The sequence below is a fragment of the Opisthocomus hoazin genome, chromosome W, assembly GCF_030867145.1.
Source record: "Opisthocomus hoazin isolate bOpiHoa1 chromosome W, bOpiHoa1.hap1, whole genome shotgun sequence".
Taxonomy (NCBI): domain Eukaryota; kingdom Metazoa; phylum Chordata; class Aves; order Opisthocomiformes; family Opisthocomidae; genus Opisthocomus; species Opisthocomus hoazin.
In genome coordinates, this window is record NC_134453.1 from 42,320,056 (window position 1) to 42,392,144 (window position 72,089).

The 72,089-nt window shown below is 41.4% G+C and overlaps 2 protein-coding genes across 5 annotated transcripts; one reads left to right on the forward strand and one right to left on the reverse strand.

Annotated features, from left to right (window-relative positions):
- Window positions 1–9,671: 9,671 nt before the first annotated feature.
- On the reverse strand, window positions 9,672–31,508 carry LOC142365611 (arrestin domain-containing protein 3-like). 4 transcript variants are annotated; one of them, XM_075446545.1, is made up of 9 exons: window positions 30,997–31,508; window positions 20,415–20,496; window positions 17,132–17,279; window positions 16,101–16,203; window positions 15,434–15,690; window positions 14,854–15,016; window positions 13,460–13,614; window positions 13,097–13,158; window positions 9,672–11,286 (listed from the first exon to the last, which is right to left on the reverse strand). In XM_075446545.1, exons 1-9 carry the CDS (start codon window positions 31,274–31,276, stop codon window positions 11,205–11,207), a joined length of 1,332 nt encoding a protein of 443 aa, XP_075302660.1. In that variant the 5' UTR covers window positions 31,277–31,508; the 3' UTR covers window positions 9,672–11,204. The 4 variants fall into 4 exon arrangements, with proteins under 4 accessions (XP_075302660.1, XP_075302659.1, XP_075302662.1 ...); XM_075446544.1 differs by having other exon boundaries at window positions 17,132–17,309; XM_075446547.1 differs by lacking the exon at window positions 13,097–13,158.
- A 13,098-nt stretch (window positions 31,509–44,606) lies between these two features.
- LOC142365637 (arrestin domain-containing protein 3-like) lies at window positions 44,607–59,906 on the forward strand. Its single transcript, XM_075446645.1, has 7 exons — window positions 44,607–44,640; window positions 47,747–47,924; window positions 48,853–48,955; window positions 49,366–49,622; window positions 50,040–50,202; window positions 51,442–51,596; window positions 53,770–59,906. Coding segments are annotated over exons 1-7 (915 nt in total). The 5' UTR covers window positions 44,607–44,638; the 3' UTR covers window positions 53,827–59,906.
- The last annotated feature ends 12,183 nt before the right edge of the window (window positions 59,907–72,089 follow it).

Here is a 72,089-nt window from a genome sequence, read left to right on the forward strand (position 1 = left end):
ATCCCGTGTAATGTCAAATACCATCAAAAAAGTAAATTTAGATTTAAAACATTAAACCTTGCTCATGTGGAATATCTAAAGAAACCTAGTCAGAGAGTATTGGACTCTGACGAGTATATTTGGTACTCTTTTATCACAGAATCACAGAATCACAGAATCACAGAATGGTAGGGGTTGGAAGGGACCTCTGTGGGTCATCTAGTTCAACCCCCCTGCCAAAGCAGGGTCACCTAGAGCAGGTTGCACAGGGCCGCGTCCAGGCAGGTTTTGAATATCTCCAGAGAAGGAGAATCCACAGTCATCCATTATGATTTTGTGTGCTCTAATACTAACTAGGCTTCTGGAACTACCAGAAGAAACAAGAAAAAATGTACTTGAGAGAATGCTTAGGACAAACTGCTGAAGCAGAGTACAAGTAGTACATTGCTTCCATTTATTTGCTGCTACAAAAGGCAAGCTCCAATACTCTAAACCTTACTCTCTTGGCAACTAGTTGATAAATACAAAATATTCAAACAAATCATTTCTTTCTCCTTGGTTCACTGTGAGCAGATCTGAAGGGAAAGAAGAATAGTTGCTATTTATTACATATGAAGAGTACTACAGGGAGAAGGAAGAAACCCAAATTTTGCACTAGCTACGGGCCCCTCTACCCAAAGCCTCTAGCAACCACAGAGAGAGAAACCAGTCATCTCGCCACTGATGAATATAGGGATATCTTTAGCTAAATAATGCAATCTGCAGTTTATAAGTGCATTTTAACAGTGAAGTCCCTCACAGAGTGCAGTGAAAACCCTCCTAGAATCTGTCACCTGTGTAAATCTGTAAGGAACACAAACACACATACAAACACACAGAGTAGACTCTGGATTAGGAACAGCTTTGATTTATGTAATTCAGAAGTCTGCTTACTAATTACATAAAGCAGAGTTCTTTCAAGTTCAAACAAGGACATTTTGGACTTAAACATGCTGTTGTATTTTCTAACCTTATAAGAAGATGTTCTGTTTCTGCAGCTCCTAGATCTTTCTAAATTATGTGACAGTTCTAATAAGGGGTTTCAAAACATTATTGTGGGATTATTGTAGGATGCTCAGAATCTTACCCAGGAACTAAAGCAAACACTTTTCCAGCTCCAGTATTAATGCAAATTGTTGACATGAGGAATAAACACTTTGATGACCTTTATCAAATTTCAAGTTCATAATTTTAACTCAGTCCCCCAAAAAGTCTTATGGCTAGTGTTGTTACAAAAGGACAAAGAGTAAAAAAAAACCTGATCCATCTAATGTGTCAAAAATTTAAAGCTACCATGATTCACCAGGTACAATAGTATGTGCCACAAAAGTAACTGGTACTATGCAGTGAAAAACTGTTCAGCATACTGTAGTTGGTTGAACTCAGTACTATACAAGTATGCACAGAAGGTCAGTCTGACCTAATTATTTAGCTAGAATACGTACTCTAGGGTTAACAGAAGGCCAAGACGTTGACAAGAGTGGCTGATACAGGAGCATCTAATCAGGAACCACTGTCCTTGGGAACAAAGTATATCTTGGAAGAATATGTAAGCTAAAATGTTTTTGAACAGTTTGGAACTAACAGCAGAAGAATGATGAACAGTGCCCTTAAATGAACTATCCTCATTATAATACTAAAAATCACACCCCTTGAGTTGGAGACCCCGGCCCAAGCAGAGACCCTGATTTACTGGGCATGCATAGTAACTTTTGGGAGTACTGTATCTTTAAACCAAAATGAGAAGAGAACTAACCAATCATAGTTAGGAGGGCATGGCTAATAGGCAGAACTAACATTTTTAACTGTATAAATATGTGATGTGAATGTAACCAGGTGTGCTAGCTTTGTGTAGTTGCCACCTAGCATCCATCTCTGCACAGACATGAAATAAACTGATATCTCGGTTCTGTGTGCATATTGGATCTTGCACACCGGGTAACGAACTGTTTGTGAGACAATATTGCTATTTCATTTGTTCCGAGACAAAAGATACCATCTATCTGCTTTCATTGTAGTCCAGCATCAGTCAGCAATGCTGAACAAGGACAACACAATAGCCAGATTTTGTAAATTGGGGTGCTCTAGAGATGACCCTAATTACAATGTGAAAATTGTTGGTTAGTACAGAACACACAGCCGCTCCTCATGACTTGTGCTCCAGACCCTTCACCAGCTTCGTCGCCCTTCTTTGGACATGCTCCAGCAACTCAATGTCCTTCGTGTAGTGAGGGGACCAAAACCTAACACAGTACTCGAGGTGCGGCCTCACCAGTGCCGAGTACAGGGGCACGATCACCTCCCTCCTCCTGCTGGCCACACTATTCCTAATACAAGCCAGGATGCCGTTGGCCTTCTTGACCACCTGGGCACACTGCTGGCTCATGTTCAGCTGGCTGTCGACCAACACCCCAAGGTCCTTTTCCGATGGGCAGCTTTCCAGACGCTCTTCCCCAAGCCTGTAGCGTTGCATGGGGTTGTTGTGACCCAAGTGCAGGACCCGGCACTTGGCCTTGTTGGACCTCATACAGTTGGCCTCAGCCCATCGATCCAGCCTGTCCAGATCCCTCTGCAGAGCCTTCCTACCCTCCAGCAGATCGACACTCCCACCCAACTTGGTGTTATCTGCAAACTTACTGAGGGAGCACTCAATCCCCTCATCCAGATCACTGATAAAGATGTTAAGACTGGCCCCAAAACTGAGTCCTGGGGAACACCACCTGTGACCGGCCACCAACTGGATTTAACTCCATTCATCACCACTCTTTGGGCCTGGCTATCCAGACAGTTTTTTACCCAACAAACAGTATGCCCGTCCAAGCCATGAGCAGCTATTTTCTACAGGAGGATGATGTGTGAAACAGTGTCAAAGGCTTTACTAAAGTCTAGGTAAACAACATCCACAGCCTTTCCCTCATCCACTAAACGGGTCACCTTGTCATAGAAGGAGATCAGGTTGGTCAAGCAGGACCTGCCTTTCATAAACCCATGCCAACTGGGCCTGATCCCCTGGTTGTCCTGTACATGCCGTGTGATGGCACTCAAGATAATCCACTCCATAAACTTCCCCAGCACACTTTAATATGTTATGGTGATCTGTTTTCTGAACTTAGCAATGCTATCCAGTAAAAATGGACTGGTTAACCCCACAGACTTCAAGTGATTTAGAATTGGCCCTAAAACTATGGTGTAAATAAAAATTTAATTTATTAATCAGAAATTACCCAGTAAATGGTCTATATCTTCTACAGAGCTGAATTAACCATGGAAATATTTATTATATTCTGTTTGTTAACTGATGGACAAGCATGACAAATTTGCCTTGAATATTAGCATGATCATCTCTAATGGGAAGCTTAATTTGGATTCTAGGCAGTTTGATGACACTAAGGCATTATCTATATTTAGATAACTGCATGAATTTTCAGATAAAAATAAAAAGCATTAGATTTTGTAGTGATTTTCCCTCCTCCTATGTTTCCCCATTGTAATCAGTTGAAAACAAGCATCATATTTCTCTTGAGAAAGACTGAATGACATCCCACTCATAAAATCATTTTAGACATAACATTTATTAAATCAATGAACAGCTAACAGGTTCTGACTTACCCCATTTCCAACATTTGTTGAAGACCGGGCAAGTCGAAGGCATACTTTAGACTAGCTTGATGCACAGGAACAAGAGGGGAACCATCTTTCACTTCATAATTCCCTCCATTGTCCTTAGTGGGAACCTGTACAGGGATTTCATGGTAGACCTCAGTGCTGTCATGTGTGGTGATTCACCATCTTAGATTTTTGCTTTTCTTCTTGCTTTTCATCTGCTGAAGAGGCAGAGACTTAATGCTTAATACCTGGTTTTGCACTTCAGTATTAGTTCCTGGATGTGGGTTTGGGGTTTGCTTGGTTTTTTGTGATTGCATATTCCTACCCCTTAACAATGCATGCTCTCACCTTCACTGTTATTGTCTTTCATCCAAATACAGCAAACATTTATAGCAAGGTGCCTGAAACAAACTCAAAACACAACATCCTTCTAAATTCTGAATCTTTCCTGTTATGAACTGAATTAAAGGTACACTGTTCAACTTGTATGTCACAGCATCATCTGGCCTCTACTCAGAAGCTACCACTAGGTCAGGCGATATGGAGATGCAGCTCTAAAAATAGCAGGCTGTAGCTGACAAGGGAGTGAATGATTACTCAGAGAACAAATAGATTACTTTTTTCCTATTTCAAGGATATCATCTGGAGGGCAGGTGAAATATGCCTGATGATATGCCTTTGTATGTTGCTTTCACTAGAAAAAATATAAAATCCTAATTAACTGTCATGCAAGTACAAGTCCTTGGCACCTCCTAAGGTTCTGAGAATCTCTGAAGAAGGTTCTGCTCAAAATCCACAGAATCTGGAAAGTCTGTGAATGGACTCTTTGAGTCAGGCTGGACTCTCCAGCCAAATCAATATTCCTAGGAGCAGCCATCCTCTTGTAACACCAGCCTACTAAAAATTTATGTTGGACACTTGACTCTTTGCAGAGTCACATATAGCCATATAGTTCAATTCACAGGGTTCAGTTCAAATCAGCAGCATTCACGTTAGCAAAGAAGTTTCCCCGTAGAAAGTTCATTACTGGACAAAGGCCCAGTTTACTCTAGTTGTTCTGAAGACTGTTCTTTGATTCTGTACCTGAGCTCTCATGAGTGTTGCTGTGCTGTGAAAAACTAAGGTAGCTGTAGTTTATGGTGATTTACTGGTTGATTTTTCCAAAACATGACACACTTAAACTTAAAAAGGGATTAAGAAGTGCTATTTTAGCTAGATAACTGAAAAAAAAAAAAAAAAAAAAAAGTTGATCAGTTTTGCAACATTGACTAATCTCTCAGATATTGGAGTTTCATAATTTATTACCCTTCTGTATATTTTTTATGGATAGCTGATGTAGAAGAGCCCTTCGTTTTATATCCTGGTGTATCACAGATTTGTATGCGTGTGCAGGTATTTTAATATGAAACATTTGCCTTTTTTTAATAAAAATCCCAGATCTCAAAGAATAAAACTGGTAATTTCCAATTTTTTTTTTTTTATTAATGCTAAGAATAAACCTAAAGGTAAAAAAAAAAACATAAGCAGTGGTTCTGGTCTAAAAACGTGATTTCAAGAAAATGTTGTGCAAAAATGCTCAAAGTGTGTGTCCCTTAAATGACACTGATGATAATTTAAATTCTAACGTTGCCACATAGCATTAGAAACTTTAGTTAAAAAGGGTTGTGCTGTTATTAGAAAAAAAACCCCACTCTAGTCATTGTCACTCAGCTAATAAAGGAGTTCTGAATATATGATCATAATGAGAGACAACCTTATTTTTTTATATTTCCTATTAGTTTAAACCAGAACTCAGGCACAAATGATTAACAGTGTTATTAATGAGAGGAAAAAAAACCCAAAAGAGCTTTCTGGATTCTCCATAGTTGGCAGTTACAAATTCAAAATTAAACGAAAATGCTTTATTTCACACAAAAATTCACACATTCAGGAGGTCTAACTGCTTGCATTATACAAGGAGTTAGATCAAATGTTTGGGTTGTCCATGTTAGTAGCATACACCATAAAACCTACTGTAACAGTACCATGAGAATTTAGTGGTCTTCAGTACCTTTAACACCAACAGACAGGAACAGTGTATATTGGACTCCTGAGTACCTGGTTGTTAGCCTAGTGAACCTTGACTTAGGTCAAATGACATTTTGATACCAAACAATAATAATCCATTCTGTCAGAGGTTCAGCTGTGTGCAGTTTGCAGAAACAAGATGCTATGGCAGTGCTTCATTTCTGGAATGTTGAGGAGCTGTATTAATATCTTGCAAAGCTCTACTGACCAAAACACTAATAACAGATAGTGATTTTCAACATCTGGTAACATTAGACTTCCAAGGAAACAGCAAGACGCACCTTATTGACCCCAGTTCAACAAACCAACCTTCAGATCCCAACTGCAAACCACTGAGTTATCTGGCTTTTAAAGTAATTCCCCTTCTCCAGTTTCCTCTCATCCCTACCAAAATGTGCAATCCCTGACCCCACCATATGTACTGGAAAATACCAGACAACTTGAACGGAGGTCATCAGTTACAGGATATGAATGTCTTTCCAGGACACTGTTTAAAAATTATTGTAAGTTATTGGTATTTTCTAAATTTAGGAGACTGTATTGTAGCTTCCCATCTGAAACCCAGCCCCAAGAAATCACTGATATAAACAAGAAAAAGGAATGAAGGTGATGAAACTTAGCTCTTGTGACAATCAGCAGTGTAGCTCCAGAAATAGTTTTTTCCCTATGTAGATAATACATAGCATACGTATTTCTATAGTAATATGATCCTTACAGCTGTTATTTTATACAAAGACACATATTAAATGTTTAAGTCACAAACAATCTTATGGCTTATAGTTAAAGCATTTAAAAGCGTTTTCTTAAAAATGTTTATTTTCCACAAGGAAGAATTAAATTGTTTTCCACATAGTTTTCTTAAAACAGAGTCCATAAGGACATATTCAGCACCAAAACAAACAAACAAAAATACAAACAGCCATAGAATATAATCTATACAGCAAACATTTAATATTGCACTTTGTTCTCTAATGCTTGGATTTTACTTTTTTTCCTAATTCAGATCAAGATTCTATGTCAAATATTGTGCTACAACTATAAACCTGCAATGTCTCTTAACAACTAACAAAAATAGTTTAAATGGGAAGTCTTTATCTGATAAGGTTTTAGAATTTTTCACTCTGATTACAGCCTGTGATGCAATGTCAGTTACTACAACATTGGTCAACTCTGCTTCGTATATAGCTTTCCATTATACTGGGATAAGTACTTTAATGCTATATATATCAGCAATTGTTCCCTAGTCTCTTAAAATAACAAAAAAAAGAAAAAAAGTAAAATCACCAAATGCCCTTTTATGCCAACAATCTTATCCACTTAAAATTTTGTCTGGTTGGAGAGGGTAGAAGGAAGGGACATTCACAAAAATCGGCCAGCATAAGACATCACCCAATTACCAATTCTTGCTTATCAAAGCCCAAACCTTTGAACTGAATCACTTAAAACGTGACTCTCATTTTAATCACCCTGTCATCATTTTTGAAACATGAAATATCTTTCATGTTCTCATAAAGGCCACTTATGGAAAAGCCTGTTTTGTCATATTTATGAAGATTTAAAAATAAGGCAGAACTTTTTAAGAGTGAGCACAAAGCAGAAACACCAGCTTTCCCTCTCCCCCTCCCCTCTGAACTGTTTTATTGCACAAGGAAATACACAATGGATTAGTTTAAGTAGTCAACATCAAACATGTCTCTTTAACAATAGGGTTAGGGGTTGTTTTTTTTTACATGATTTCCAAAAAGGAAATTTACATTTACAAGTCTAGCGTAAAAGCACTGGTCAGATCTAATGGCTCCCTCATTCTTTTATTCTTTAGGATACACTCAAGGGGTGAGTGTTTTTTCTGTATCATTTCTCACATTTTAGATGAACGTATGTTTAAAGTTGTTGGTGTGGGGTTTTTTTTGTTTGTTTTGTTTTAAAGCTCTCAGGACTAGCCCAGGAGACAATTGGAGCAATTCTCAGCAAACTAATTTGAGTATAGCTAGTAACACTGATACTCTGGCCCAGTTTTATTATAGTTTGGGAACAAAAATCCAGGCTGATGCAAACGCAGACCCACCGTCAATGAAGGAAGAGTTGGTATGTGAACTGTTACAGGAGCTTGACCCCTACAGATCGATGGGCCCTGACATTATCCACCTGAGTGCGTTAAGAGAGCTGGCTGACATCATTGCAAGGCCACTCTCTGTACTCTTTGAGAAGTCGTGGAGATCGGGGGACATCCCAGAAGACTGGAAAAAGGCTAATGTCACCCCCATCTTCAAGAAGGGCTTAAAGGAGGATCCAGAAAATTATAGGCCCATCAGTCTTACTTCAGTCCCTGGGAAAGTTATGGAATGAATCCTCCTGGGGGTTATCACAAATCAAATGAAGCACATGACTGGGAAAAGCCAGCATGGATTCACCAAGGGCAAATCGTGCTTGACAAACCTGATCACCTTCTACGACAAAGTAACCTGCTTGGTTGATGTGGCGTGAGCAGTGGACGTTGTCTACCTGGATTTCTCCAAGGCTTTCAATATGGTTTCCCACAGCCTCCTCCTAGAGGAACTGATGCATTACAGTCTAGACAAATGGTCTGTGCGGTGGGTGGAGAGCTGGCTGACAAGCCACACCCAGAGGGTGGTGGTAAATAGCTCCTTTTCAAACTGCCAACCTGTCACAAGTGGAGTCCCCCAGGGATCGATATCAGGCCCAACGCTGTTTAATACCTTCATAAGCGATCTGGATGATGGGATCAAGTGTACCCTGATGAAGTTTGCCAATGACACCAAACTGAGTGGGGAAGTGGACACTTCAGCAGGGAGAGCCACCCTGCAGGAAGAACCGGATAGACTGGAAGAGTGGGCTAACAAGAACCTTGTGAAGTTCAACAAAGACAAATGTAAGGTCATGCACCTGGGAAAGCATAATCCAGGAGTGCAGCACAGGCTGGGATCTACGCAGCTGGGGAGCAGCTCTGTGGAAAGGGACCTGGGGGTCCTGGTGGACAACAAGCTCAATATGAGTGAACAGTGGGCTGCTGTGGCAAAGAAAGCAAACAGGATGCTGCGTTGCATCAACAAGGGCATCACTAGCAGAGATGAAGAAGTCATTATCCCGCTCTACTCAGTGCTTGTCTGGCCACACCTGGAACACTGTGTTCAGTTTTGGTCCCCACTATACAAAAAAAGATGTGGACAGGCTGGAGAGGGTCTAGAGAAGGGCCACAAAGGTGATCTAAGGACTGAGAAGCCTGCCATATAAGGAAAGGCTGAGAGAACTGGGTTTGTTCAGCCTTGAGAAAAGAAGGGGAGACCTTATCACCATGTTCCAGTATTTAAAGGGTGGCTACAAAGACGGAGACTCCCTTTTTACAAGGAGTCACATGGAAAAGACGAGGGGTAATGGGTACAAGTTACTCCTGGGGAGATTCCAATTGGGCACAAGAGGAACGTTTTTCCACAATGAGAACAATCAGCCACTGGAATAATCTCCCCAGGGAAGCGGTGGATTCCCCAACATTGGACACTTTCAAGGTTCAGCTAGACACAGAATCACAGAAGGTTAGGGATTGGAAGGGACCTCTGGGGATCATCTAGTCCAAGCCCCCTGCCGAAACAGAGTCACCTAGAGCAGGCTGCATAGGACCTTGTCCAGGCGGGTCTTGAATATCTCCAGAGAAGGAGACTCCACAACCCCCCTGGGCAGCCTGTTCCAGTGCTTTGTCACCCTCAGAGGGAAGAAGTTCTTCTCATGTTCAGACGGAACTTCCTATGCTTCAGTTTGTGCCCGTTGCCCCTTGTCCTGTCGCTGGGCACCACTGAAAAGAGCCTGGCCCCATCCTCCTGACACCCACCCTTCAGATATTTATAGGCATTTATAAGGTCCCCTCGCAGCCTTCTCTTCTTCAGGCTGAACAAGCCCAGATCCCTCAGCCTCTCCTCGTAGGAGAGATGCTCCAGTCCCCTCATCATCCTCGTAGCCCTCCGCTGGACTCTCTCCAGTAGCTCCTCATCTTTCTTGAAGTGGGGAGCCCAGAACTGGACACAGTACTCCAGATGGGGCCTCACTAGGGCAGAGTAGAGGGGGCGGAGAACCTCCCTTGACCTGCTGGCCACACTCTTCTTAAGGTGACAAGGTGCTGGGCCATTTTGTCTAGACCGTGCTTTTGCCAAGAAAGATTGGACCAGATGATCCTTGAGGTCCTTTCCAACCTGGTATTCTATGATACAGTATCATAAACCCTGAAGATAATACGAAGTGCACAAACTGAGCTGTTGCTTAGTTGCCATAGTTCAAACTTTTCTTGCAGTCTGAAATATACTTTCTACTGGAGACTCATTTTATATCTAATTTTTGGTGATTAGGTAACTGCGTATTATTTAAAAATACAAACAAACAAACAAAAAACCCCAAAAAACCTAAACACAAACCAACCAAACCAACCTTCTCCTTCCCATCCCTACTAGTTGAGGTATATCTCTGCCTGTGAACCCTGGACAGCATATGACTATCTCTTTTTAAAGTTCTTTTCACACTTTGCTGGTGTCTGCTGGTGCTGCTTTCACTTTAAGTTTTGTGTATGTCCCTATTCAAAATCCCCCTCAAAGAACAAAACCGGAACATGAACACAGAACAAAAGAAATAACTCAACAGTGCAATGTAACAAAACAAATAGCATTCCAACAGTTTGGCAAGTGATGAGTTCACCTGAGATTAAGTGATCTTTAGGCAGTCTGTAACAAAACGTTGCTTTGCAATAATAGCAGAAAGGCAACAAATTCTTAAAAGAAATCAAGAAGGTATACAATCTTGACAAAGTCTCTTATTAGTTTCCTTCGGTTATCTCTTCCCCCACCCCCACTTATCCGTTGCTTGTCTACTACAGTTGGCTGCAAAACATACAGCCAGAGAGACTGGCTTGAAGGCATGTGATGTCTGTAAATAAATCCACAATAGGATCCAAGCTAAAGAGGTGATACATGATCAGCCTACTAGGACAATTCTGCGCATGTGCATATGCAGGTAAAGTCTAGGTTATATTAAATTAAAAAAAAAAAAAGTCAGTGCGTTTGTCAGGCTTCATCGCTTTTTTTTGTCAATGCTTTCTTTTGTTCCTTGTTGTGCAGATTACAAACAATTAAGGGGGGGGGTGACAACAGTCCATCATAAATGAGAAAAAGCTGTAGTAACACTGAACTGCATAACATAAGCAATAAGCATGTGCAAATTTTCGAATCATAAGAAGCAGTCATTCCTCTCTTACAACATGGTTTGACTGTTTTGAAACACGTGACTGTACACTAGTAAGGCTGCTCCTAGTATGTGCCACTATTTAAAGGAGAGGGCCTCAGGTTTTCAAGCATGTGGAGCAGTCCTATAATGTGCTGTAGGTGTCAAAGAAAGATCACAGATTGTTTTCATTTATTCACTGTACAGGCAAAAGCAATACCATTTCCTTCAGAAACAAGTCTCCACTATGACACCTTGATCTTCAACACAGCAGGTGTGATTCAAAACCCAAGTCAAGTCAGCTTTTTATGGATTCCTTCAACGAGAGGGGCAAGATGGTCTCTCATCTGTGAGCTGATCTTGGTTTGGATCAATCTAACCAAAAGAAAACAAAAAACAACCAAACAAAAAAAACAAAACCAAAACAAAAGCAGCACCACAACAACTCAGTGCATTTTAGAATCAACTGCTAGAAATAAAAAATCAAAATTCACAAGTTTAAGACATCTATAACGATATATGGCATTCCCAGTCCAAAGGTTATTGAAAAAATTGAAAAACTTCTAGTCAGACAAAACTGGATAAAAAACAAATAGAAATATTTAACATTAGATACAGGGGAAGACTTTAAACTACAGGTTGATGGTACTTTAAGGATAACCATGAATAACTAATATAAAACTTAAAAATTTCTGCTTTACTAGCACAGAAATCTTTTGAATTATCTTATATACATAAAAAAAGATGACTTGACACATCACTAGAAACATAATTTAAGAAATATTTAATTGATTTGAGAGAAGTAGAAGAGTTTTGCTTGAAAAGGCAGAAAGTAATCAATAAAAAAATCATTCTACTTTTAAATTTAAAGTAGTTAATCCTCAAATATCCTATGGGATGTTTTAAAAGTTTACATATTCTAAAGCTAACCTCTTTTTCCTTTCTACAGGAGAAAGAAGGGGTACAGCCTGCTAACCTAGGTCTCAAAAACTGGATGGTAAGAATAGTTTAAGTGTACAGTGCATCTTTTAGACAACATTGCATCAGTTAACTTCATAGAGAGTCCAGAGGAGGGCCACAGAAATGGTCAGAGGGATGGAACACGTCTCCTATGAGGAAAGGCTGAGAGAGTTGGGGCTGTTCAGCCTGAAGAAGACAAGGTTCCAGGGACACCTTATAGCAGCCTTTCAATACCTGAAGGGGGCCTACAAGAAAGCTGGAGAGGGACTTTTTACAAGGGCATGTAGTGATAGGACAAGGGGTAATGGCTTCAAGCTGAAAGAGGGTAGATTTAGATTAGATATAAGAAAGAAATTCTTCACTGTGAGGGTGGTGAGGCACTGGAACAGGTTGCCCAGAGAAGTTGTGGCTGCCCCTTCCCTGGACGTGTTCAAGGCCAGGTTGGATGGGGCTTTGAGCAGCCTGGCCTAGCGGAAGGTGTCCTTGCCCATGGCAGGGGGGGTTGGAACTAGTTGATCTATAAGGCCCCTTCCAACCCAAACCATTCTATGATGTAGCCTTTTAAAAAACAATAATTTAAAAAGCTTCTTTCTAAATCTTAAAGTACCTAAAACGAAAAGGACTCAGGAGTCGTGCTCTATGGTTAAGCTATAGCAGAGTTCTCGGGAAAGTGCCTAGCACACAAAAAATGCCCCTCTGCCCACTCATTAGCACAACAGTGTTTCAAGGAGGGACGGAAGGAGTGGGGGGAATCATGCTACATAATGCTGTTTTCCTAAATTGGGTGAATTCTGGCAAAATTTGGCCAGATGACACTTTTTTCATTTGTCCTATATGACCGCTTTTTCTTGAAAAACATAAACATGAAAAGCTTTGAAATTTGCATCTCATCCATGGTTATTCAGTGACTGCATTTTTAGTTCTGTAAAGGCTGAAAGTGTTGAAGAACCGTGTACTTCAGAAAACTTAAGTTACAAATGAATATCAGCTTGTCACTTTTCTACATGAAGCTTCTGAAAGCCCTACATCCACAGAACTTAAACACACATGCAGGCAAAACAGTATAGTGGTTGCTATAAAATGTTAGGAAGCAGTAGAGGTGAAAGATTTGAAACCTTATTTTTAATACACAAATTTAAAAAAAAAAATGTTGCTAAAACAGTAAACAGTTAGAAAATTTCCAGAAAGTATGAGACTAAGGAAGAGTGATTCCAAGGAAAATTACCTTCCAGGTCTGCAGCTCAAGGAAATAGCGTGATAGAGAAGCCAAGGCACCTCACAGAGCACCTTTTAAATTTAAGGTTGCAGAGTTCACGTTAAAAATTACAAAAAAAAAAAAAAAAAAAAACAACACACAAAAAAGTAACCCGTGCTGTAAAACAGGCATGGAAAACTCTCGATGCAATTCATCTGCATCTTACAAACAAACAAAAGCCGTCCCCCAAAAACAACTGATTCCATGTTCACCATTTTAATGGTTTCTCCTAATTTTAGGAAGGAGAAACAGCTTCCTAAACTTCTTCCACAAGACAAAAAAAAACAGACACAAGCAATACATGAATCATCATATTCTGATAGATATACCTACTTCTGAATATAGGGGCGGAGGTAGAAAACGGAACTCCTGGATGTATGCAAATAATGGTCCTTGAAGTACTCTCTCAAAATCATCAAAAGCAGCTATAGGTGCAAGGCTGGACTGTCTGTTTTCCTCTGTGACCACTTCTGCATAGCTAGGAGGTGCTGACGGGAGAAGGGACATGCAGTTTAAACAACAAGTTCTTATGCATGTCAAAATATATAACATGATAAATATTAAAGTTTAATCACTGTAAGATTCACCAGCGGGTAGGTGAATTCTTAAAAAACTTAAACAAAAAAGGAAGACTAGACTATTTCATTTTATTCTAATATTAAACTTATGTTTAAAAACAGACTGACCACTGTTCATTGTGGCTTCATTATCCCCTTAAAATGTAAAGCATACCAAAGATAATTTATTTCCGTACAGGTAGGAATGAGAGAACACTGCAGTTCTCTGGACTCCAGAAGTCTCCAGGTCCGGGATTTGTACTTAAAAAACCAGGATATTTGTGGAGTCCTGGCTGGACGAGAGGGGACATAGTTTGGTGCGTTGAGCAACCCAGGTTCTGATCCGGAGGTGAGCCTTGGGAGCGGCTGACACGGAACCCTGCTGGGAAGGCAGAGCGACGAGCTCGGGACACTGGAGCAGGGGGAACGTCACCGTTTCCTGCCACACTGTCACTTCCTTCCTGCCACGTTGCTGTTTCCTGCCACAGTACTGTTTTCACTTCGAGATGCAGCTCTGCACCAATCACAACGAGTTGCAGTAGTTTTGCCTATATATGGGTTGGGGTTTTAACCATTCAGATGCTGTAATAGTTTTGCTATATAAACCTTGTTTTGCTGACTAATAAAGGTGTACGATCATACTCATATTGGGGTCACATCGTTACAACGGTCCGTTACCCACGCCTACAGATATTAGATATGTGAAAACAGAAGGAAGGAAATACGTAATTCTTTCTTTTGCCGTAAGAGATTTCCCATAGAAAATAATATTATCTTTTCACAAAGCCTTGGCTACCAAGGCTGGTGAGAGACCCCAGAAACTGCTATTATGGGTTGTAATGCCTTATAACCAAGGATGCAATTGGGATACTGGAGGTGGAACTAATGAAGTTGTGCACAGATACAATGGCATCCTATGCTTTCTTTTCTGCCACCTTCCAAGGCAGCTGGATTTCACTGCTTGTCCTACGGAGAAAAAGGCAGGGAGGGAAGAAACTCTGTTGTTCTACATAGGACAAGCAGATGGCAAGAAGACATCCACAACAGATTTCCTGTGAGCTTTATTATGAAAGGATGTAATTTGACTCTGTTGGCAAGACTGCAATGAATAAAACCAACAAAAATCAAAACAGACTAGCAAATTGATTGGGATTTGTATTGTTGAGTTACCTTCTGGTCTTTCAGGCAGCGTCAGACCAAGCCAATTCATGTTCATGCTACCCTGGCTGCTCACACTTGATGTTCTGCTACTAAATGGATGTAGAGGAATGGTACCAATGACCAGTGGCAAGTTAAGGAATAAATCCATGGCTCCTGGAATATCAACATAAACCTGAAGAAAAACGAAACAAGTGTATGATTAAGATGTGGAGTTTTATCAACACTTCATAAGTATTCGTCTAAGTTGTCTTTCTATGGAAGTTTCCATGAGGAGCTTGTTTCTAACAGTCTCTTTTAGGGCCCATGCCCCTATGGAGACAGGAGCTCTTCAAGTTAAAAGAAGAGTTTTAACATGAGCCGTCACACGGAAACGCAGTCTACTCATTAAATGCTTGCTTAGTTGATAGACAACTGTTTTAAGAACGTGCATGATTTAAACTAAATTTACATACCAGATCTCCTGTCAGGACACTAACACCAGAACAAGTATTTCTTTCATAACTAATTGTCACAAAATGCTGTGCTAGGAGTTTGTATGGAATGTTGGAAGCTACTCATTCTTGAGAGTGAAACAGGCCACTCAACATACCATCAGTGAATATTCCACACGGATTATACTACAGTCAAGGATTGAAGGGGAAACAGGCGGAATTTTCAACTGTTTGCCATTCCAGGTTTCTGTTTTGCCAGATGACAAGGATTCCCCACGGAGGTTGGCAACAAGCTGTTTGACTTCCTTCATTTTCCCTCTGGCATAGAAGGCTTGTGTTTGGTAAATGGTTGCCTTTGGCACCACCATACGGGAAGAGCAATTCTCAATCTCAGCAAAGATCTGAATTGATTCACCTGAAATAAAACCACACAATTTCAAGTTCTCTTTACATTTACAAGGCAGCTTAAGCAAACTGTCACATTCTGTTACAATGCACCAGATGCTGTTATCACCGTTCTATCTGGATAAACATCCACTGATGCTAACAGAAGCAAGATCCCCACAAGCTGTTCTACGAGGAAAAAAAACCAAACACACCACAAAAAATAAAACCCAAAACATACCAGTCTAAAAGATGAGGTCCTTTAACAATCTAGAGATACTAGTGCTGTCTTAGTTAACAGATTATACGGACAAGATTGCTAAATGCAGACTGAGATGGTAAAAATATCCTTAATGTTTCATTTATATAAAAACAGTAAGTAAAAACTCTAGCTTTAAAAGAGAAGGAAAAACATATCCTATAATTACTTCTATTACATACCTGGGGTGTAGCCCTTTCTTTCAATTTTGGCACTTAAGGATATTGGGCCGGAGGTACAAAGCCAACAGCATAGAGTCTTTTCTTTTGTGCCTGCTTGGGGTGACTGCAAGAAGAGAAAAATATTGTCCATTAAATTAGGAGCTTGAAGAATCTCTTCATGTATTTAAATCAACACAGGAAACAAAATATTTAAGCTAAACTACTGTAATCTTGACCCCTACTGTTTCCTCAGTTTCTGAATGATCCCGTTTCATCTATATTAAAAAGACTTATTTTACAAAACATCAGGATTTAGAGCTTGATCTGAGCCCATTAAAGTCAAATGAGAGACCTTCGATTTTAATGGAGTTTGCGCAAGGTCCCTTTGCAAGTCTTATTTTTCACCCATACACACAAGAATCCTATTTCAACGGACTTCTAAATTGTTTTCCCCTCTAGATTAAAATTTGAGGAAGGGATAAAATAAAGGAATTTTAGGCCAGACTGAAATCAAATCCTTGTTGAAAACAGCTGTGATATTAAAGTTATTTTTATTAAAATGAAATTTCAGGAAAGGATTGTACGGAATTGTGATAACTTCTCCCCATCAGTAGAAAACTATCCATAGGGAAATTATCAGTTATGCACTGCAGTAAATTTTTTACTTTGCATTTTTAAGTTAGCAGTCCCTCACTAAAATATTAAGATTTGCACTGTTCCTTCCATAGATTATTCTTTATTTATAATTGAAGAGGAACAGTTCACCAAATTTTCTTCCCTAATGAGCTTCTACAATTTAGTGGTATCAATTTAGTTTGACAAGTGCATTTCATGTATTGTAAAAAAAATCAAGCAACTCCAAGTACAGGATAACTTAGCCTTCAAAATACCAGCAGTTAAAGATTTGCTAAACTGATATAATACTTAAAAGAAGAGCTGTAGTTAAAATAGCAAATAAATATTAGGTAAAATTGCATGTTGGTGCTGTTTCAGTTACAATACTTCACTATTTTTATGCCAGAAAAAGAATGAGTAATTCCATCAGTTCTTACCAGTAATGAAGGAGTGTTGATATCTATATGTTCAAAGACTGTAAATTCCTTCTTTAATTTTACTGGTAGAAGCCAAGGCCTATGTAATTCAGCTTTCACCCAATAGCGCACGCTGCCATGTCTGCCTTCGAATGAGGTAGCAAGTGGTCTGTGCAGGACAAAGGTCAAAGTTGAGTCCCTTTCCAATAACAATACAATTGATCAGATTAGGAATTAGTATGTAGAACTGTATTTTTAGTGCATAGTAATAAGCATAATTTATTTGCAAAGTTTCCGTATCTCAGAAAAATGTAAGATTAAAGTTGGGAGAAAATAATATCTCCAATCCATCCAACAGCAGTTTCATAGAAGTTTTAACCAATTAAAGAATTGTGCTAGAAAATGCCAGAAGAGTACACATTTCCTTTAGACTTAAGAGGCCATTTTCAAGTGTAGAATAAAGCATGCCCTTTTAAGGTCAAATTAAGACCACCAAATAAAATTAGCATTAGTACCATCCAATTATTGTTTTGGACACTGTATTCTGTAAATAATTGTGTATTATTTACTTGGTTGGTATCTCAGTGGTTTGTTTTAGCTATAACCAAGTGCTTTTGTAGTTTGCTTTGCCTTAAGCACAGTAGTTAAACATTTCAATTTAGAGTTCTGAATAGAGAGGCTATTTTGAGCATCTTCTAATTTTCCTTTACCCCGATGAGGCCATCTTAAAATATTTATATATATTTAAAAAGATAAAGACTATTCTGCTCTGAACGCCAAAAGACAAAGGAAGTCCTTTGGGGGAGTTGGGAGGGGGGAGGATGTGGAAAGGGACTCCAAACCTTTCAGCATTACCCTTTTTTCCTCCTCTCCCTCCTCCTCCTTCTCCCCCTCCCCCCCCCTCGCAACATCATAAGATGAAGGGCATAAGATTCTTATATTCCAGTCATGTCCAGTTAACTGTAACTTGTCTTTTCCTAACATGTTTTGCCTTTAACCTCAAAGGAAGAATTTTTATGTTGCACTATGTTTGAAATGCATCATAATAAAAGATAAGTTATGGGCAAAGCTTCCCTCCCTAACTTCTATAGGGAATAATACTAGCTGTGCTAGTACTTTACTAGAATGATTCTTTCTGTTACTGGTTTGACATCTCTGTTTGCACATCTGAAATGTTTACTTTTTTTCCTTAATAACGCAAATGAAAGGATTTTTCTAGTCAGTCTTCAATGTTTCATCCTGCCCCAGTATCCTTTAAGGCAAAATCAGAAAGGCCAGTCAGTGTCTTATTTTCACTATTGCTTTGTATTTGGTTGTACTGGATCTGGCCGGGATGGAGTCAACTTTCCTCATAACGGCCCATATAGTGCTGTGCTTTGCATTTGTGGCTAGAAGAGTGTTGATAACACACCAATGTTTTAGCTATTGCTGAGCAGTGCTTGCAGAGAGTCAAGGCTCTCTCTCCAACACCCCATTCCCAAAGGCCAATAGGCAGGACAGCTGACCCAAACTGACCAAAGGGATATTCCATACCATATGACATCGTGCTCAGCAATAAAAGCTGAAGGGGAAGGAGGGGGGAGACGGACAGGGCTGACACAGACATTCACGGTCATGGTGTTTGTCTTCTCAAGCAACCACTACACATACTGAGGCCCTGTTTTCCAGGAAGTGGATGGACATCTGCCTGCTGATGGGAAGTAGTGAATGAATTCTTATTTTTGCTTTGCTTCTGTGTACGGCTTTTGTTTTTCTCATTAAACTGCCTTTATCTGAACCCACAAGCTTGTCCATCTTATTTTCTCTCCCTGTCCTGCTGATGAGGGGGAGTGAGAGAACAACTGCGTGGAGGGCTGGCAGCCAGCCAAGGTCAACCCACCACATTGGTTTTGTTTTAAATTAATTTTAGAAGTATTCTATGGATACAAAATAGCAAGAAACAGTAAGGAGACAGTGTCAAATTAGTGTTCTTCAGGCCTTTTATTACCAGCTTTCATTTTTTCATTATTATCAAAGATGGCTTCATAGTTATTCCTTCAAGTCACTTGAAGAGAACTTTAGTGTTTTAATCAATGCTTGTGCTATTTTACTGGTCATCTATTTAATCTCAAACATAATATTCCATGTTCACATATACTGTTTTGTTCTTTCATATTTGAACATCCCTTCCAGCTCAAGGGAATATCAGTATCATCCTTATTACTTCTTATAGATGAGATTTTAATCTGAACCTTAAATTGACTTCTAAAAGCCTCCATATATACTGGTCTTCTCCAGTGTTCCAATAATATCTACTGTAAAGCCCTGTGCTATTCACCGAAACTGATCCGTAAAAGCATTTATCATCTACAGGTTCTGCTAAAGCCAGCCCCTCTAATAAGCAGATGGTTTATTAGCTTTAATATTAGGTATTAGTCTAATATTCTGTCAACTTTTTTTAACCTTAATGACTTCAGTGCTTGGCTTTTACAGCAAAAGGCTCCTCCTGCCTGCTTCCCTTCTTTCATCTATTTCCAGACTCTCTCTGTTCCTTTATATTTAATTTTCCTGCAACTCATGTTTTAGCTAATTTCCATGTTAGTAACTCCTCTATGTATAAATCTTCCCCTCACAATGTATACATTAGACACCTCAAACTTTGTGTGTGTGTGTGTGTGTGTGTATGTGGCAATTTATCTTAAGACTTTTGCTATCATTCTTGCTTCACCTTTGCTTTCCGAGACAAGCGGGATTAGGTATGGGAATGTTTCTTGCTTCATCCACCCATCCATTTGCTTATTTCCATCCTGGCTTTTTGCATAAAGGTCAGCCTGAGTACATACATCCTATTTAAACTAGAAGAAAATCTCTTATTTTGTTCAAATGTGGTTAAGCTTGCCACATCTGTTTCAGACTGAGCCCAAACAGTTAAGCTCTTATCACTAGTTCTGATGGCCTGCATGGCTCCAGTAAAATCTTGTTTCATTTAGAAGATACCTCAGCCACTCTGCAGGACTCAAAAGACACAAATTCCCCTCCCTTCTCCTATGAAGGAGTAAAATGCTACAAGACATGAGTCAATAGACCTCAGTCAAAAGAGAGTGTAACCAACTGGGCAACAATAAGCTCCTGTTTTGTGAAAAACTCTTAACCCGTTTAAAAGCAACCTCTTCAGTTTAATGAGATTATGACCTCTATTGCATGTCTGTGCACAACTCCTCCTACCATTGAAAAGGTTTCCCCTCCACCCACAAGAATTTTTCTTAAGCAGGTATGTATCTTAGCCTTCTCTCACACAAGCTGCGTATTGCATGTAAGTACTTACATCTGTGGAAGCTCAAAGCTGAATGCATATTCATGCCTTCCTGAATGAATGGTGTGAAGGCCACCTTCATAATTGTCATCATCTAGGAGGGAAAAACCCAATATGCTATTCCACCTGTGAACATTTTACATAGTATAATATATTATATAGGTTTCTTTTCCAGAATAAGAGGGATTTATACATTCTTTACAATACCAAGAACACAGTGTCCCAGAAACAAGTCTCTCCAGTTCATTTGTATTAACTGCTAGATGTATGGCTGCAGAATTTTTAAGGTTAGATGAGATTCCAAGATTCACCTTACATAAAAGCAGAAGTTAACTTGTTTTAATTTATGATCTTGATTCTGAGTACTGACATAGTTGTAACTGCTGCCATTTCAAGGTCTGCCTGAAAGATCTGTAATGGAAACTGTGTTTTCCAATATGATTTCTAGTTAAAACTTAAAATGAAACAGAGCGCTCTAAATAGTATTAATTCTGCTACATTAGTAGATTAAATTTAGTAATTCAGCATCCTTCTATCTCATGCCTAGCAAGTGTCCAAAAATTTATTTTTTTAAAAGAGTGCACAAGCACCACCTAGAAAGTACCAAACAAATTCAGGGGCACGAAAGGTGGCAAGCTGTCCAATTAATGTTGTTTAGAGATAATGTATCAAAAATTCAAAGTTTAGCTCGATTTTGCTTGGACAGCAAAGACCCAAACATTTCCTAATTTCAACAAGAAATATGACCTTGGTTTATAGTCATGATTCCTTGTATTGCTGTGATGGTACGCCCCCCCCATCGAACCACCGGGCAATCTTAGAATCAGCCGACATTGCGTTATTGCCTTTGAACAAGAGCAACGAGCTGGGACAACTCGTCATCTTTTTTGCCTTTGTACAAGAGCAGTGAGTTGGGACGATCAAGCACCCCCTGACCATACCTGAAACTCCTGCTACCTGCTTGATAAGTGTCAGAACTGCACAGTCTGGGGAGCACTGGAATTGTACTGTTGTTGGCAAGATACCAGAATTGCTCCATACAGATTGTGGCCAGGATGGAATTTTACTGATGACCAAAGTCAATCATCTTGAGACCCTATAAACAGCGGTACCAACTGAGGCCCTTTCAGCCCTCCTGGACCGCAGCTGTGCCTAGTATGTCCCTCTGAGTGGGACGCCTCTCAGAGCCCTCAAACTCTGAAGTTACTGTCGCTGACGGAACCTGGGCTGAACTACAGGGATCCCTCACTCCTTGAGGCTCAACCTTCGCCCGCTGAGAAAGTCATTTGAAGTGAGTACTTCACTGAACTCGAGGGGAATTTTTAACAGGTACCTTTATCTATGCATATTGCCTGTGTGCGTGCGTGTGTGTGAATCAATTCAAATCGAGTGACAACAAAAAATGCTTTTACAAATACATCAACCACAAAAAGAGGGCCGAGGAGAGTCTCCATCCCTTATTGGATGCGGGGGGGGGGGGGGGGGGGGAACATTGCCAACAAGGATGAGGAAAAGGCTGAGGTACTTAATGCCTTCTTTGCCTCAGTCTTTAACAGTCAGACTGGTTGTTCCCAGGGTAGTCAGCCCCCAGTGCTGGAAGATAGGAATGGAGAGCAGAATAAACCTCCCATAATCCAGGAGGAAGCAGTTAAGAACTTGCTATGCCACCTGGACACAGTGTTTCTGTTTGCTTGTTTTTTAAAAAAATTAAAAATAATAATCTTTTCCTCGCACAAGTTTTTTCATCCCTTCTTCACTTCCTTCCTGCCAGATCAGCAGTCCCATTGAGTCTGAGCAGCAGCAGCAGCACTGTGGTAAACAAGTACTGAGCTGTCAAATACAGACTAGGCTGGAGCAGGAGAGGACTGGCCTAAACAGGCGTGAGCAGATCCCCTGCCAGCTACTCATACACATACAGTATACGTTACACCCCACCACATTTGCTCAGCAACTCTGCTCACAGCCTAGCCTGACTACCACAGAGGTAAGGAGAGAGGGAGGGGCACCACCCATACCTCACCATCCGGTCTCCTCATACCACAGGGCCACGCTGCTGGCTTGCCCCAACCTGCCCTGTGCTACGTGCAAGGTGACACGCCAATCCTGTGCTTTCAGGAGCATGTGCTGACCATTACTGAAAGATGATTACAGATAGTGCTGGCTGGGGGCGTGGGAGGGGAAAGACAACCGAGTGAGGGATGCGAGAAGGCCACGTGTCCCAATGGCCACCCCTGCTCGCAGCCCCTTGCTGGCCCAGTGGATGTGCACGGCAGGAGCTTGAATGTTTCTGTCTGCCCCCAGAGATGGACTTTCCCCAAGAAAGGCAGTGTGCCCTCTGAACCATCAAGACCGACATTGTCAGGCAGGCCCAGTTCACAACAAAAAGTGACCAGGGTGACAGTGTTATCAATATCAGGATGGTATTTATTCAGTTAAAAAGATAATAATGATTGTTGTGCTGGTTGTAGAACTCAGAAAAAGGGTGCGGAGGAAATTGATGAAGATGTTCAATTGTTAGCTGCTCCCCCTCATGAAAAGAATGAAAGTTCTAGTGAAGATAAAATTAGTACTCCTGTAGCAGAAGAACTAGGGGCCAAAAACCTAGTATACAAGCCCCTCTCAGACAGGTTGTTGGTCCAGGTGGTGATCCTGTATATGTGCATGTACCTTTTACTACTTCAGATTTGTTAAATTGAAAACAAAATGTGGGATCGTATCGAGACAATCCAGAAGGAATGTACAGTACAATTAAAACCGTAATAATAACCCATAATCCTAATTGGGGGGGCTATACAAGCTCTTTTAGAATATTTGTTTACAACAGAGGAGAGAAGAATAGTAGTGAAAAAGCTAGAGGAAGAGTAATTCAAGAGTATGGAGAAGTCCCTGACATGAATAATTATCTCCCAACTGGGGATCTGGGATGGGATCCAAATACTGGAGGAGGATTAAAGAAACAGAAAAACCCCAGAATTGGGCAAAATTGTATGAAATATGACAGGGAGATAAAGAACCCCCATCTGTTGTTGTTTGTTTTTTGGTTTTTTTTTTTTGTTTGTTTGTTTGTTTTGGGTTTTTTTTTTTTTAATGAAAGATTAGGCAAAGAAATGCTGGAGAAAGTCATAGTAATACTCCTCCAGAAGCTAATCAGTGTGCTTATTGTAGACAGGACGGGCACTGGGAGAAAAATTGCCCATCTTTATTTGATCACGGAAAATGAACAGAAACAGCTGCCGAGGTATTGGCAGAAATAGGATTAGACTGAAGGGGACAGGAAGAATCTATTAAAGTCTCCCCAGCCGATCCTCTGGTTCCACTAAAGCTGAGGAAAGAAACAATAAATTTTTAATAGATAGTGGAGCAACTCATTCGGTACTTACTGATTGGAAGGGACCTTTAAGTAAAGTTAAAACTAGTGTAATTGGGTGAAAAGGACTCTAAGGTCATTTTTACAACCGATTGAGTGTGTACTATTGGAAATACTACAGTAACTCATTCATTTCTCTATATGCCAGAGTGTCCCTTGCCACGGTTGGGGCGAGATTTGTTATGTAAACTAAATGCACAAATAACTTTTTCTGAAAATTTGGTTCAGTTACATATTCCTCCAGAAAATGCATGGAGAGCTCAGATATGCTTGTTGGCTAAGAAGAATGAAAGAGAAGAAGATATTCCAGAAGAAATACCGGATGCTGCGACTCAAAAAAAAAAAAAAACCCCACACAATCAGAATTTAACACTCCAATTTTACCTGTAAAGAAACCTCATTATCATGAATATAGGTTGGTACAAGATTTAAGAGAAGTTAATGTGAGAACTGTAGACGTGCACCCTGTGGTTCCAAATCCACATGCTCTGCTTTTGTCAGTCCCTGACAGCAATATTTATTTCACAGTTCTAGATTTAAAAGATGCTTTCTTTCGCATTCCAATGGATGAACAGAGTCAGCTCATCTTTGCTTTCGAATGGGAAAGCCCGACCACCAGACAAAAGACTCAAATATGTCGGACCATATTACTGCAAGGATTCCAAAATAGCCCAAGGTTATTCGGTAATGTACTAGCAAAAGAATTGGAACAATGGCAAGGTAATAATGGACATGTAACATTGTTGCAATATGTGGATGATATGTTAATTGGTTCAAGTAATCATAGTGAATGTTTAGAAGCTACAATTACTTTACTCTGCTGAATTTTTTGGGGGGCATGCAGGAGATCGTGTCTCCAAAAAGAAGGCACAAATAGCAAAAGATAGAGTTCGATACCTGGGCAGAACGGAAGGCAGCGATTTGTAGAATTGCTGTGCCCACAACAAAGAAACAGCTGAGAGGATTCTTGGGTATAGCTGGATGGTGTCGGTTGTGGATTCCTAATTTTAGACTGATCGCTAAACACTATATGCTGCCATCAAGGGTCTGGAGGGACTACATGAGAGGCAACAAGTGGCTTTAGGAGTCCTAACTCATATGTTAGGAAGCTGGAAGAGACCTGGGGGGTATTTCTCAAAACAGTTGGATGAAGTCAGTAAAGGATGGCCTGCTTGCTTGAGAGCTGTTGCTGCAGCAGTGATTTTAATTGAAGAGGCCAGGAAACTGACCTTAGGACAACCTACAACTGAGATTGTACCCCATGCTGTGATCTCTCTCCTAAAAAACAAAGGACACCATTGGATTTCTCCTAGCAGACTGGCCAAATACCAGGCTGTTCTGCTGGAGCAGGATGATGTCACCCTTTCCATGTCTGCCACTTTAAATCCTGTGACTCTGCTGCCGATCTCACAACGAAATGAATTCCAACACGATTGTCTGACAACAATCGAGCAAGTCTACTCCAGCCGACCGAATCTACAGGATACTCCTCTTTCTGATTTTGATTTAGAGTTATATACAGATGGAAGTAGTTTCATATCCGGAGGAAAGCAATGTGCTGGATATGCAACAGTAACCAGGGACCATGTTCTGGAAGCCAAACCTTTATCTTGCAATACTTCAGCCCAAAAAGCAGAATTGATTGCTTACTGGAAAAAGAGCAAATATTTTTACAGATTCAAAATATGCTTTTGGAGTTGCCCATGCTCATTGGGCAATTTTGAAGAAAAAAAAAAAAAATAGAGAGAGAACTTTTAAGCAGAACAATCCAAAAGTGGAAAGGAAAACAGTAGCAGGAAATGTAAAATGAGGACTAATGCTTGGGGAATATTGGCAAATAGATTTTTTAGAGTTACCTAGATGTAACCAGTATAAATATTTGTTAGTCCTCGAAGATACTTTTTCTGGTTGGCCTGAAGCTTTCCCCTGTCGCACCAATAAGGTCAGAAAGATAATTAGAGTAACACTAAAAGAAATAATTCCTAGATTTGGTATTCCAGAAGGAATATCTTCTGACAACAGACCTCATTTCATAGCCCTACCTTTGGCCCTAGGGTCAGAATTTCGATAAGTCTCAAAGGGGGGAAATGTTATACTAAGGAATAAAAAAAGGGAATCAAAATGTGAAATGATAACTGAAATTAACCAGACTACTGCTGTTGTAGGTATTTTTGTAAGGCCCTACCCTTATTAAGTTTAAAATTAACTATAGAAACTAAGAGACAGGATTTTGAATAATGTGTTATTGTTTCATTAGAAGAATGTACCTGTCCAAAGTAGAACCAGAGAGTGATGAATCGTAAGAATAGCTAGCGAGCTATGAAAAGCTGCTGAGACTGCCAGAAGAAACAGGTAACCAGGGGAAAGGTAATTCCGGCAGGGGGAGATCACGACCACCGACTCACGGACCACCTACCTCAATTATATCCCAGACGCAAAAGATGAAGAAACTGAGCATGCCTACTAATTTACGTGCTGGACAAAGAGACTTCAGCCAATCGTTTAATAGAATAACAATGCATATGTATTAGAAAGATGAATACGGAAATGTTAAGTGTATAAATGACTGTCAATTTGTGAATGAGGTGTGCTGTCTTGGGACAGACACCCATATTTGCACAAATATGCAATGAAATACCTCTGCTCTGTGTGTATATTGGCATACTGCACACTGGGTAAACGAAACCCAGGTTTGGGGACAACAGCAGCATTCCCCAGCGAGGTAAACTTGTACTCCTCACTTCACAGCTAGTGCCCTCCCCCACCCTGCATACTCTGCTAACTCCTCAGGGAAACAGGGCCCGGAGTGCCCCCAACCCCGCACAGGGCTGACCTCGGGGTGGTCAGAGCCTGTTTGCCCTTCTGATTTGAAGATCCGGTAATAACCTAACAGTACAACATATACTGTTAAGCAGGTATCCTTTATTACGGTGCCGGGCACACGGAGGATCTCTCCTCCAAATGTGCGTGCCAAACACCCTGTCATTTCAGGTTAAATACAATCACAATATACATATTCATTATATTTCCAATAAATGCTTAGCATATTCATGGCTTTTCCAAGAACCAATTAGCATATGTTAATGTCTTTCACGCATGTCCGTTGGCACCTCCGGGTGGTCGTCAGGGGTCTTCAGATGAAGGCTCGTACTCCTCATCACAGTGTCCGCTGGTTGACCTTTGTTTCTGCACAGACTCAGTTCTAAGATCACGTATACCTTGTCCTTCCAGGTTGTTTTGCTCTGGTTTTGTTGCCCTCTTGGTGCCTCTAGCTCTGTAGTTTGGTGCATCTGCTCTCCCAAGGCCAAGCTGTCTGGAGTAGAATTATTTAGGAGTCTCTTATCCTACAGCCATCCCAATTATCCACTGAGGACAAAAACTTGCTTTGGTTTCAATTTTTTTGTCTAATGACTTAAAGTGATAACTTATATCTACATACATCCACTACATTCCTAGGTTGAAACAGGGGTTAGTACAATAGTTACAGCATTAGATCACTATGTATGCAAAAATACAAACCGCAATAATAAAAACTACTAACAACTAGAAAATATTATTAAAGCTACTTTGTTATAGTTTCACATTTCTCATGATCCCTTCTATCAATTCGTCCATGGCCGGCTTCTGAAGAGGACCCTGCTCGTTGTCCTGCCTGTGATCCTGATCCAGATTCCGATCTGCGCATTTCTGAGTCCAGTTCCTGTCTACTGCTGAGGCCAGTCTGGGACTTCCTGGTGCTGCCTGGCAGCTGCTGGTGGGATGCCAGCATCCCGGCACCCAACTCCGGGAAACTCAGTATCAGTTTTGTATATTTTACATTATTTCTCTTAGTATTAAAGTTATTAGTAAAGCTGTTTTAATTTCCAATTTGTAAGTCTCTCTCCCTTTTCCTTCTTTTTCCCTTCCTCTGGTGGGAGGGTGGGGGATAACAGAGAGCATCTGCCACACAGTTTATTGCCGCCCTGGTCTAAACGGTGACAGATTTTAATTGGTGCCCATTGTGGAGCCCGAGGGCTCAAGAGCAGGTCTGAGTTCAAACTCAGGTTCCGGCAGGAGACCAGGCTCAGTCGAGGGAGTATAAGGTTTTTCTTTGAGAGTTTGGAATTGGAACAGGCAGCTTTCATTCACCGTGCCGAGTGCCTTGACATTAAGCTTAATATTATACGATACCTTTTTAGAGCTTCGTTCAGACCTAGGTGTCGTGGTACTGTTTGGGTTGTTCACCACTGGTTCCGTGAGGTTTATGAATTTTAGGCATAGTAGCCTCCACGGCAAGCGCTGTCAATATTGCTGCTCCTGCTACAGCCCCTGCAGCCCCCCCACCTCCAATAACAGCCCCTGCAGCTACTTTGACCCTGACAACTGGCACTGCAGCTATGCTAACCTTAGTGACTGCCCCTGCAGCCATTCAAACCCCCACGGCAGGTACTGTGATTACTCAGGTGCCAGCGGTATCAGTCGCCCCTGTGGCCAAGAGGAAATACAGGGGAAAACCAGAGCAGGGAGACGGCGCATCATCATCATCATAAGAAACAGAGATAGTTATCCGCTCCTTATCCCTGGAGGAGTTGGGAGGTACAAAAAAAGATTTTGGCAGTCATGAAGGTGAGTCACTTACCACCTGGTTGGTTTGATGCTGGGATAATGGGGCTGACTGATAGTTTTGACTTAGATGGCAGAGAAGCCATGCAGTTAGGATCCCTGGCCAGAGATGGTGGCATTGATAAGACAATTGGGCAAAGGGCAGAAAAATCAAAGCCTCTGGAGGTGAATCTTGTCAGCAGTGAAGAGCAGGTATCCCTACAAGAGTGATATCATTTGCCGCCTAAGCAAATGGACCACCATGGAGAAAGGTATTAAGTACCTGAGAGAATCAGCTGTGCGAGAGAGAATTCACAGTGACCCACGGACAATTATAAATCCTGACAAAGTGCCGTGCACCCGACCTTTATTGCAGAAGGTTGTGCAGAGTGCACCATCGACATGTCCACTTATTGGCAGTAATTAACTTCATACAAGAGGACGAGGAAGCAACTGTGGGTGAAGTGGCCACCAAATTGCAGCAGTTAGAAGACAGTATATCTTCCCCCCTACAGGCCTGCGTCTCAGCAGTGGAGAAGATGACTAAGACAGCTGAGAAAAAAACAAGTAGATGTTACAACAAATACTTAACAAGCTCGACTTTCTACATACAGGAGCCTGTGTCAGAGCCATTAGGAGGAGACGCCCTTTTGAGGGGGTCCTCGGGGTGGCCAGAGCCCGTTCGCCCCGCCCCCAGCACACACCAGAGTGTGGACAAGGGAACCTCGCTCTTCCCTCACGTCCCAGCCCCCTACAATCGGCGGCTGGCATCGCCTTAGCAACAGGCTAACAAACCCCAGCAGGCCAATGACAAGGCGGGGACAGAGAGTGGCCTTCCGGACTATGCTAGGGTACGAGGTGTTGAGTTAAAACTCCACTCGGTGCGGCGAGCGTTCGCAGACCTGCCCCTGCAGCCAAGGGAGGGGCAGCGGCATCCCGGGACAACTACTTAAGTTTTTACTTGCCACACATGCAGCGGTGCGCACCCTGTCTTGCTTCTGGTGTCAGAACGTGTCAGATCTGTCCCTTCCCTGCCACCTTTTGTTCCCTTTCCAGCCAAAACCAAGCACCTACTATAGGGGTCAGCATTTGGATCTACAGTCCACATGCAAAGTCATTGCTGCTGCTTAAGCAGACAGTCAGAAGCATGGGGTCGCTCTCCTACTTGTAAGCATACACCCTGCTATGAACGATTCATGCAGGTTTGCACGTTTCTGTCATTTACAAACCAGAACGAACTTTCACATGAGAGAATTATTTGTAAGGAGGCAGTATAAAAAACATTTGAGCTATAAAGCCACCTCATAAGTGACCCGTGCCTGCTTGCATCGCAATAACATTATTAAAATCAATAGCAACTCCACTCTGCTACAGTATTTATTTCAGAAATGCTTAATAAAAGACTCAATGCAATCTTTAGTCAAACATCTTTAAAAACTGCATTTTACTGCAGAGGATCTATGCAGTAGTATGCTGCATATTTAAAAAAACAAAACAAACAAACAAGAAATCCCAACAAAAACAAAACAACACACCAAAACACCCGAACCAAATCACATAATCAGTTTTAACATTTTCTTGTGCTAGGAATTAAGTCATCGCCACCACCTGACATGTGCAACCAATCTGCAGAGAGAAGGAGTACTCCCTCCCTTCTTCCCAGGACTGGTCCCAAACAGGATTGAACCGCTTCTAACAAAGGGTGGAAACTTCAGAAAAAACAAGCTTAGAGTCCCTTATACTTTCACAACATAGCTATACAAACAATAGATTAGCAAACTTAAGACCCACAATCCCACTCACAATGTAACACCCCATTTTCATACCCAAAATAAAGGAATTTGCAGGGCACTTTCCATTTCTATAGGGGCTTAGCGGACCAGGTTTTCATCGAATGCAGGTTCCAGAACTCCCCAACTCAGAAGCGATGCTTGGGTGGTACAACCATGACCTCTCATTTGGCCTTTCAGACAGATTTTTACATTTGGATCCCCCACAGAGGGGTTGAATAAAAGAAATAAAAGTAACTTACAAGTATACTAGTTTAGAACAACAGAAGAGATGGAAAATTACAGGTGGGGTGGGGATAGCATGTCAAAGTAAGCCACAGGGAACCTTTTATCTATCAACAATGAACCAAACTTAAAAAACATCATGTATCAGTCATAAAGTCAGACTGTATCTATTAGGTGTTAAAAAGTCTAGTGTTCATTACACTTATGATTCAATGGGATGCTACCAAGAAATTTACTGAATATCTGGTTTTGATTTAACAGTTGTTTTCCCCATAGAGAAACAAATCCTGCTAATACCACTAAAGAAAAAAACAACATCACATATAAAAAACCCTGTATTTAAAAAATGCAAATACTTACAAAAAGACTCTGTTAAAAGGCAGGTATTTTAAGAAAGTCCCGTTTTCAGGTACTTTGAAAATGCACCTCAACACGGTTTTAATATTAAGCAAACATTCAAAATAAATAAAAAAATATAACCTAAGAATGTAACCAGCATTTGTTATCTTTAGAAATAGTGAACTCTATGAGACTGCATATTAAAAAGGGATAAACCAAGACAATGCAAAGATGTGTCTTTTTTTCCTGGAAAAACATCTGTTTGTAGTGAATGAATAAGTGAAAAGCTTACCTCTTTCATGCCCAAGTAGAATGTCCTTATAGTTAAAATATTCTACTTCTTCAGTATAATTTTGTGTATAGGCAGTGTTGGATCCAGCATTTCTAGATTCAGTCCAATGTACTTTTGCATGTCCTCTTGCACAGATTTTAAGAGATTTTACTCTAATTTCCCCAGTAACTTCTAAACTGACCTTTCCTGAGACTGTGTCCCCACTAGAATAAACAGGGATATTGCCGTCATTGAGGCAATCAAAGCTTATTGTCAAACTCTTCACCTTCCCCAGCACCATATTTTATAACAAAGCATATAAAAATATACCGTAAGAGGAGAAAAAAAAAAGTCAAGGTCTCATACAAAACACGATCCCCACTTTACACTAAACAACGTCCCTGCCACCAAGATCAGGGTGTCCCCTACAAACGCTTCATCAGAATTACTGAGAAAACCCTGACAGCAACAACCACCCAACGCTGCAATCTCCTTACAAAGACAGCTGCCTTCACGCTGCTAGCTCACTTTAAGAACAGCTTTGTGAAAAACAACCTGCCGCGCATGCGCGAGTCGAGTCGTGGCGGCGATTTCCGCTGCCGCTTGCGCGTATCTTCCGTGTCATGTGCGTTTTTCTTGTGTTCTTGCTTCCGTTTCGTGTAGAGAACCGGAGCGCTTCCTGGTGGAATCAAGGCTCCACTGCGAATCCGCAGTACGGTGTTGACATAGGTACTGAAGAACTGAGAGAAAAACGTCTGTGGCAGGGGATGTGAGGGCTCCTTATCCGGAGGGTTTCAATGTCTCACTGCCTGGCACGGCCTGGGTGCCCTGGCTGGCTGGCCGGGAGGTGTCTCGGAAGGAGCTGGCAGCTGAAATCGGGCAGTGGGCGATGAGCGCCGGGCCCCGGAGTCTGGCCGCGGCCGGCACGGGTTCTCCCCCTCAGCCGCGGGTTGCCCTGGCTAAGAGCAAAAATAGCAACGATTCTGTCAAGGAAATGCTCAGCTGAGGCCGGCAGGTGAGCGGGGCATGGCCGCCTTTGCTGCCCTGGCCCTTACCCCTCTTCCCCCCCACCAGCGGGACCCGCCGTATTCACTGAGGTGTCGGGGTACAAAACCAAGGTATCATGAAAAAGTAAACATTTAAACCTCTATCAGGGTGAAGTTTTCTATGTTAATCCTTTTAAATATAATTGTTCTACAGTATCTTAGTTTGAGGTCTGGTTTGTTTGCTGCTGCGGAGGGGGTGGTGGGGTGAACCTAGCAAGTATACAAAATACATCATCTGTATTAAAAAAATAAATGACAGATCTGTAGAACAATATATAAATATAACCTCAAACTAAGATACTTTGGGCGAGATCTGTAACTGAGCAACATCCTGAGCATTTCCCTTATTTTTTTATTTATTTGAACATTTACTTAATATTAAAAATGTGTTAAGGTGAATTTTCAAAGTACCTGCAAACAGGACTTTCTTAAAATATCTGCCTTTTAACAGAGTCTTTTTGTAAGGATTTGCATTTTTTAATAGATAATTTCATATGTTAAAAATGTTAAAACTGATTATGTGATTTTTAAAGACGTTCAACTATAGATTGCATTGAGTCTTTTATTAAGCATTTCTGAAATAAATACTGTAGCAGAGTGGAGCTGCTATTGATTTTAATTATGTTATCGTGATGCAAGCAGGCACAGGTCACTCATGAGGTGGCTTTGTAGCTCAAATGTTTTTTATACTGCCGCCTTAGAAATAATTCTCTCATGTGAAAGTTCATTCACCTCTGGTTTGTAGATGGCAGTGTTACTGGAAAGCGGCATAATAATTCACTCTCTAAAACTTAAGTTTGGAGTTCTAGAAAGCAGGCATTCTTTATTGCAATGCTGGACGCACAGGGGATAGCTCCGCCAAAAATGTGTGTGCTGAAAAGACACAATTACTAGGTATTTATACCATGTTAACATACATATTCATTACATTTCTGAGAAATGCTTATCATAGTTTTTCCGAGAACTCATTAGTATATATTAATGTCCTTCACGTATGTTTGTTGGTGTCTCTCGGTGATTGTCAGGGTCTTCAGATCATCTTGCAGCCTCCTTATCTCTGTAGTTTGCACATCTGCTCTCCCAAGGCCGAGCTAAGTGGGATTATTCAGGAGTCTTTTGTCTTACAACCTTCCCAATTATTCACAAAGAACCAAGACTTGCTTTGGTTGTGCAATGATTCTGACAACCTAAAGAGATAACTTAATCTACATCCGCTACATCTGCTACATTCGCTACATTCCCAGGTATCAATCCCTCCTTTTCTTTTGAGGGCTTGTAGCTTACACACTACAGTCCTCAATATGTGTACTTCTTGTATTTAGAACAGAGGTTAGTACAGCAGTTACAGCACTGGATCATTATGCATGCAGGAACGCAAACTGCAATAATAAAATCCACTAACAAAACCAGTTTCTTTAACCAAGAAGTAAGAGTATTCCAAATTCCTTCAAACCCAAAGGAGGTGTTATCTTTAGTTACTTCATGTAAAATGTTGTTTGGTCATTTATGATTTTTAAACCTTTGGGTATCCTTCCACACTCATCAATGTATGTGCAGCAACTTGAATTTACTACTGCACACACTCCCCCATGAGAGGCTAACATCATGTCTAAGGCCATCCTGTTCTGTAATGTAACTTTTGAAAGTTCAGTAGTTTCCTTTTGTAGAGCTCTTATAGCGCCAGAGGTGGCATTTCTGATTTTCTCAATGACTCCAGAGATATTCACTATTGCCTTTTCTGATTTACTGACTCCCAATGCTGAGATTAACCATTTTATGAATGAGTGAAAGGTAGTGGGCCGAGTGATCAATGGGTTATCTATTGTTCTCTTTTGCTTTCTAATCGGGGACCTAACCCACCCCATTCCATAAAGATGTGTTATTATTTTGGTATCTGGAGATACCACTCCTAAGGTGCAAGAACCTGTCCACTAGGGAGGTAACACTTTAAGAGCTTGGTTTCCACACAGCCAATACCATCCTGTCCCTTTGGGCATTTCCCAACATTTTCCTCGATATTTCTGTTGGTTTTTCTGTAATCGCAATTGCATGTACCAATCACATTGCACACAGTTCCCTACAGAATACTTTCCTCTTTGTGCTGAAATCCGGCCAGTAATGCACTTAACCTTGTCCGTTAATTGGGGAGTCCGGATTTCCCAAACTTGTGGATTATTGTTTTGAGGTTTAAAGTAAATTTCGGGGCTGTCCCAGAGGTTATTCCAATTGGTATTGAAAGGAATTGGTAGGCCAATTAATGTTACAGCAGATTAAATGCTATACCTTGAGAATCTAGTACAGACCCAACATTTGCTTGCGTTAGTGGCTGAAGCTACTTCTGCCACTAATTTCACATGGACGTTCTCATGCTGTGGACTTCTTAGTTTCTGCCCAGACACTTTTTAAACTTATCAATAATGCAGAAACTAGAGTTGTCGCTTGAGAAGAGCTGTCTCCTCGGAAGTCCATGGTTTAGGAGCCCTTTTGACTCCTGAGTAATGAACCCAAGGTCCTTTTTATCTAGCTTTATGGCTGTATATGTTGTAAAACCTGAAATGGTCCTTTCCACTTTTCTTGCAGGGGTTCTCTGGTCCATGACTTCAGGTATATCCAATTTCCGGACTGGAACGGATGTACTGGGGAATCGAGATTCAGAGATTTATTTACAACCACATTCTTTTTCATTTCTTGCATCACTGTCCCTAGGGATATTCGATACTTCTGTAAATCTGTTTCACCTCTGATGTACCAGGAATCTGGTACGGTCTCCCATATAACAACTCATAAGGGCTTAACCGATGTTTTCCTTTAGGCTGAACTCGAATTCTTAACAGAGCAAGTGGAAGTGCTTGTATCCAAGTCGTGGAGGTTTCCTGGCAAATTTTACTCAATTGCAGCTTTAAAGTCTGATTCATGCGCTCTACCCGTCCACTGGACTGTGGATGATAGGGGGCATGCAGTTCCCATGTTATTTGTAATACTCTACTTACTTGTCGGACAATGAACCAAGACCTGCTTTGGTTGTGCAATGATTCTGACAACCTAAAGTGATAACTTTTATGTACATCCGCCACATGTTACATTTTTTACATTCACAGATATCAACAGAAACGTGCAAACCTGCATGAATCGTTCATAGCAGGGTGTATGCTTACAAGTAGGAGAGCGACCCCATGCTTCTGACTGTCTGCTTAAGCAGCAGCAATGACTTTGCATGTGGACTGTAGATCCAAATGCTGACCCCTATAGTAGGTGCTTGGTTTTGGCTGGAAAGGGAACAAAAGGTGGCAGGGAAGGGACAGATCTGACACGTTCTGACACCAGAAGCAAGACAGGGTGCGCACCGCTGCATGTGTGGCAAGTAAAAACTTAAGTAGTTGTCCCGGGATGCCGCTGCCCCTCCCTTGGCTGCAGGGGCAGGTCTGCGAACGCTCGCCGCACCGAGTGGAGTTTTAACTCAACACCTCGTACCCTAGCATAGTCCGGAAGGCCACTCTCTGTCCCCGCCTTGTCATTGGCCTGCTGGGGTTTGTTAGCCTGTTGCTAAGGCGATGCCAGCCGCCGATTGTAGGGGGCTGGGACGTGAGGGAAGAGCGAGGTTCCCTTGTCCACACTCTGGTGTGTGCTGGGGGCGGGGCGAACGGGCTCTGGCCACCCCGAGGACCCCCTCAAAAGGGCGTCTCCTCCTAATGGCTCTGACACAGGCTCCTGTATGTAGAAAGTCGAGCTTGTTAAGTATTTGTTGTAACATCTACTTGTTTTTTTCTCAGCTGTCTTAGTCATCTTCTCCACTGCTGAGACGCAGGCCTGTAGGGGGGAAGATATACTGTCTTCTAACTGCTGCAATTTGGTGGCCACTTCACCCACAGTTGCTTCCTCGTCCTCTTGTATGAAGTTAATTACTGCCAATAAGTGGACATGTCGATGGTGCACTCTGCACAACCTTCTGCAATAAAGGTCGGGTGCACGGCACTTTGTCAGGATTTATAATTGTCCGTGGGTCACTGTGAATTCTCTCTCGCACAGCTGATTCTCTCAGGTACTTAATACCTTTCTCCATGGTGGTCCATTTGCTTAGGCGGCAAATGATATCACTCTTGTAGGGATACCTGCTCTTCACTGCTGACAAGATTCACCTCCAGAGGCTTTGATTTTTCTGCCCTTTGCCCAATTGTCTTATCAATGCCACCATCTCTGGCCAGGGATCCTAACTGCATGGCTTCTCTGCCATCTAAGTCAAAACTATCAGTCAGCCCCATTATCCCAGCATCAAACCAACCAGGTGGTAAGTGACTCACCTTCATGACTGCCAAAATCTTTTTTTGTACCTCCCAACTCCTCCAGGGATAAGGAGCGGATAACTATCTCTGTTTCTTATGATGATGATGATGCGCCGTCTCCCTGCTCTGGTTTTCCCCTGTATTTCCTCTTGGCCACAGGGGCGACTGATACCGCTGGCACCTGAGTAATCACAGTACCTGCCGTGGGGGTTTGAATGGCTGCAGGGGCAGTCACTAAGGTTAGCATAGCTGCAGTGCCAGTTGTCAGGGTCAAAGTAGCTGCAGGGGCTGTTATTGGAGGTGGGGGGGCTGCAGGGGCTGTAGCAGGAGCAGCAATATTGACAGCGCTTGCCGTGGAGGCTACTATGCCTAAAATTCATAAACCTCACGGAACCAGTGGTGAACAACCCAAACAGTACCACGACACCTAGGTCTGAACGAAGCTCTAAAAAGGTATCGTATAATATTAAGCTTAATGTCAAGGCACTCGGCACGGTGAATGAAAGCTGCCTGTTCCAATTCCAAACTCTCAAAGAAAAACCTTATACTCCCTCGACTGAGCCTGGTCTCCTGCCGGAACCTGAGTTTGAACTCAGACCTGCTCTTGAGCCCTCGGGCTCCACAATGGGCACCAATTAAAATCTGTCACCGTTTAGACCAGGGCGGCAATAAACTGTGTGGCAGATGCTCTCTGTTATCCCCCACCCTCCCACCAGAGGAAGGGAAAAAGAAGGAAAAGGGAGAGAGACTTACAAATTGGAAATTAAAACAGCTTTACTAATAACTTTAATACTAAGAGAAATAATGTAAAATATACAAAACTGATACTGAGTTTCCCGGAGTTGGGTGCCGGGATGCTGGCATCCCACCAGCAGCTGCCAGGCAGCACCAGGAAGTCCCAGACTGGCCTCAGCAGTAGACAGGAACTGGACTCAGAAATGCGCAGATCGGAATCTGGATCAGGATCACAGGCAGGACAACGAGCAGGGTCCTCTTCAGAAGCCGGCCATGGACGAATTGATAGAAGGGATCATGAGAAATGTGAAACTATAACAAAGTAGCTTTAATAATATTTTCTAGTTGTTAGTAGTTTTTATTATTGCGGTTTGTATTTTTGCATACATAGTGATCTAATGCTGTAACTATTGTACTAACCCCTGTTTCAACCTAGGAATGTAGTGGATGTATGTAGATATAAGTTATCACTTTAAGTCATTAGACAAAAAAATTGAAACCAAAGCAAGTTTTTGTCCTCAGTGGATAATTGGGATGGCTGTAGGATAAGAGACTCCTAAATAATTCTACTCCAGACAGCTTGGCCTTGGGAGAGCAGATGCACCAAACTACAGAGCTAGAGGCACCAAGAGGGCAACAAAACCAGAGCAAAACAACCTGGAAGGACAAGGTATACGTGATCTTAGAACTGAGTCTGTGCAGAAACAAAGGTCAACCAGCGGACACTGTGATGAGGAGTACGAGCCTTCATCTGAAGACCCCTGACGACCACCCGGAGGTGCCAACGGACATGCGTGAAAGACATTAACATATGCTAATTGGTTCTTGGAAAAGCCATGAATATGCTAAGCATTTATTGGAAATATAATGAATATGTATATTGTGATTGTATTTAACCTGAAATGACAGGGTGTTTGGCACGCACATTTGGAGGAGAGATCCTCCGTGTGCCCGGCACCGTAATAAAGGATACCTGCTTAACAGTATATGTTGTACTGTTAGGTTATTACCGGATCTTCAAATCAGAAGGGCAAACAGGCTCTGACCACCCCGAGGTCAGCCCTGTGCGGGGTTGGGGGCACTCCGGGCCCTGTTTCCCTGAGGAGTTAGCAGAGTATGCAGGGTGGGGGAGGGCACTAGCTGTGAAGTGAGGAGTACAAGTTTACCTCGCTGGGGAATGCTGCTGTTGTCCCCAAACCTGGGTTTCGTTTACCCAGTGTGCAGTATGCCAATATACACACAGAGCAGAGGTATTTCATTGCATATTTGTGCAAATATGGGTGTCTGTCCCAAGACAGCACACCTCATTCACAAATTGACAGTCATTTATACACTTAACATTTCCGTATTCATCTTTCTAATACATATGCATTGTTATTCTATTAAACGATTGGCTGAAGTCTCTTTGTCCAGCACGTAAATTAGTAGGCATGCTCAGTTTCTTCATCTTTTGCGTCTGGGATATAATTGAGGTAGGTGGTCCGTGAGTCGGTGGTCGTGATCTCCCCCTGCCGGAATTACCTTTCCCCTGGTTACCTGTTTCTTCTGGCAGTCTCAGCAGCTTTTCATAGCTCGCTAGCTATTCTTACGATTCATCACTCTCTGGTTCTACTTTGGACAGGTACATTCTTCTAATGAAACAATAACACATTATTCAAAATCCTGTCTCTTAGTTTCTATAGTTAATTTTAAACTTAATAAGGGTAGGGCCTTACAAAAATACCTACAACAGCAGTAGTCTGGTTAATTTCAGTTATCATTTCACATTTTGATTCCCTTTTTTTATTCCTTAGTATAACATTTCCCCCCTTTGAGACTTATCGAAATTCTGACCCTAGGGCCAAAGGTAGGGCTATGAAATGAGGTCTGTTGTCAGAAGATATTCCTTCTGGAATACCAAATCTAGGAATTATTTCTTTTAGTGTTACTCTAATTATCTTTCTGACCTTATTGGTGCGACAGGGGAAAGCTTCAGGCCAACCAGAAAAAGTATCTTCGAGGACTAACAAATATTTATACTGGTTACATCTAGGTAACTCTAAAAAATCTATTTGCCAATATTCCCCAAGCATTAGTCCTCATTTTACATTTCCTGCTACTGTTTTCCTTTCCACTTTTGGATTGTTCTGCTTAAAAGTTCTCTCTCTATTTTTTTTTTTTTCTTCAAAATTGCCCAATGAGCATGGGCAACTCCAAAAGCATATTTTGAATCTGTAAAAATATTTGCTCTTTTTCCAGTAAGCAATCAATTCTGCTTTTTGGGCTGAAGTATTGCAAGATAAAGGTTTGGCTTCCAGAACATGGTCCCTGGTTACTGTTGCATATCCAGCACATTGCTTTCCTCCGGATATGAAACTACTTCCATCTGTATATAACTCTAAATCAAAATCAGAAAGAGGAGTATCCTGTAGATTCGGTCGGCTGGAGTAGACTTGCTCGATTGTTGTCAGACAATCGTGTTGGAATTCATTTCGTTGTGAGATCGGCAGCAGAGTCACAGGATTTAAAGTGGCAGACATGGAAAGGGTGACATCATCCTGCTCCAGCAGAACAGCCTGGTATTTGGCCAGTCTGCTAGGAGAAATCCAATGGTGTCCTTTGTTTTTTAGGAGAGAGATCACAGCATGGGGTACAATCTCAGTTGTAGGTTGTCCTAAGGTCAGTTTCCTGGCCTCTTCAATTAAAATCACTGCTGCAGCAACAGCTCTCAAGCAAGCAGGCCATCCTTTACTGACTTCATCCAACTGTTTTGAGAAATACCCCCCAGGTCTCTTCCAGCTTCCTAACATATGAGTTAGGACTCCTAAAGCCACTTGTTGCCTCTCATGTAGTCCCTCCAGACCCTTGATGGCAGCATATAGTGTTTAGCGATCAGTCTAAAATTAGGAATCCACAACCGACACCATCCAGCTATACCCAAGAATCCTCTCAGCTGTTTCTTTGTTGTGGGCACAGCAATTCTACAAATCGCTGCCTTCCGTTCTGCCCAGGTATCGAACTCTATCTTTTGCTATTTGTGCCTTCTTTTTGGAGACACGATCTCCTGCATGCCCCCCAAAAAATTCAGCAGAGTAAAGTAATTGTAGCTTCTAAACATTCACTATGATTACTTGAACCAATTAACATATCATCCACATATTGCAACAATGTTACATGTCCATTATTACCTTGCCATTGTTCCAATTCTTTTGCTAGTACATTACCGAATAACCTTGGGCTATTTTGGAATCCTTGCAGTAATATGGTCCGACATATTTGAGTCTTTTGTCTGGTGGTCGGGCTTTCCCATTCGAAAGCAAAGATGAGCTGACTCTGTTCATCCATTGGAATGCGAAAGAAAGCATCTTTTAAATCTAGAACTGTGAAATAAATATTGCTGTCAGGGACTGACAAAAGCAGAGCATGTGGATTTGGAACCACAGGGTGCACGTCTACAGTTCTCACATTAACTTCTCTTAAATCTTGTACCAACCTATATTCATGATAATGAGGTTTCTTTACAGGTAAAATTGGAGTGTTAAATTCTGATTGTGTGGGGTTTTTTTTTTTTTTTGAGTCGCAGCATCCGGTATTTCTTCTGGAATATCTTCTTCTCTTTCATTCTTCTTAGCCAACAAGCATATCTGAGCTCTCCATGCATTTTCTGGAGGAATATGTAACTGAACCAAATTTTCAGAAAAAGTTATTTGTGCATTTAGTTTACATAACAAATCTCGCCCCAACCGTGGCAAGGGACACTCTGGCATATAGAGAAATGAATGAGTTACTGTAGTATTTCCAATAGTACACACTCAATCGGTTGTAAAAATGACCTTAGAGTCCTTTTCACCCAATTACACTAGTTTTAACTTTACTTAAAGGTCCCTTCCAATCAGTAAGTACCGAATGAGTTGCTCCACTATCTATTAAAAATTTATTGTTTCTTTCCTCAGCTTTAGTGGAACCAGAGGATCGGCTGGGGAGACTTTAATAGATTCTTCCTGTCCCCTTCAGTCTAATCCTATTTCTGCCAATACCTCGGCAGCTGTTTCTGTTCATTTTCCGTGATCAAATAAAGATGGGCAATTTTTCTCCCAGTGCCCGTCCTGTCTACAATAAGCACACTGATTAGCTTCTGGAGGAGTATTACTATGACTTTCTCCAGCATTTCTTTGCCTAATCTTTCATTAAAAAAAAAAAAACCCAAAACAAACAAACAAACAAAAAAAAAAACCAAAAAACAAACAACAACAGATGGGGGTTCTTTATCTCCCTGTCATATTTCATACAATTTTGCCCAATTCTGGGGTTTTTCTGTTTCTTTAATCCTCCTCCAGTATTTGGATCCCATCCCAGATCCCCAGTTGGGAGATAATTATTCATGTCAGGGACTTCTCCATACTCTTGAATTACTCTTCCTCTAGCTTTTTCACTACTATTCTTCTCTCCTCTGTTGTAAACAAATATTCTAAAAGAGCTTGTATAGCCCCCCCAATTAGGATTATGGGTTATTATTACGGTTTTAATTGTACTGTACATTCCTTCTGGATTGTCTCGATACGATCCCACATTTTGTTTTCAATTTAACAAATCTGAAGTAGTAAAAGGTACATGCACATATACAGGATCACCACCTGGACCAACAACCTGTCTGAGAGGGGCTTGTATACTAGGTTTTTGGCCCCTAGTTCTTCTGCTACAGGAGTACTAATTTTATCTTCACTAGAACTTTCATTCTTTTCATGAGGGGGAGCAGCTAACAATTGAACATCTTCATCAATTTCCTCCGCACCCTTTTTCTGAGTTCTACAACCAGCACAACAATCATTATTATCTTTTTAACTGAATAAATACCATCCTGATATTGATAACACTGTCACCCTGGTCACTTTTTGTTGTGAACTGGGCCTGCCTGACAATGTCGGTCTTGATGGTTCAGAGGGCACACTGCCTTTCTTGGGGAAAGTCCATCTCTGGGGGCAGACAGAAACATTCAAGCTCCTGCCGTGCACATCCACTGGGCCAGCAAGGGGCTGCGAGCAGGGGTGGCCATTGGGACACGTGGCCTTCTCGCATCCCTCACTCGGTTGTCTTTCCCCTCCCACGCCCCCAGCCAGCACTATCTGTAATCATCTTTCAGTAATGGTCAGCACATGCTCCTGAAAGCACAGGATTGGCGTGTCACCTTGCACGTAGCACAGGGCAGGTTGGGGCAAGCCAGCAGCGTGGCCCTGTGGTATGAGGAGACCGGATGGTGAGGTATGGGTGGTGCCCCTCCCTCTCTCCTTACCTCTGTGGTAGTCAGGCTAGGCTGTGAGCAGAGTTGCTGAGCAAATGTGGTGGGGTGTAACGTATACTGTATGTGTATGAGTAGCTGGCAGGGGATCTGCTCACGCCTGTTTAGGCCAGTCCTCTCCTGCTCCAGCCTAGTCTGTATTTGACAGCTCAGTACTTGTTTACCACAGTGCTGCTGCTGCTGCTCAGACTCAATGGGACTGCTGATCTGGCAGGAAGGAAGTGAAGAAGGGATGAAAAAACTTGTGCGAGGAAAAGATTATTATTTTTAATTTTTTTAAAAAACAAGCAAACAGAAACACTGTGTCCAGGTGGCATAGCAAGTTCTTAACTGCTTCCTCCTGGATTATGGGAGGTTTATTCTGCTCTCCATTCCTATCTTCCAGCACTGGGGGCTGACTACCCTGGGAACAACCAGTCTGACTGTTAAAGACTGAGGCAAAGAAGGCATTAAGTACCTCAGCCTTTTCCTCATCCTTGTTGGCAATGTTCCCCCCCCCCCCCCCCCCGCATCCAATAAGGGATGGAGACTCTCCTCGGCCCTCTTTTTGTGGTTGATGTATTTGTAAAAGCATTTTTTGTTGTCACTCGATTTGAATTGATTCACACACACGCACGCACACAGGCAATATGCATAGATAAAGGTACCTGTTAAAAATTCCCCTCGAGTTCAGTGAAGTACTCACTTCAAATGACTTTCTCAGCGGGCGAAGGTTGAGCCTCAAGGAGTGAGGGATCCCTGTAGTTCAGCCCAGGTTCCGTCAGCGACAGTAACTTCAGAGTTTGAGGGCTCTGAGAGGCGTCCCACTCAGAGGGACATACTAGGCACAGCTGCGGTCCAGGAGGGCTGAAAGGGCCTCAGTTGGTACCGCTGTTTATAGGGTCTCAAGATGATTGACTTTGGTCATCAGTAAAATTCCATCCTGGCCACAATCTGTATGGAGCAATTCTGGTATCTTGCCAACAACAGTACAATTCCAGTGCTCCCCAGACTGTGCAGTTCTGACACTTATCAAGCAGGTAGCAGGAGTTTCAGGTATGGTCAGGGGGTGCTTGATCGTCCCAACTCACTGCTCTTGTACAAAGGCAAAAAAGATGACGAGTTGTCCCAGCTCGTTGCTCTTGTTCAAAGGCAATAACGCAATGTCGGCTGATTCTAAGATTGCCCGGTGGTTCGATGGGGGGGGCGTACCATCACAGCAATACAAGGAATCATGACTATAAACCAAGGTCATATTTCTTGTTGAAATTAGGAAATGTTTGGGTCTTTGCTGTCCAAGCAAAATCGAGCTAAACTTTGAATTTTTGATACATTGTCGGGGCGATCGGCTAAGTCCTGCCCCGAGGGTCGCGAACCTGGAGAAGCGGCGGAAGAATGCAGCCGACTCAATGTGAGTGATAAGCAAGCTTCGTTTATTACAGTTTGGTTACACAATTTATAGAGTGATTAATTAGCTACTACATATTGCAAAGTTAGAGCTCATTATTGGCTAGCCAGCTAAATGTCAACTCCGCCCATACTCCCTCATTCTTCTCCAGCTGCATTCTGTTTTTCACATTCTTGCTAACCGCAGAGTTGATTTGTTAAATTCCTTGTTCTGTCAAGGACATGCTAAGCTTAAAATGGATTTTCTACAACAAGCAATTCGGTCGAGCCTTGCCATCCCCCCACAATACATTATCTCTAAACAACATTAATTGGACAGCTTGCCACCTTTCGTGCCCCTGAATTTGTTTGGTACTTTCTAGGTGGTGCTTGTGCACTCTTTTAAAAAAATAAATTTTTGGACACTTGCTAGGCATGAGATAGAAGGATGCTGAATTACTAAATTTAATCTACTAATGTAGCAGAATTAATACTATTTAGAGCGCTCTGTTTCATTTTAAGTTTTAACTAGAAATCATATTGGAAAACACAGTTTCCATTACAGATCTTTCAGGCAGACCTTGAAATGGCAGCAGTTACAACTATGTCAGTACTCAGAATCAAGATCATAAATTAAAACAAGTTAACTTCTGCTTTTATGTAAGGTGAATCTTGGAATCTCATCTAACCTTAAAAATTCTGCAGCCATACATCTAGCAGTTAATACAAATGAACTGGAGAGACTTGTTTCTGGGACACTGTGTTCTTGGTATTGTAAAGAATGTATAAATCCCTCTTATTCTGGAAAAGAAACCTATATAATATATTATACTATGTAAAATGTTCACAGGTGGAATAGCATATTGGGTTTTTCCCTCCTAGATGATGACAATTATGAAGGTGGCCTTCACACCATTCATTCAGGAAGGCATGAATATGCATTCAGCTTTGAGCTTCCACAGATGTAAGTACTTACATGCAATACGCAGCTTGTGTGAGAGAAGGCTAAGATACATACCTGCTTAAGAAAAATTCTTGTGGGTGGAGGGGAAACCTTTTCAATGGTAGGAGGAGTTGTGCACAGACATGCAATAGAGGTCATAATCTCATTAAACTGAAGAGGTTGCTTTTAAACGGGTTAAGAGTTTTTCACAAAACAGGAGCTTATTGTTGCCCAGTTGGTTACACTCTCTTTTGACTGAGGTCTATTGACTCATGTCTTGTAGCATTTTACTCCTTCATAGGAGAAGGGAGGGGAATTTGTGTCTTTTGAGTCCTGCAGAGTGGCTGAGGTATCTTCTAAATGAAACAAGATTTTACTGGAGCCATGCAGGCCATCAGAACTAGTGATAAGAGCTTAACTGTTTGGGCTCAGTCTGAAACAGATGTGGCAAGCTTAACCACATTTGAACAAAATAAGAGATTTTCTTCTAGTTTAAATAGGATGTATGTACTCAGGCTGACCTTTATGCAAAAAGCCAGGATGGAAATAAGCAAATGGATGGGTGGATGAAGCAAGAAACATTCCCATACCTAATCCCGCTTGTCTCGGAAAGCAAAGGTGAAGCAAGAATGATAGCAAAAGTCTTAAGATAAATTGCCACATACACACACACACACACACACACAAAGTTTGAGGTGTCTAATGTATACATTGTGAGGGGAAGATTTATACATAGAGGAGTTACTAACATGGAAATTAGCTAAAACATGAGTTGCAGGAAAATTAAATATAAAGGAACAGAGAGAGTCTGGAAATAGATGAAAGAAGGGAAGCAGGCAGGAGGAGCCTTTTGCTGTAAAAGCCAAGCACTGAAGTCATTAAGGTTAAAAAAAGTTGACAGAATATTAGACTAATACCTAATATTAAAGCTAATAAACCATCTGCTTATTAGAGGGGCTGGCTTTAGCAGAACCTGTAGATGATAAATGCTTTTACGGATCAGTTTCGGTGAATAGCACAGGGCTTTACAGTAGATATTATTGGAACACTGGAGAAGACCAGTATATATGGAGGCTTTTAGAAGTCAATTTAAGGTTCAGATTAAAATCTCATCTATAAGAAGTAATAAGGATGATACTGATATTCCCTTGAGCTGGAAGGGATGTTCAAATATGAAAGAACAAAACAGTATATGTGAACATGGAATATTATGTTTGAGATTAAATAGATGACCAGTAAAATAGCACAAGCATTGATTAAAACACTAAAGTTCTCTTCAAGTGACTTGAAGGAATAACTATGAAGCCATCTTTGATAATAATGAAAAAATGAAAGCTGGTAATAAAAGGCCTGAAGAACACTAATTTGACACTGTCTCCTTACTGTTTCTTGCTATTTTGTATCCATAGAATACTTCTAAAATTAATTTAAAACAAAACCAATGTGGTGGGTTGACCTTGGCTGGCTGCCAGCCCTCCACGCAGTTGTTCTCTCACTCCCCCTCATCAGCAGGACAGGGAGAGAAAATAAGATGGACAAGCTTGTGGGTTCAGATAAAGGCAGTTTAATGAGAAAAACAAAAGCCGTACACAGAAGCAAAGCAAAAATAAGAATTCATTCACTACTTCCCATCAGCAGGCAGATGTCCATCCACTTCCTGGAAAACAGGGCCTCAGTATGTGTAGTGGTTGCTTGAGAAGACAAACACCATGACCGTGAATGTCTGTGTCAGCCCTGTCCGTCTCCCCCCTCCTTCCCCTTCAGCTTTTATTGCTGAGCACGATGTCATATGGTATGGAATATCCCTTTGGTCAGTTTGGGTCAGCTGTCCTGCCTATTGGCCTTTGGGAATGGGGTGTTGGAGAGAGAGCCTTGACTCTCTGCAAGCACTGCTCAGCAATAGCTAAAACATTGGTGTGTTATCAACACTCTTCTAGCCACAAATGCAAAGCACAGCACTATATGGGCCGTTATGAGGAAAGTTGACTCCATCCCGGCCAGATCCAGTACAACCAAATACAAAGCAATAGTGAAAATAAGACACTGACTGGCCTTTCTGATTTTGCCTTAAAGGATACTGGGGCAGGATGAAACATTGAAGACTGACTAGAAAAATCCTTTCATTTGCGTTATTAAGGAAAAAAAGTAAACATTTCAGATGTGCAAACAGAGATGTCAAACCAGTAACAGAAAGAATCATTCTAGTAAAGTACTAGCACAGCTAGTATTATTCCCTATAGAAGTTAGGGAGGGAAGCTTTGCCCATAACTTATCTTTTATTATGATGCATTTCAAACATAGTGCAACATAAAAATTCTTCCTTTGAGGTTAAAGGCAAAACATGTTAGGAAAAGACAAGTTACAGTTAACTGGACATGACTGGAATATAAGAATCTTATGCCCTTCATCTTATGATGTTGCGAGGGGGGGGGGAGGGGGAGAAGGAGGAGGAGGGAGAGGAGGAAAAAAGGGTAATGCTGAAAGGTTTGGAGTCCCTTTCCACATCCTCCCCCCTCCCAACTCCCCCAAAGGACTTCCTTTGTCTTTTGGCGTTCAGAGCAGAATAGTCTTTATCTTTTTAAATATATATAAATATTTTAAGATGGCCTCATCGGGGTAAAGGAAAATTAGAAGATGCTCAAAATAGCCTCTCTATTCAGAACTCTAAATTGAAATGTTTAACTACTGTGCTTAAGGCAAAGCAAACTACAAAAGCACTTGGTTATAGCTAAAACAAACCACTGAGATACCAACCAAGTAAATAATACACAATTATTTACAGAATACAGTGTCCAAAACAATAATTGGATGGTACTAATGCTAATTTTATTTGGTGGTCTTAATTTGACCTTAAAAGGGCATGCTTTATTCTACACTTGAAAATGGCCTCTTAAGTCTAAAGGAAATGTGTACTCTTCTGGCATTTTCTAGCACAATTCTTTAATTGGTTAAAACTTCTATGAAACTGCTGTTGGATGGATTGGAGATATTATTTTCTCCCAACTTTAATCTTACATTTTTCTGAGATACGGAAACTTTGCAAATAAATTATGCTTATTACTATGCACTAAAAATACAGTTCTACATACTAATTCCTAATCTGATCAATTGTATTGTTATTGGAAAGGGACTCAACTTTGACCTTTGTCCTGCACAGACCACTTGCTACCTCATTCGAAGGCAGACATGGCAGCGTGCGCTATTGGGTGAAAGCTGAATTACATAGGCCTTGGCTTCTACCAGTAAAATTAAAGAAGGAATTTACAGTCTTTGAACATATAGATATCAACACTCCTTCATTACTGGTAAGAACTGATGGAATTACTCATTCTTTTTCTGGCATAAAAATAGTGAAGTATTGTAACTGAAACAGCACCAACATGCAATTTTACCTAATATTTATTTGCTATTTTAACTACAGCTCTTCTTTTAAGTATTATATCAGTTTAGCAAATCTTTAACTGCTGGTATTTTGAAGGCTAAGTTATCCTGTACTTGGAGTTGCTTGATTTTTTTTACAATACATGAAATGCACTTGTCAAACTAAATTGATACCACTAAATTGTAGAAGCTCATTAGGGAAGAAAATTTGGTGAACTGTTCCTCTTCAATTATAAATAAAGAATAATCTATGGAAGGAACAGTGCAAATCTTAATATTTTAGTGAGGGACTGCTAACTTAAAAATGCAAAGTAAAAAATTTACTGCAGTGCATAACTGATAATTTCCCTATGGATAGTTTTCTACTGATGGGGAGAAGTTATCACAATTCCGTACAATCCTTTCCTGAAATTTCATTTTAATAAAAATAACTTTAATATCACAGCTGTTTTCAACAAGGATTTGATTTCAGTCTGGCCTAAAATTCCTTTATTTTATCCCTTCCTCAAATTTTAATCTAGAGGGGAAAACAATTTAGAAGTCCGTTGAAATAGGATTCTTGTGTGTATGGGTGAAAAATAAGACTTGCAAAGGGACCTTGCGCAAACTCCATTAAAATCGAAGGTCTCTCATTTGACTTTAATGGGCTCAGATCAAGCTCTAAATCCTGATGTTTTGTAAAATAAGTCTTTTTAATATAGATGAAACGGGATCATTCAGAAACTGAGGAAACAGTAGGGGTCAAGATTACAGTAGTTTAGCTTAAATATTTTGTTTCCTGTGTTGATTTAAATACATGAAGAGATTCTTCAAGCTCCTAATTTAATGGACAATATTTTTCTCTTCTTGCAGTCACCCCAAGCAGGCACAAAAGAAAAGACTCTATGCTGTTGGCTTTGTACCTCCGGCCCAATATCCTTAAGTGCCAAAATTGAAAGAAAGGGCTACACCCCAGGTATGTAATAGAAGTAATTATAGGATATGTTTTTCCTTCTCTTTTAAAGCTAGAGTTTTTACTTACTGTTTTTATATAAATGAAACATTAAGGATATTTTTACCATCTCAGTCTGCATTTAGCAATCTTGTCCGTATAATCTGTTAACTAAGACAGCACTAGTATCTCTAGATTGTTAAAGGACCTCATCTTTTAGACTGGTATGTTTTGGGTTTTATTTTTTGTGGTGTGTTTGGTTTTTTTTCCTCGTAGAACAGCTTGTGGGGATCTTGCTTCTGTTAGCATCAGTGGATGTTTATCCAGATAGAACGGTGATAACAGCATCTGGTGCATTGTAACAGAATGTGACAGTTTGCTTAAGCTGCCTTGTAAATGTAAAGAGAACTTGAAATTGTGTGGTTTTATTTCAGGTGAATCAATTCAGATCTTTGCTGAGATTGAGAATTGCTCTTCCCGTATGGTGGTGCCAAAGGCAACCATTTACCAAACACAAGCCTTCTATGCCAGAGGGAAAATGAAGGAAGTCAAACAGCTTGTTGCCAACCTCCGTGGGGAATCCTTGTCATCTGGCAAAACAGAAACCTGGAATGGCAAACAGTTGAAAATTCCGCCTGTTTCCCCTTCAATCCTTGACTGTAGTATAATCCGTGTGGAATATTCACTGATGGTATGTTGAGTGGCCTGTTTCACTCTCAAGAATGAGTAGCTTCCAACATTCCATACAAACTCCTAGCACAGCATTTTGTGACAATTAGTTATGAAAGAAATACTTGTTCTGGTGTTAGTGTCCTGACAGGAGATCTGGTATGTAAATTTAGTTTAAATCATGCACGTTCTTAAAACAGTTGTCTATCAACTAAGCAAGCATTTAATGAGTAGACTGCGTTTCCGTGTGACGGCTCATGTTAAAACTCTTCTTTTAACTTGAAGAGCTCCTGTCTCCATAGGGGCATGGGCCCTAAAAGAGACTGTTAGAAACAAGCTCCTCATGGAAACTTCCATAGAAAGACAACTTAGACGAATACTTATGAAGTGTTGATAAAACTCCACATCTTAATCATACACTTGTTTCGTTTTTCTTCAGGTTTATGTTGATATTCCAGGAGCCATGGATTTATTCCTTAACTTGCCACTGGTCATTGGTACCATTCCTCTACATCCATTTAGTAGCAGAACATCAAGTGTGAGCAGCCAGGGTAGCATGAACATGAATTGGCTTGGTCTGACGCTGCCTGAAAGACCAGAAGGTAACTCAACAATACAAATCCCAATCAATTTGCTAGTCTGTTTTGATTTTTGTTGGTTTTATTCATTGCAGTCTTGCCAACAGAGTCAAATTACATCCTTTCATAATAAAGCTCACAGGAAATCTGTTGTGGATGTCTTCTTGCCATCTGCTTGTCCTATGTAGAACAACAGAGTTTCTTCCCTCCCTGCCTTTTTCTCCGTAGGACAAGCAGTGAAATCCAGCTGCCTTGGAAGGTGGCAGAAAAGAAAGCATAGGATGCCATTGTATCTGTGCACAACTTCATTAGTTCCACCTCCAGTATCCCAATTGCATCCTTGGTTATAAGGCATTACAACCCATAATAGCAGTTTCTGGGGTCTCTCACCAGCCTTGGTAGCCAAGGCTTTGTGAAAAGATAATATTATTTTCTATGGGAAATCTCTTACGGCAAAAGAAAGAATTACGTATTTCCTTCCTTCTGTTTTCACATATCTAATATCTGTAGGCGTGGGTAACGGACCGTTGTAACGATGTGACCCCAATATGAGTATGATCGTACACCTTTATTAGTCAGCAAAACAAGGTTTATATAGCAAAACTATTACAGCATCTGAATGGTTAAAACCCCAACCCATATATAGGCAAAACTACTGCAACTCGTTGTGATTGGTGCAGAGCTGCATCTCGAAGTGAAAACAGTACTGTGGCAGGAAACAGCAACGTGGCAGGAAGGAAGTGACAGTGTGGCAGGAAACGGTGACGTTCCCCCTGCTCCAGTGTCCCGAGCTCGTCGCTCTGCCTTCCCAGCAGGGTTCCGTGTCAGCCGCTCCCAAGGCTCACCTCCGGATCAGAACCTGGGTTGCTCAACGCACCAAACTATGTCCCCTCTCGTCCAGCCAGGACTCCACAAATATCCTGGTTTTTTAAGTACAAATCCCGGACCTGGAGACTTCTGGAGTCCAGAGAACTGCAGTGTTCTCTCATTCCTACCTGTACGGAAATAAATTATCTTTGGTATGCTTTACATTTTAAGGGGATAATGAAGCCACAATGAACAGTGGTCAGTCTGTTTTTAAACATAAGTTTAATATTAGAATAAAATGAAATAGTCTAGTCTTCCTTTTTTGTTTAAGTTTTTTAAGAATTCACCTACCCGCTGGTGAATCTTACAGTGATTAAACTTTAATATTTATCATGTTATATATTTTGACATGCATAAGAACTTGTTGTTTAAACTGCATGTCCCTTCTCCCGTCAGCACCTCCTAGCTATGCAGAAGTGGTCACAGAGGAAAACAGACAGTCCAGCCTTGCACCTATAGCTGCTTTTGATGATTTTGAGAGAGTACTTCAAGGACCATTATTTGCATACATCCAGGAGTTCCGTTTTCTACCTCCGCCCCTATATTCAGAAGTAGGTATATCTATCAGAATATGATGATTCATGTATTGCTTGTGTCTGTTTTTTTTTGTCTTGTGGAAGAAGTTTAGGAAGCTGTTTCTCCTTCCTAAAATTAGGAGAAACCATTAAAATGGTGAACATGGAATCAGTTGTTTTTGGGGGACGGCTTTTGTTTGTTTGTAAGATGCAGATGAATTGCATCGAGAGTTTTCCATGCCTGTTTTACAGCACGGGTTACTTTTTTGTGTGTTGTTTTTTTTTTTTTTTTTTTTTGTAGTTTTTAACGTGAACTCTGCAACCTTAAATTTAAAAGGTGCTCTGTGAGGTGCCTTGGCTTCTCTATCACGCTATTTCCTTGAGCTGCAGACCTGGAAGGTAATTTTCCTTGGAATCACTCTTCCTTAGTCTCATACTTTCTGGAAATTTTCTAACTGTTTACTGTTTTAGCAACATTTTTTTTTTTAAATTTGTGTATTAAAAATAAGGTTTCAAATCTTTCACCTCTACTGCTTCCTAACATTTTATAGCAACCACTATACTGTTTTGCCTGCATGTGTGTTTAAGTTCTGTGGATGTAGGGCTTTCAGAAGCTTCATGTAGAAAAGTGACAAGCTGATATTCATTTGTAACTTAAGTTTTCTGAAGTACACGGTTCTTCAACACTTTCAGCCTTTACAGAACTAAAAATGCAGTCACTGAATAACCATGGATGAGATGCAAATTTCAAAGCTTTTCATGTTTATGTTTTTCAAGAAAAAGCGGTCATATAGGACAAATGAAAAAAGTGTCATCTGGCCAAATTTTGCCAGAATTCACCCAATTTAGGAAAACAGCATTATGTAGCATGATTCCCCCCACTCCTTCCGTCCCTCCTTGAAACACTGTTGTGCTAATGAGTGGGCAGAGGGGCATTTTTTGTGTGCTAGGCACTTTCCCGAGAACTCTGCTATAGCTTAACCATAGAGCACGACTCCTGAGTCCTTTTCGTTTTAGGTACTTTAAGATTTAGAAAGAAGCTTTTTAAATTATTGTTTTTTAAAAGGCTACATCATAGAATGGTTTGGGTTGGAAGGGGCCTTATAGATCAACTAGTTCCAACCCCCCCTGCCATGGGCAAGGACACCTTCCGCTAGGCCAGGCTGCTCAAAGCCCCATCCAACCTGGCCTTGAACACGTCCAGGGAAGGGGCAGCCACAACTTCTCTGGGCAACCTGTTCCAGTGCCTCACCACCCTCACAGTGAAGAATTTCTTTCTTATATCTAATCTAAATCTACCCTCTTTCAGCTTGAAGCCATTACCCCTTGTCCTATCACTACATGCCCTTGTAAAAAGTCCCTCTCCAGCTTTCTTGTAGGCCCCCTTCAGGTATTGAAAGGCTGCTATAAGGTGTCCCTGGAACCTTGTCTTCTTCAGGCTGAACAGCCCCAACTCTCTCAGCCTTTCCTCATAGGAGACGTGTTCCATCCCTCTGACCATTTCTGTGGCCCTCCTCTGGACTCTCTATGAAGTTAACTGATGCAATGTTGTCTAAAAGATGCACTGTACACTTAAACTATTCTTACCATCCAGTTTTTGAGACCTAGGTTAGCAGGCTGTACCCCTTCTTTCTCCTGTAGAAAGGAAAAAGAGGTTAGCTTTAGAATATGTAAACTTTTAAAACATCCCATAGGATATTTGAGGATTAACTACTTTAAATTTAAAAGTAGAATGATTTTTTTATTGATTACTTTCTGCCTTTTCAAGCAAAACTCTTCTACTTCTCTCAAATCAATTAAATATTTCTTAAATTATGTTTCTAGTGATGTGTCAAGTCATCTTTTTTTATGTATATAAGATAATTCAAAAGATTTCTGTGCTAGTAAAGCAGAAATTTTTAAGTTTTATATTAGTTATTCATGGTTATCCTTAAAGTACCATCAACCTGTAGTTTAAAGTCTTCCCCTGTATCTAATGTTAAATATTTCTATTTGTTTTTTATCCAGTTTTGTCTGACTAGAAGTTTTTCAATTTTTTCAATAACCTTTGGACTGGGAATGCCATATATCGTTATAGATGTCTTAAACTTGTGAATTTTGATTTTTTATTTCTAGCAGTTGATTCTAAAATGCACTGAGTTGTTGTGGTGCTGCTTTTGTTTTGGTTTTGTTTTTTTTGTTTGGTTGTTTTTTGTTTTCTTTTGGTTAGATTGATCCAAACCAAGATCAGCTCACAGATGAGAGACCATCTTGCCCCTCTCGTTGAAGGAATCCATAAAAAGCTGACTTGACTTGGGTTTTGAATCACACCTGCTGTGTTGAAGATCAAGGTGTCATAGTGGAGACTTGTTTCTGAAGGAAATGGTATTGCTTTTGCCTGTACAGTGAATAAATGAAAACAATCTGTGATCTTTCTTTGACACCTACAGCACATTATAGGACTGCTCCACATGCTTGAAAACCTGAGGCCCTCTCCTTTAAATAGTGGCACATACTAGGAGCAGCCTTACTAGTGTACAGTCACGTGTTTCAAAACAGTCAAACCATGTTGTAAGAGAGGAATGACTGCTTCTTATGATTCGAAAATTTGCACATGCTTATTGCTTATGTTATGCAGTTCAGTGTTACTACAGCTTTTTCTCATTTATGATGGACTGTTGTCACCCCCCCCCTTAATTGTTTGTAATCTGCACAACAAGGAACAAAAGAAAGCATTGACAAAAAAAAGCGATGAAGCCTGACAAACGCACTGACTTTTTTTTTTTTTAATTTAATATAACCTAGACTTTACCTGCATATGCACATGCGCAGAATTGTCCTAGTAGGCTGATCATGTATCACCTCTTTAGCTTGGATCCTATTGTGGATTTATTTACAGACATCACATGCCTTCAAGCCAGTCTCTCTGGCTGTATGTTTTGCAGCCAACTGTAGTAGACAAGCAACGGATAAGTGGGGGTGGGGGAAGAGATAACCGAAGGAAACTAATAAGAGACTTTGTCAAGATTGTATACCTTCTTGATTTCTTTTAAGAATTTGTTGCCTTTCTGCTATTATTGCAAAGCAACGTTTTGTTACAGACTGCCTAAAGATCACTTAATCTCAGGTGAACTCATCACTTGCCAAACTGTTGGAATGCTATTTGTTTTGTTACATTGCACTGTTGAGTTATTTCTTTTGTTCTGTGTTCATGTTCCGGTTTTGTTCTTTGAGGGGGATTTTGAATAGGGACATACACAAAACTTAAAGTGAAAGCAGCACCAGCAGACACCAGCAAAGTGTGAAAAGAACTTTAAAAAGAGATAGTCATATGCTGTCCAGGGTTCACAGGCAGAGATATACCTCAACTAGTAGGGATGGGAAGGAGAAGGTTGGTTTGGTTGGTTTGTGTTTAGGTTTTTTGGGGTTTTTTGTTTGTTTGTTTGTATTTTTAAATAATACGCAGTTACCTAATCACCAAAAATTAGATATAAAATGAGTCTCCAGTAGAAAGTATATTTCAGACTGCAAGAAAAGTTTGAACTATGGCAACTAAGCAACAGCTCAGTTTGTGCACTTCGTATTATCTTCAGGGTTTATGATACTGTATCATAGAATACCAGGTTGGAAAGGACCTCAAGGATCATCTGGTCCAATCTTTCTTGGCAAAAGCACGGTCTAGACAAAATGGCCCAGCACCTTGTCACCTTAAGAAGAGTGTGGCCAGCAGGTCAAGGGAGGTTCTCCGCCCCCTCTACTCTGCCCTAGTGAGGCCCCATCTGGAGTACTGTGTCCAGTTCTGGGCTCCCCACTTCAAGAAAGATGAGGAGCTACTGGAGAGAGTCCAGCGGAGGGCTACGAGGATGATGAGGGGACTGGAGCATCTCTCCTACGAGGAGAGGCTGAGGGATCTGGGCTTGTTCAGCCTGAAGAAGAGAAGGCTGCGAGGGGACCTTATAAATGCCTATAAATATCTCAAGGGTGGGTGTCAGGAGGATGGGGCCAGGCTCTTTTCAGTGGTGCCCAGCGACAGGACAAGGGGCAACGGGCACAAACTGAAGCATAGGAAGTTCCGTCTGAACATGAGAAGAACTTCTTCCCTCTGAGGGTGACAAAGCACTGGAACAGGCTGCCCAGGGGGGTTGTGGAGTCTCCTTCTCTGGAGATATTCAAGACCCGCCTGGACAAGGTCCTATGCAGCCTGCTCTAGGTGACTCTGTTTCGGCAGGGGGCTTGGACTAGATGATCCCCAGAGGTCCCTTCCAATCCCTAACCTTCTGTGATTCTGTGTCTAGCTGAACCTTGAAAGTGTCCAATGTTGGGGAATCCACCGCTTCCCTGGGGAGATTATTCCAGTGGCTGATTGTTCTCATTGTGGAAAAACGTTCCTCTTGTGCCCAATTGGAATCTCCCCAGGAGTAACTTGTACCCATTACCCCTCGTCTTTTCCATGTGACTCCTTGTAAAAAGGGAGTCTCCGTCTTTGTAGCCACCCTTTAAATACTGGAACATGGTGATAAGGTCTCCCCTTCTTTTCTCAAGGCTGAACAAACCCAGTTCTCTCAGCCTTTCCTTATATGGCAGGCTTCTCAGTCCTTAGATCACCTTTGTGGCCCTTCTCTAGACCCTCTCCAGCCTGTCCACATCTTTTTTTGTATAGTGGGGACCAAAACTGAACACAGTGTTCCAGGTGTGGCCAGACAAGCACTGAGTAGAGCGGGATAATGACTTCTTCATCTCTGCTAGTGATGCCCTTGTTGATGCAACGCAGCATCCTGTTTGCTTTCTTTGCCACAGCAGCCCACTGTTCACTCATATTGAGCTTGTTGTCCACCAGGACCCCCAGGTCCCTTTCCACAGAGCTGCTCCCCAGCTGCGTAGATCCCAGCCTGTGCTGCACTCCTGGATTATGCTTTCCCAGGTGCATGACCTTACATTTGTCTTTGTTGAACTTCACAAGGTTCTTGTTAGCCCACTCTTCCAGTCTATCCGGTTCTTCCTGCAGGGTGGCTCTCCCTGCTGAAGTGTCCACTTCCCCACTCAGTTTGGTGTCATTGGCAAACTTCATCAGGGTACACTTGATCCCATCATCCAGATCGCTTATGAAGGTATTAAACAGCGTTGGGCCTGATATCGATCCCTGGGGGACTCCACTTGTGACAGGTTGGCAGTTTGAAAAGGAGCTATTTACCACCACCCTCTGGGTGTGGCTTGTCAGCCAGCTCTCCACCCACCGCACAGACCATTTGTCTAGACTGTAATGCATCAGTTCCTCTAGGAGGAGGCTGTGGGAAACCATATTGAAAGCCTTGGAGAAATCCAGGTAGACAACGTCCACTGCTCACGCCACATCAACCAAGCAGGTTACTTTGTCGTAGAAGGTGATCAGGTTTGTCAAGCACGATTTGCCCTTGGTGAATCCATGCTGGCTTTTCCCAGTCATGTGCTTCATTTGATTTGTGATAACCCCCAGGAGGATTCATTCCATAACTTTCCCAGGGACTGAAGTAAGACTGATGGGCCTATAATTTTCTGGATCCTCCTTTAAGCCCTTCTTGAAGATGGGGGTGACATTAGCCTTTTTCCAGTCTTCTGGGATGTCCCCCGATCTCCACGACTTCTCAAAGAGTACAGAGAGTGGCCTTGCAATGATGTCAGCCAGCTCTCTTAACGCACTCAGGTGGATAATGTCAGGGCCCATCGATCTGTAGGGGTCAAGCTCCTGTAACAGTTCACATACCAACTCTTCCTTCATTGACGGTGGGTCTGCGTTTGCATCAGCCTGGATTTTTGTTCCCAAACTATAATAAAACTGGGCCAGAGTATCAGTGTTACTAGCTATACTCAAATTAGTTTGCTGAGAATTGCTCCAATTGTCTCCTGGGCTAGTCCTGAGAGCTTTAAAACAAAACAAACAAAAAAAACCCCACACCAACAACTTTAAACATACGTTCATCTAAAATGTGAGAAATGATACAGAAAAAACACTCACCCCTTGAGTGTATCCTAAAGAATAAAAGAATGAGGGAGCCATTAGATCTGACCAGTGCTTTTACGCTAGACTTGTAAATGTAAATTTCCTTTTTGGAAATCATGTAAAAAAAAACAACCCCTAACCCTATTGTTAAAGAGACATGTTTGATGTTGACTACTTAAACTAATCCATTGTGTATTTCCTTGTGCAATAAAACAGTTCAGAGGGGAGGGGGAGAGGGAAAGCTGGTGTTTCTGCTTTGTGCTCACTCTTAAAAAGTTCTGCCTTATTTTTAAATCTTCATAAATATGACAAAACAGGCTTTTCCATAAGTGGCCTTTATGAGAACATGAAAGATATTTCATGTTTCAAAAATGATGACAGGGTGATTAAAATGAGAGTCACGTTTTAAGTGATTCAGTTCAAAGGTTTGGGCTTTGATAAGCAAGAATTGGTAATTGGGTGATGTCTTATGCTGGCCGATTTTTGTGAATGTCCCTTCCTTCTACCCTCTCCAACCAGACAAAATTTTAAGTGGATAAGATTGTTGGCATAAAAGGGCATTTGGTGATTTTACTTTTTTTCTTTTTTTTGTTATTTTAAGAGACTAGGGAACAATTGCTGATATATATAGCATTAAAGTACTTATCCCAGTATAATGGAAAGCTATATACGAAGCAGAGTTGACCAATGTTGTAGTAACTGACATTGCATCACAGGCTGTAATCAGAGTGAAAAATTCTAAAACCTTATCAGATAAAGACTTCCCATTTAAACTATTTTTGTTAGTTGTTAAGAGACATTGCAGGTTTATAGTTGTAGCACAATATTTGACATAGAATCTTGATCTGAATTAGGAAAAAAAGTAAAATCCAAGCATTAGAGAACAAAGTGCAATATTAAATGTTTGCTGTATAGATTATATTCTATGGCTGTTTGTATTTTTGTTTGTTTGTTTTGGTGCTGAATATGTCCTTATGGACTCTGTTTTAAGAAAACTATGTGGAAAACAATTTAATTCTTCCTTGTGGAAAATAAACATTTTTAAGAAAACGCTTTTAAATGCTTTAACTATAAGCCATAAGATTGTTTGTGACTTAAACATTTAATATGTGTCTTTGTATAAAATAACAGCTGTAAGGATCATATTACTATAGAAATACGTATGCTATGTATTATCTACATAGGGAAAAAACTATTTCTGGAGCTACACTGCTGATTGTCACAAGAGCTAAGTTTCATCACCTTCATTCCTTTTTCTTGTTTATATCAGTGATTTCTTGGGGCTGGGTTTCAGATGGGAAGCTACAATACAGTCTCCTAAATTTAGAAAATACCAATAACTTACAATAATTTTTAAACAGTGTCCTGGAAAGACATTCATATCCTGTAACTGATGACCTCCGTTCAAGTTGTCTGGTATTTTCCAGTACATATGGTGGGGTCAGGGATTGCACATTTTGGTAGGGATGAGAGGAAACTGGAGAAGGGGAATTACTTTAAAAGCCAGATAACTCAGTGGTTTGCAGTTGGGATCTGAAGGTTGGTTTGTTGAACTGGGGTCAATAAGGTGCGTCTTGCTGTTTCCTTGGAAGTCTAATGTTACCAGATGTTGAAAATCACTATCTGTTATTAGTGTTTTGGTCAGTAGAGCTTTGCAAGATATTAATACAGCTCCTCAACATTCCAGAAATGAAGCACTGCCATAGCATCTTGTTTCTGCAAACTGCACACAGCTGAACCTCTGACAGAATGGATTATTATTGTTTGGTATCAAAATGTCATTTGACCTAAGTCAAGGTTCACTAGGCTAACAACCAGGTACTCAGGAGTCCAATATACACTGTTCCTGTCTGTTGGTGTTAAAGGTACTGAAGACCACTAAATTCTCATGGTACTGTTACAGTAGGTTTTATGGTGTATGCTACTAACATGGACAACCCAAACATTTGATCTAACTCCTTGTATAATGCAAGCAGTTAGACCTCCTGAATGTGTGAATTTTTGTGTGAAATAAAGCATTTTCGTTTAATTTTGAATTTGTAACTGCCAACTATGGAGAATCCAGAAAGCTCTTTTGGGTTTTTTTTCCTCTCATTAATAACACTGTTAATCATTTGTGCCTGAGTTCTGGTTTAAACTAATAGGAAATATAAAAAAATAAGGTTGTCTCTCATTATGATCATATATTCAGAACTCCTTTATTAGCTGAGTGACAATGACTAGAGTGGGGTTTTTTTTCTAATAACAGCACAACCCTTTTTAACTAAAGTTTCTAATGCTATGTGGCAACGTTAGAATTTAAATTATCATCAGTGTCATTTAAGGGACACACACTTTGAGCATTTTTGCACAACATTTTCTTGAAATCACGTTTTTAGACCAGAACCACTGCTTATGTTTTTTTTTTTACCTTTAGGTTTATTCTTAGCATTAATAAAAAAAAAAAAATTGGAAATTACCAGTTTTATTCTTTGAGATCTGGGATTTTTATTAAAAAAAGGCAAATGTTTCATATTAAAATACCTGCACACGCATACAAATCTGTGATACACCAGGATATAAAACGAAGGGCTCTTCTACATCAGCTATCCATAAAAAATATACAGAAGGGTAATAAATTATGAAACTCCAATATCTGAGAGATTAGTCAATGTTGCAAAACTGATCAACTTTTTTTTTTTTTTTTTTTTTTCAGTTATCTAGCTAAAATAGCACTTCTTAATCCCTTTTTAAGTTTAAGTGTGTCATGTTTTGGAAAAATCAACCAGTAAATCACCATAAACTACAGCTACCTTAGTTTTTCACAGCACAGCAACACTCATGAGAGCTCAGGTACAGAATCAAAGAACAGTCTTCAGAACAACTAGAGTAAACTGGGCCTTTGTCCAGTAATGAACTTTCTACGGGGAAACTTCTTTGCTAACGTGAATGCTGCTGATTTGAACTGAACCCTGTGAATTGAACTATATGGCTATATGTGACTCTGCAAAGAGTCAAGTGTCCAACATAAATTTTTAGTAGGCTGGTGTTACAAGAGGATGGCTGCTCCTAGGAATATTGATTTGGCTGGAGAGTCCAGCCTGACTCAAAGAGTCCATTCACAGACTTTCCAGATTCTGTGGATTTTGAGCAGAACCTTCTTCAGAGATTCTCAGAACCTTAGGAGGTGCCAAGGACTTGTACTTGCATGACAGTTAATTAGGATTTTATATTTTTTCTAGTGAAAGCAACATACAAAGGCATATCATCAGGCATATTTCACCTGCCCTCCAGATGATATCCTTGAAATAGGAAAAAAGTAATCTATTTGTTCTCTGAGTAATCATTCACTCCCTTGTCAGCTACAGCCTGCTATTTTTAGAGCTGCATCTCCATATCGCCTGACCTAGTGGTAGCTTCTGAGTAGAGGCCAGATGATGCTGTGACATACAAGTTGAACAGTGTACCTTTAATTCAGTTCATAACAGGAAAGATTCAGAATTTAGAAGGATGTTGTGTTTTGAGTTTGTTTCAGGCACCTTGCTATAAATGTTTGCTGTATTTGGATGAAAGACAATAACAGTGAAGGTGAGAGCATGCATTGTTAAGGGGTAGGAATATGCAATCACAAAAAACCAAGCAAACCCCAAACCCACATCCAGGAACTAATACTGAAGTGCAAAACCAGGTATTAAGCATTAAGTCTCTGCCTCTTCAGCAGATGAAAAGCAAGAAGAAAAGCAAAAATCTAAGATGGTGAATCACCACACATGACAGCACTGAGGTCTACCATGAAATCCCTGTACAGGTTCCCACTAAGGACAATGGAGGGAATTATGAAGTGAAAGATGGTTCCCCTCTTGTTCCTGTGCATCAAGCTAGTCTAAAGTATGCCTTCGACTTGCCCGGTCTTCAACAAATGTTGGAAATGGGGTAAGTCAGAACCTGTTAGCTGTTCATTGATTTAATAAATGTTATGTCTAAAATGATTTTATGAGTGGGATGTCATTCAGTCTTTCTCAAGAGAAATATGATGCTTGTTTTCAACTGATTACAATGGGGAAACATAGGAGGAGGGAAAATCACTACAAAATCTAATGCTTTTTATTTTTATCTGAAAATTCATGCAGTTATCTAAATATAGATAATGCCTTAGTGTCATCAAACTGCCTAGAATCCAAATTAAGCTTCCCATTAGAGATGATCATGCTAATATTCAAGGCAAATTTGTCATGCTTGTCCATCAGTTAACAAACAGAATATAATAAATATTTCCATGGTTAATTCAGCTCTGTAGAAGATATAGACCATTTACTGGGTAATTTCTGATTAATAAATTAAATTTTTATTTACACCATAGTTTTAGGGCCAATTCTAAATCACTTGAAGTCTGTGGGGTTAACCAGTCCATTTTTACTGGATAGCATTGCTAAGTTCAGAAAACAGATCACCATAACATATTAAAGTGTGCTGGGGAAGTTTATGGAGTGGATTATCTTGAGTGCCATCACACGGCATGTACAGGACAACCAGGGGATCAGGCCCAGTTGGCATGGGTTTATGAAAGGCAGGTCCTGCTTGACCAACCTGATCTCCTTCTATGACAAGGTGACCCGTTTAGTGGATGAGGGAAAGGCTGTGGATGTTGTTTACCTAGACTTTAGTAAAGCCTTTGACACTGTTTCACACATCATCCTCCTGTAGAAAATAGCTGCTCATGGCTTGGACGGGCATACTGTTTGTTGGGTAAAAAACTGTCTGGATAGCCAGGCCCAAAGAGTGGTGATGAATGGAGTTAAATCCAGTTGGTGGCCGGTCACAGGTGGTGTTCCCCAGGACTCAGTTTTGGGGCCAGTCTTAACATCTTTATCAGTGATCTGGATGAGGGGATTGAGTGCTCCCTTAGTAAGTTTGCAGATAACACCAAGTTGGGTGGGAGTGTCGATCTGCTGGAGGGTAGGAAGGCTCTGCAGAGGGATCTGGACAGGCTGGATCGATGGGCTGAGGCCAACTGTATGAGGTCCAACAAGGCCAAGTGCCGGGTCCTGCACTTGGGTCACAACAACCCCATGCAACGCTACAGGCTTGGGGAAGAGCGTCTGGAAAGCTGCCCATCGGAAAAGGACCTTGGGGTGTTGGTCGACAGCCAGCTGAACATGAGCCAGCAGTGTGCCCAGGTGGTCAAGAAGGCCAACGGCATCCTGGCTTGTATTAGGAATAGTGTGGCCAGCAGGAGGAGGGAGGTGATCGTGCCCCTGTACTCGGCACTGGTGAGGCCGCACCTCGAGTACTGTGTTAGGTTTTGGTCCCCTCACTACACGAAGGACATTGAGTTGCTGGAGCATGTCCAAAGAAGGGCGACGAAGCTGGTGAAGGGTCTGGAGCACAAGTCATGAGGAGCGGCTGTGTGTTCTGTACTAACCAACAATTTTCACATTGTAATTAGGGTCATCTCTAGAGCACCCCAATTTACAAAATCTGGCTATTGTGTTGTCCTTGTTCAGCATTGCTGACTGATGCTGGACTACAATGAAAGCAGATAGATGGTATCTTTTGTCTCGGAACAAATGAAATAGCAATATTGTCTCACAAACAGTTCGTTACCCGGTGTGCAAGATCCAATATGCACACAGAACCGAGATATCAGTTTATTTCATGTCTGTGCAGAGATGGATGCTAGGTGGCAACTACACAAAGCTAGCACACCTGGTTACATTCACATCACATATTTATACAGTTAAAAATGTTAGTTCTGCCTATTAGCCATGCCCTCCTAACTATGATTGGTTAGTTCTCTTCTCATTTTGGTTTAAAGATACAGTACTCCCAAAAGTTACTATGCATGCCCAGTAAATCAGGGTCTCTGCTTGGGCCGGGGTCTCCAACTCAAGGGGTGTGATTTTTAGTATTATAATGAGGATAGTTCATTTAAGGGCACTGTTCATCATTCTTCTGCTGTTAGTTCCAAACTGTTCAAAAACATTTTAGCTTACATATTCTTCCAAGATATACTTTGTTCCCAAGGACAGTGGTTCCTGATTAGATGCTCCTGTATCAGCCACTCTTGTCAACGTCTTGGCCTTCTGTTAACCCTAGAGTACGTATTCTAGCTAAATAATTAGGTCAGACTGACCTTCTGTGCATACTTGTATAGTACTGAGTTCAACCAACTACAGTATGCTGAACAGTTTTTCACTGCATAGTACCAGTTACTTTTGTGGCACATACTATTGTACCTGGTGAATCATGGTAGCTTTAAATTTTTGACACATTAGATGGATCAGGTTTTTTTTTACTCTTTGTCCTTTTGTAACAACACTAGCCATAAGACTTTTTGGGGGACTGAGTTAAAATTATGAACTTGAAATTTGATAAAGGTCATCAAAGTGTTTATTCCTCATGTCAACAATTTGCATTAATACTGGAGCTGGAAAAGTGTTTGCTTTAGTTCCTGGGTAAGATTCTGAGCATCCTACAATAATCCCACAATAATGTTTTGAAACCCCTTATTAGAACTGTCACATAATTTAGAAAGATCTAGGAGCTGCAGAAACAGAACATCTTCTTATAAGGTTAGAAAATACAACAGCATGTTTAAGTCCAAAATGTCCTTGTTTGAACTTGAAAGAACTCTGCTTTATGTAATTAGTAAGCAGACTTCTGAATTACATAAATCAAAGCTGTTCCTAATCCAGAGTCTACTCTGTGTGTTTGTATGTGTGTTTGTGTTCCTTACAGATTTACACAGGTGACAGATTCTAGGAGGGTTTTCACTGCACTCTGTGAGGGACTTCACTGTTAAAATGCACTTATAAACTGCAGATTGCATTATTTAGCTAAAGATATCCCTATATTCATCAGTGGCGAGATGACTGGTTTCTCTCTCTGTGGTTGCTAGAGGCTTTGGGTAGAGGGGCCCGTAGCTAGTGCAAAATTTGGGTTTCTTCCTTCTCCCTGTAGTACTCTTCATATGTAATAAATAGCAACTATTCTTCTTTCCCTTCAGATCTGCTCACAGTGAACCAAGGAGAAAGAAATGATTTGTTTGAATATTTTGTATTTATCAACTAGTTGCCAAGAGAGTAAGGTTTAGAGTATTGGAGCTTGCCTTTTGTAGCAGCAAATAAATGGAAGCAATGTACTACTTGTACTCTGCTTCAGCAGTTTGTCCTAAGCATTCTCTCAAGTACATTTTTTCTTGTTTCTTCTGGTAGTTCCAGAAGCCTAGTTAGTATTAGAGCACACAAAATCATAATGGATGACTGTGGATTCTCCTTCTCTGGAGATATTCAAAACCTGCCTGGACGCGGCCCTGTGCAACCTGCTCTAGGTGACCCTGCTTTGGCAGGGGGGTTGAACTAGATGACCCACAGAGGTCCCTTCCAACCCCTACCATTCTGTGATTCTGTGATTCTGTGATTCTGTGATAAAAGAGTACCAAATATACTCGTCAGAGTCCAATACTCTCTGACTAGGTTTCTTTAGATATTCCACATGAGCAAGGTTTAATGTTTTAAATCTAAATTTACTTTTTTGATGGTATTTGACATTACACGGGATATTGATTCAGCAGAGCGATACAGCAATGTACTGAAATCATAACACAAGCACAATATAGCAATTGTAGTATACAGTTGGATCACAATGCAGATGTGATTCCCATTACCAGTCTCTATATGCTCACCATCATGACACAGAGCATCCCTAATTGCTGGGAAGGAATATATGGGTTGAAGCCAGCTCAAGTCCATTGCTCTTTTTAAAGTTCATTTTGCTGGTTGCTCATTTCTTATACTCTGTGTTGGGCTGAGCCATGCATGCACTTCCCCCATGCTGGTGTGGCTGGCTCTCCTGGGTTTGGCTGGAACAGGGTTAATTTTCACAAGAAACCAGGAGGGGACACAGCTGAGATGGCTGACCCAAACTAGCCAAACAAATGGGATACTTGATACCATGTGGCATCATGCTTGGTTTTAAGTAGGGGACCTGGCTGGGGAGAGTAATGGTTGCTCGGAAGCGTCCTGGGCATCAGGTGGTAAGAAATTCGAGCTGTGTATTCCCTTGTTTTGTATATTCTTTTTATCAGTATTATGGCTGTTACTGTTCCAGACTGCAATGGAACAGGGTGAAGCTCCGGAACTTCTACAGTACATCAATGACATAATTGTGTGGGGTGATACAACAGCAGAAGTATTTGAGAAAGGGGAGAAAATAGTTCAAACCCTTCAGAAAGATGGTTTTGCCATAAAACGAAGTAAAGTCAAGGGACCTGCACAGGAGATCCAGTTTTTAGGAACAGGGGATTGAGTGCTCCCTCAGTAAGTTTGCAGGTGACACCAAACTGGGCGGGAGTGTCGATCTGCTCGAGGGTAGGAAGGCTCTGCAGAGGGATCTGGACAGACTGGATCGATGGGCCTAGGCTAATTGTATGAGGTACAACAAGGCCAAGTGCTGGGTCCTGCACTTGGGTCGCAACAACGTTAAAGATTCTGTGATTCTATGAATAGAATGGCAAGATGGGCATCGTTGTATCCCAATGGATGTGATCAACAAAATAGCAGCTATGTCTCCACCAGCTAACAGAAAGGAAACACAAGCTTTTTCAGGCGTTGTGGGTTTTTGGAGTATGCATATACCAAACTACAGTCATATTGTAAGCACTCTCTATGAAGTTGTCGTGGTTTAACCCTGGTCGGCAACAAAGAACCACGGGGTCGCTCTATCGCCCCTCCCACTGCTGGTGGAGAATGGAAAGAAAAAGGCAAAACTTGTGGGTTGGGATAAGGGCAGTTTAACAGAACAGCAAATGAAGCGAACAGTAGCAACAACAATACTGATAAGAAGAATATACAAAACAAACAGTGGAATGCTCAGAGCAACTCCCCCACTTAAATCCCGAGCATGACGGCACATGGTATCGAATACCCTGTTCTGTTTGGCCAGTTTGGGTCAGCCCGCCTGGCTGTGTCCCCTCCAGGCTTCTTGTGAAAATTAACCCTATCCCGGCTGAACACAGAACATTATCCACCCCTTATTCTATACCATCTACATCTTGCCCAGGTCCCCCGTTTTCCACTTGATCACGACCACTTTTCCTGTCTTTAATGCATACAGACAGATATCATTCCCTTAGTCTGTGGGCCATCCCTCTAAAATAACCACGGAGTTCATGTAATCCACGATCTTGGGCTCCATCTGTCATAACAGTCTTCCAGGGCAGGAGAGATGATGTGTGGTGTTGGATGGTCGCATGCTGCATCCGGAGCTCGTGGCTGGTGTATCTGGTAAGGCCCGTGCCCACGGTCTGCGGGCTGAAGATGTCGATCTTGATGAAGTTGCTGGGTGACAGTTGTTGAAGCCAGGTCCAGTCCCATCACCGCTGCTCTTGGTTTCATCAAAGTCCATCCGTCATTAGTTTGGGTGATTCTTACTGTGATACTACTTATATAACATATAACAACTATAGTAGTGATGACAGGCAGTGACAGGGTTATTCAGCAATTAACATCATACAGTTTCATTTACTGACTATTCTCAACCAAAAATCAAATCCCCATGAGGTACACATCAGACTTCCCCATCCTTCTGCATCACCCACCAGGTGCACCCAGGTCCTTGAGCAAAAGTATCCCAGTGTTTGATGGTCCCATGCCCCCATTGCTTTCAGAGCAGTTTTTAGCAGTCCATCATGCCATTCGATCTTTCTGGAGGCTGGCGCATGGTAGGGGATGTGATACACCCACTCAGTACCATGTTCTTTTGCCCAGGTGTCTATGAGGCTGTCGACAGCCAGCTGAACATGAGCCAGCAGTGTGCCCAGGTGGTCAAGAAGGCCAACGGCATCCTGGCTTGTATTAGGAATAGTGTGGCCAGCAGGAGGAGGGAGGTGATCGTGCCCCTGTACTCGGCACTGGTGAGGCCGCACCTCGAGTACTGTGTTAGGTTTTGGTCCCCTCACTACACGAAGGACATTGAGTTGCTGGAGCATGTCCAAAGAAGGGCGACGAAGCTGGTGAAGGGTCTGGAGCACAAGTCATGAGGAGCGGCTCAGGGAACTGGGGTTGTTTAGTTTGGAGAAGAGGAGGCTGAGGGGGGACCTTATGGCTCTCTACAGCTACCTGAAAGGATGTTGTAAAGAGGTGGGTGTCAGTTCCCAAGTAGCAAGTGATAGGACAAGAGGAAATGAAATGGCCTAAAGTTGTGCCAGGGGAGTGTCCTGCTTTTGGCTGGGATAGAGTTAAGTTTTCTCCCAGTAGCTGCTGTGGTTTGGATTCGGTATGAATAGCATGCTGATAGTGCACTGATGCTTTGGGTTGTTGCTAAGAAATCAAGGACCTTTTTTTCAGTTTCCCATGTTCGGCTAATGAACAGCTGTGCAGGAGCTGGGAGGGAGTATAGCCAAGCAGCTAGCCCAAGCTGGCCAATGGAAATATTCCATACCATAGACGTCACGCTCAGTATATAAATGGGGGTTGGCCAGGGGGCAGGAACCTTTTCTCTGTGATTTTGGAACTTTTCCATGAGTTCAATTTTTTCCGCGAGGTCGGTCTTTTTCTGTGAGTTCGTTAAGTTCTGCAAAATTCACAAGTTTGGAGAAATCCGCGACCTCCAGGAAATCCGCGAGTTCTGCAATCACTGCTCAGGGTCTGGCTGCGCAATCGGTCATCAGGCGGTAAGAAAAAATTGTATTGTGTATTGCTTGTTTTGCATATTCTATTATTATTATTTCCTTTTTTGTCTTATTAAACTGCCATTATCTCAACCCACGAGTTTTACTTTTTGTCCATTCTCTTCCCCATACCACTGGTGGGGGGGAGGAGCAAGTGAGCAGCTGTGTGGTCCCAGTTGCTGGCTGCCAAGTTAAACCACAACAGGGAGGTTTAGATTGGATATTAGGAAAAATTTCTTCACTGAAAGGGTTATCAAGCATTGGAACAGGCTGCCCAGGGAAGTGGTTGAGTCACCATCCCTGGAGGTATTTAAAAGATGTGTAGGCGTGGCGCTTAGGGACATGATTTAGTGGTGGACTTGGTAGTCTTAGGTTAACGGTTGGACTCCATGATCTTAAGAGTCTTTTCCAACCTAAATGATTCTATGATTCTATGAAAGTCCAGCTGTGATTTCCAAAATTATTTCAATATTAAATATATGGTATAAACAAAGAGAAATTTGCATCAGTGTTTAAGAGCTATTTAATTATCAGCCATAAAATAAAGTAAATGGTCTTCTTACCAGTTTTAACAGCTTAAGGCGGGAAAGAAAATTTTACTGCTGCCCTTTCTTTTTAATCCCTCAGACACCACATATCGTTACCGACTTGCACACCTCTGAAGCAATACAGTGATTCATTGGTTGTACCGCATAAGGCTATCATCTCAAAGAAAGCAAACGAAGAAAACAATACCTGGTCAATGCAGAAGTAAACCAATATAATTTAAATGAACTTTCAAATCACATCACTGTGTTTAATCTTCTATTTTCTAATTTTTCCCTATTTTTTTCTTAGTAATTCAAAGAAGGTAACAATCTTCTCTTAATCCCTTCACTGTTGTGGTGGGTTGACCCCAGCCAGCAGCCAAACACCCACCCTGCCTCTCACTCCCTCCCCTCTCCTGGGGGATGAAAGAAGTAGGAGGGCAAAAAGACTCATGGATCTAGATAATAACAATTTAAGGAAAGCTAAAGCTGCCTGTGCAAGGAAAGCAAAAAGGGGAATTAATTCCTTGCTTCCCATCAGCAGGCAGATGTCCAGCCACTTCCTGGGAAGCAGGGCCTCAGCACGTGTAGTTGTTGCCTGGGAAGACAAACACCATAAAGATGAACATCCCCCCTTCCTCCTCCTTTCCCTGAGCATTTATTGCTGTGCATGACATCATATGGCATGGAATATCCCTTTGGTCAGTTTGAATCAGCTGTCCTGGCTATGGCCCCTACTAACCTCTGGCCCACCTCTAGACTAAACAAAGACTTGCCAAAGCAAGTCTTTGGGGGGAAGGCAGGGGGAAGAGAGAAAGCCTTGACACTGTGTGAGCACTGTTCAGCAGTAGCCAAAACACTGGTGTGTTATCAACACTGTTTTAGCCACAAATGCAAAGCACAGCGTCACACAGGCTGCTATGAAGGAAGTTAACTACATCCCAGCCAGACCCAGTACAACTGTCTTCTCTTTTCTATATCTTATTCAAACTTTTTAATGTTCCAAAACACACTACTTTTAGTGCTTGTATTTCCTTTTATATCCTATACCACCAACAATGCCAAATATAAAGCTTGATTTCCTCAAAAAAAACCCCTTTCATCTACATTCTTTACCTGAAATGCCTTCCCTGAATGCACTTGTAAAGCCACTATCCATTTTCTCCCCAAAACAATATTTTTATTAAAAAATGCCAAAAGTAATTATTAGATAGAAGACTTGTGGGAATTTCTAGTATAAAACTTATTCATGGCATGACCTAGTAAATAGGCAGTTGCAGTATGGCAACTATTTTATGATATTTCCACAGCTTTACCCTGAAGTGTCTCATAATGAATGCAAATTAACTTACCTTGAGGGCGATTTTATCATAGATTAAAAGCATACACATAACAGATAAATACTGTGCAGTAAACTTATATCCTTGCTTTACCTGTGAGATGTCTTACCAATGTCTTACAATTACCGCTTATCCCCACAAAAAACTAATTAAAGCTTTAAATGGCTTATAAACGTCATTTATATGTAGCTAATGTATGGAAACCCTTTTCTAATGAAGGTTATATCATCCTACATATGCTGATACTTTTTGTTTACAATATCCAATTATAAAATAGTTTTAAAATGCATTCATTCCTTTGGCATCTTCTGACCGATCAACAAACCCCTACAGTGGAAGAAGCCTCAGAAGAGAAGGACACAGGCAATGTGCTCATGAAGCTCAGGGACGAATATAGGGAGTGAACATAACTGTTGTAAAGAAATATGAACTTAAAAAAAAGGGGACTGGAGGGTGGCCTGCCTTTTAGGTAAATGGATCTGCTGGCTCTCCACAAATTGTGCGGAACAGCTTGTTGTGTAAAGGGCCTTCCCTGAGTTAGTCAAAAAAAAGTATGAATGACTTCCTGAGCCAGTGTCATGGTTTAACCCTGGTCGGCAACAAAGAACCACGGGGTCGCTCTATCGCCCCTCCCCCCTGGTGGGGTGGGGAGGAGAATCAGAAGAAAAAGGCAAAACTTACAGGGTGGGCTAAGGGCAGTTTAACAGAACAGCAAAGGTAACAACAATAATACCGATAAAACGAGTATACAAAACAAGGGAAAAGACAGGGCAATTTTCTCACCATCCGATGCTCAGGGCGCTCCCGAGCGACGATTACCCTCTCCGGCCAGATCCCCCACTTAAATCCCGAGCATGATGGCACATGGTATTGAATACCCTGTTTGTTTGGGCAGTTTGGGTCAGCCAGGCCGGCTGTGTCCCCTCCTAGCTTCTTGTGAAAATTAACCCTATCCCAGCCATGCCCAGGTTCCCCATTTATCAATTAATCTCTACTTTTCCTGTCTTTAATACATAGACACAGATATCATTCCTTTAGTCTGTGGGCCATCCCTCTAAAATAACCACGGAGTTCATGTAATCCACGATCTTGGGCTCCATCTGTCATAACAGTCTTCCAGGGCAGGAGAGATGATGTGTGGTGTTGGATGGTCGCATGCTGCATCCGGAGCTCGTGGCTGGTGTATCTGGTAAGGCCCGTGCCCACGGTCTGCGGGCTGAAGATGTCGATCTTGATGAAGTTGCTGGGTGACAGTTGTTGAAGCCAGGTCCAGTCCCATCACCGCTGCTCTTGGTTTCATCAAAGTCCATCCGTCATTAGTTTGGGTGATTCTTACTGTGATACTACTTATATAACATATAACAACTATAGTAGTGATGACAGGCAGTGACAGGGTTATTCAGCAATTAACATCATACAGTTTCATTTACTGACTGTTCTCAACCAAAAATCAAATCCCCATGAGGTACACATCAGACTTCCCCATCCTTCTGCATCACCCACCAGGTGCACCCAGGTCCTTGAGCAAAAGTATCCCAGTGTTTGATGGTCCCATGCCCCCATTGCTTTCAGAGCAGTTTTTAGCAGTCCATCATGCCATTCGATCTTTCTGGAGGCTGGCGCATGGTAGGGGATGTGATACACCCACTCAGTACCATGTTCTTTTGCCCAGGTGTCTATAAGGCTGTTATGGAAATGAGTCCCGTTGTCTGACTCAATTCTTTCTGGGGTGCCATGTCTCCACAGGACTTGCTTTTCAAGGCCCGGGATGGTATTCTGGGCGGTGGCATGGGGCACAGGGTAGGTTTCCAGCTACCCGGTGGTTGCCTCCACCATTGTGAGCACATAGCGCTTGCCTTGGCGGGTTTGTGGCAGTGTGATATAGTCAATCTGCGAGGCCTCCCCATATTTATATTTTAGCCATCGTCCTCCATACCACTGAGGCTTTACCCGCTTGGCTTGCTTGATTGCAGCAAATGTTTCACATTCATGGATAACCTGTGTGATAGTGTCCATGGTCAAATCCACCCCTCGGTCATGAGCCCATCTGTATGTCGC

What these genes read in the sequence shown, in the direction of transcription:
- LOC142365611 (XM_075446544.1), bottom strand. Translation starts at nt 31,276, where the DNA reads ATGGTGCTGGGGAAGGTGAAGAGTTTGACAATAAGCTTTGATTGCCTC. An exon ending in TCTACTTGGGCATGAAAGAG is followed by an intron (nt 20,497 to 30,996) that starts GTAAGCTTTTCA and finishes TTTCCCTCCTAG; the next exon opens with ATGATGACAATTATGAAGGT. An exon ending in GTGTGGAATATTCACTGATG is followed by an intron (nt 15,017 to 15,433) that starts GTATGTTGAGTG and finishes GTTTTTCTTCAG; the next exon opens with GTTTATGTTGATATTCCAGG.
- LOC142365637 (XM_075446645.1), top strand. An exon ending in TCAACACTCCTTCATTACTG is followed by an intron (nt 47,925 to 48,852) that starts GTAAGAACTGAT and finishes CTCTTCTTGCAG; the next exon opens with TCACCCCAAGCAGGCACAAA. An exon ending in GCTGCCTGAAAGACCAGAAG is followed by an intron (nt 50,203 to 51,441) that starts GTAACTCAACAA and finishes TTCTCCCGTCAG; the next exon opens with CACCTCCTAGCTATGCAGAA.